A 72,089-nucleotide genomic window follows, 5' to 3' on the forward strand; every position below is an offset into this window, starting at 1 on the left:
GGTAGTAGTGATAGGAAAAACCATGTTTCTGAATGAGAGATCCTAGTAATGACATGTAGATGTAGAAGAGAAGTGGTCCAAGCACTGTGCCCTGAGGCACCCCAGTAGCTAGATGCTGCGACTTAGACACCTCACCCCTCCACGACACCCTGAAGGACCTACCTGAGAGGTAAGACTTTAATCATTGGAGTACAGTTCCTGAGATGCCCGTCATAAGGGTTGACAGGAGGATCTGCTGGTTAACTGTGTCGAAAGCAGCAGATAGAACCAGCAAGATGAGTACTGAGACTTTGGAATATGGATATATGGAAAATTGACTATTATATACTTATGGAATATTAAATGCAATTTCCTAACAAAAGTATTGATGTATTTATGCTAAATTTTAACCAACTGTTTTTCATATTTGAACCAAACATTTTTTTTTATTGCCAGGATACATTTTTTATTTGTTAAAATTGAAATGGGTAAACCCCCCCCCCCCCCCCCCGCTTGGCTAAGTGATTTGCAGTGAAATTCTTCTGCCAATATTCGAGACAAGCAATGCAATGAGCAGAACTGATTTAATAAATTGATTCATTCAGATCAGGTCTCTGGTGAAGGACAGTAACCCTAGAGGGTTTCTTCAGAATAATAGGGTAACAGCTTTCCACACTAAGACTATTTATGAAATTTTCTTTACTATATCTACTCTCTCTTTGAATTGTGTGAACAGTTTTTAGCAGATGCCAGCACCAAGTGCATCCTTAGTTCATGCAAATACAGCAGTAAATTAGTAACTTCACATCTGATATGATCTATTAATTAATTGCGGTGGCAGTGCTGATGTTCATCAAATTTACAACAATGTGACCCAGTGGGGGCTCATCAGTGGGATTTTTTTTTTTTTTTTTTAAATTAAGCTGCATACCAAATTCAATGGAAAGGTGGGACCCTTGGGAAGACTGTGGTTGCGGTGCTCAGTATTCATTAACTAGCTGAGGTCATCTGGTCATTTCATTTCAGGGATTCTGTCTGCACACAAGGACATCAATCATTCAATCAGTCTCTTACAATTTCATTATTTATCCATGATGGTGATGGAAGCTGGCACTTTGTCATCCACCCCCACACATGCATTTTCCAACATATACAGACACAAACTGCCCAGTGTGCCAGACATCTAATAAACCATTCAAGATGAGAGACATTTGACAGTGAGATATAAAATGTAAAAAATTTAAATAAATAAATATTAATACAATAAAACATAATAAAATTATAATACATTACAAAAGGAAATGTGATGAGCTTTTTTGTTTTCTGAAATATGTGCATGTGAATTATCTTACTGTTAAGAGGATTAAAAGACAATGTGGCAAACTTGAAAGCATCATTAAAGCAAGCAGTTTATATTCCATAGTGAATTTACATCCATAGAGCTATTTTATAGCCACAGTATAGTGATTACGTTCTTTATAAATAGAAAATGGTGTTTTGAGGTTTTCCTGTAGCTCAAACAGTAGATTGTTGGCGCTTGCAACGCCAAGGTCATGAGTATGATTCCCAGGGAAAGCAAGAACTGATAAGACAATGTGTACCTTGCAATGTAAGTTGCTTTGGATAAAGCGTCTGCTAAATGCATAAATGTAAATGGGAAGACAACATGTTTTTGTGTCTTTGTTTGTTTCTATGCTGCTGCCCTCTAAAAACTCATTTGAATAATTATTTTTCTCTTGCAATTTTTTCCTAATTATTGTGGGGGTATAAAGGATACAGCTAAGCTTAAAAGTTTGATATAAACATAATGTTGTTTTGCTCATCTGAAATCCCCATGAGTAATAACTCCTCTAATAGTTTAAGATATGTTTAATGTGATTAAGGTTTCTCCCTAAAAAGAGTTGACTCTTGTTAGATAAGATTAATGTAAAGAAACCAAGTCAATGAGCTAAAGAAATGTGTGAAGACTGTTGTTAACACTTTATTTTGAATGTCCACTTTAGACATTCTACTAAACTTTGCAATCACTTGTTAATTAACTCTCACTAGCTGACTGTTAGGTTAAAGCGGACATACACTGTGCGAATTCTGTGCAATTTCAGCAAGGTTACCTACTCACACCGTACGAGTAGATCTCATGCGATGTAAAGCCAAAGCTCGCGTTTTTTGTGATCACAGCAGGGTCCAAACGTCGAGCTGCGACTTGACTGCTCACACTAGACGTGTGAAATATGCGTGATAAATCCCTGTGCCGGGTTGCGCCAATAGACCATGATATCATGTATCCAGAGATATTGTCAAAACAAGCTATCAATATCAAGACGATTTAGCATTATTTTTAATGCATTATTATTAGCATTATTGTATTATTATTATTAGGGAATGCCTACTTTTATTATTAAATTGATAGGCTATTATAAATCATTTTCCACGCAATAATTTCATAGTGCATCACTGCATAACCGAAATGCTGCGAGGATAATAAAATAGAAGCATTGATCCTCCTCATTAAAAATGGTCTAAAAACATTTTGGTCGATTACAATGAATTATAGGTATATGATTAAAATTATTAACAGTCTATATATAATATGTCCGAACACTGCAATAATCAGTCATCAATGAAAATTAAAAACAGCTTTATTTCAAAAACAGCTTTAACATGAACATTGTTTAACAAATTAATAAAAGCGGCACGGTGTAACATCGCAGGTGGCTTGGAAGACGTAGGTAATATGGTTTAATATTTTAATATTAGGTAATATTTGTAGCTAGTTTGATAGCTACAGTGCAGAACTTAAAGATCTCCCTCTTTTTGTTTTCTTTCTTGCTGCATTAAAGATGAAATGGTTAAACTTCTGTTTTCGTGCAGGCGCAGTGAGGGAAAAACACTGAGTTTAGGGCAATCGATTCGTAGCTCTGCTTCAACTGTGCGATATAGTCATGAGGAGCGACCACAATTTCTGACATGCCAGCAATTCATCCGACCATATCCGATTGCCTGTTGGGAGAGGTTAATCGCCTTGTTTCCACCTGTACACTGCACGACAAACGTGACGCATGACAAAGCTGAAAATCGGCCCGGCCCGGAAAAGAGTCTCACGAGTCAGAATTCGGCTCAAAATCAGACGAAAATCGCACAGTGTATGCCCAGCATTAGGGTGGGTGTCAAACTCACAAGCCACAGCCCTGCAAAGTTTAGCTTCAGCCTTAATCAAACACACCTGATCCAGCTAATCAAGTCCACTTATTTGAAAACTATAGATATGTGTGTAATAGAGCAGGTTGGGAACTAAATTCTGTAGGACTGTGGCCCTGCAGGAGCTGAGTTTGACACCCAAGGCTGGATTAGTACCCCCAGGGGCCCCTGGGCACTGAAGCTCATGGCCCCCTCTCCCCTACCTGACAACCACACCCTCCAAAGGAGGCACCAGAATTTCAGAATTTTTGGTGGTGTTTTCGCTGAGATATTAGCCTAAAACCACCGGGCGTGCTTCAAAATGGCGGCCACCAGAGAGCTCAAATTTCGGGTGAGGAGGTCACACGGGGACCCTTGCTCGAACACGAGAGTGACAGGCCTCGGAGACGCCCCCTACCGGATCGCCGTTCGCTTCGATTAGAGTTTGGGGAATACTGAGCGAGGGGTTCTTGAGATATACCTTATATTTATAAAGGTAGATCTCAAGAACCCCTCGCTCAGTATTTTATTTTCATTCACCTTTATATTTTTATATATATATATATATATATAAAAAAAAAAACTCCCATCACGGAGGGATCACATCCCTCTCTGCGCAAGGGCCCCTGCAGGCACATGCCCAGATTGCCTGTATGGTAGATCCAGGCCAGGGGTTAGGGTTCAGGTTAGTAGAATAAGTTGACGTACTTATTATTGCATTCAATAGTAACATGCTTATAATGCATTCAAGAAGGCTCGGGTAACACCACTGCTTAAAAAACCTACATTAAATGCTTCACTTGTAGAAATTTACCGACCTGTCTCTCTCCTCCCATTCATAGTGAAAACACTTGAACAAGTTGTTTTAAACCAGGCATCATCTTTCCTTTCTCAGAGCAACCAGCTGGGCGATAACAAATCAGGTTTTAAAAGCAGCCACTCAACCGAACACTTGCTGTCGTTTATGGAAGTTCTTCGGATTGCAAGAGCTGATTTGATCATCAGTACTCATTTTGCTAGATCAATCTGCACATTTCAACACTGTTTATCATAAGATCATTCTTTCCATCCTGGTTTGAATCTTACCTCACAGGTAGGTGCAGTAGTTTAAGGTTGCCTGGGGAGAGAAGGTATCCAAAACGCATCATATGGGTACCAGGGTACCCCAGGCATCATATTTTGGACCTCACTTCTTCTCCATATACACTACGTCACTGGGACCCATTATATAGGCACATGGTTTCTTCTACCATTGCTATATTGATGATACACAGCTCTACTTTTCATTCCAACCAGATGATCCTACAGAGGCTGCACGGATCTCAGACTGCCCCATCAGCACAATCTTTCATCATCATCAATATTCCCATCACGTAATCTTTGCTGATCTTCAAAGACCACATTGCTACTAAAGCACTATCATGCAGGTTTGCACTGTACAAAATCAGGAATATCAGGCCCTTCTTTACTGAATATGCAACACAACTTCTTGTCCAGGCCCTTGTAATTTCTAGGCTGGACTACTGCAATGCTGTTCTGGCTGGACTTCCAACATGTGCAATCAAACCCTTACAAATGATCCAGAATGCATTGTACAAGTTCAAGACATTATTGCTTGCCTGCAGGATGGCCTCGGGCTCCATACCTTCATACCTCCACTCTTTCTTACAATTCTACGTGCCCTAAATGAACTACCAGTCTGTAAGTGAGCAGCACCTCATTGTACCATCACAGAGAGGCACAAAGTCACTCTCAAGAATGTTTTCGTTCTCTGTTCCATGCTGGTGGAATGGTCTTCCCAACCCTATCCAGACGCTGACAATTTTCAATAAAAAAGCTGAAAACTCATCTCTTCTGTGAGCACTTAATTGCAGCCTGCTGAATAAACGTAAAATAAATACAAATTTAATTAAATTTAATTCACTATTCCTTCACATATGTTATTCCTTAACCCAACCCCCTCCCCCCCCCCCCATCCTAGCTTATACTATGAACGATGGCTGAAACTTTATAGCACTTCTCGTGTTTATTGGCTCTTTAAAAATAATTGCACGTTGTATTGCTCGATTGTGAGTCACTTTGGCTAAAGTGTAAATGTAAATGAAAATATACTTTTATACTTAAATATAAGTTACTTATAGTCAGTAGAATATCTGTTAGCAGATATTAAGCAGAACGTCTACTAATACTAACATTCTAATAATGATTAGTAGTTGCAAATTTAATTATGTCTAAGTGTACTATTAAAATAAAATGTTACCAAAATGTTTTATTCTTTTAGAATTGAAAGAGAAAGTGTTCCCCATAATTAAATATGAATAATATTTCTAGTATAAAAAAAGTAACTGTGTAAGTAATTGGATTGAGAAAGACAGATTATTAATGCCAACTCTTTTTTATTCAGAAAAAAAGACATAATTGACTTCTGAGGCAGTTAATGTATTTAAACAGCAAGTCAAAAATGTGTTTGGATGCATAGACCACAATTAAAATGTATTAATGTCATTGCGTTATATAACAAAACATCAAACTAGGGACAATTTTCAAGCAAAACATTCCACTACAGGGTCGTAGCTAGGAATTCTGGGACGTTTGACTGTATTTTGCTCTGGGCCCTTTGCCTTTTAAAAAAAATTAACTGTAAATATTGACATGGCTTGGTATTCATTCCACATGGTTTGAAATGTGCTTCAATTTGTGTTCTCTCATATTTTATGTTTTTAAGGGTCTTTACTTGTGTGCGTTTTACTTTCTGTGGACATCCTACTTTAGTTTCATTCAGATTTCTGAGATCTGCCACTGTGAAACTGAACACAAGAATAATAAATTTGAGTTAGGAGGCATGCTGTGTTAAAGTGTGTTAGCCAGACAGATTAATTTCCCTCATTTTTATTCATATTGAAACTATATAATAACTTATAATAATGAGCTCATTTACCACACGTCCTTGGAGGGGGCTAAAAATGTCTGGTCCCTGCTAAGTGATCTGACAACAGACAGATTAGGAATGTGCACCTGGTAAATCACTTTGTTTCACTACAGCACATTGTGTTGTTAGCAAGCTCAGAACACAGATATAGAGGCAGAGGTATCTTATGTTCCATAAGGTATCTTATGGTATGTATATGCATTTTTATGACTGTATGTCGTGACAGTGTAAGTGTCAATAAACATTTCAAGAAAACTGAATACTACTACATCTTCATATAACAGAAAGAAAAAGGGATCTCAAGCAAACAAATAGTGTCAATTACTACATGCATACTCTGGTAAACATAGATATATATAGATGCCTATTCAATGCATTTACAAAAAAATGAAAAATTCTAACTTATTTGTATGCAGACTTCTTGCTTCTCTCTTTATTTTTTTCTTATTTAGTCACTCTGCACCTACTGCAATTCTTTGGGTGGCTGGCCATAAGTGATGCTCCAAACCATTTTTGTGCATTTCACAGGTATCTTAATTGGAAAAAGATAGCTTGAAATTTGAAATGTAAAGCTTCCACACGGGTTCCACAGAGATTAGACTACTAACCACAAGGCTTTTGCTTCTAAGAAAATGAATGACTAAATCCATACCACGGTCAGTGTTTGCTGATTATTTCATTTGAAATCAAAATAGTAAATACCTTACCTGGAAACATTTAACAGGCATTTCTTCAAAAATTCACACACTATGATAAAATTACATTTGTTATTGGACTACTTAATATGATGCACATTTCAGACCCATTATAAAGATTCATTGTTTTTGCATGATTCATTGTTAAATATAATGTTACATTCAATCTCCACTAGAATTTAGTTAAGTATTTAATTAGTGTAGAATTTACTCTATATTGATCTTATGATATTGTTTGTTATAAACACTTTAAATAGATCAACTAAAGTTATAGTCTAGAATGAATTTTAAAAAGTCTGGCAATCTGAATACATTAAAAAATGTAATAAACCACTAATTAGGTTCTTTGTTAACATGATTCTTAGCCATACATGTTTTCAATTTGAATCATCTGTGCAAAAATAAGGCTTTAATACGAAGTTGGCACGGTTCTTCAGATTGACACAATAGTTAATTACAGGATTATAAGTAATATAATGGTAATCACATCAGTGGATAAAACAGCAATATTTCCATTGTGCTGTCCATTGGCAGGCTCACCAAGCTTCTCATGACAACATCTGCTGAAACAGCTGTCTCCTGTGAAATCTGAATGGCAGTTCATTGCAACAATAACATTTCCAAATAAAAGCTTTTAATTCAGTTCTGCCATTTCAAGGCACGATATTTTTTCGTGATCTAAAAACAATTCACAATTCTCTGATCTAATAAAACAAGAATGACAGCAAACTACTGATCTAGCATTACTGAATTATACTTCATTTTGTGCTAAGACCTATATAATTACTGCCTTAATTAAACAGCTCTTTTTAACTATGCTAATATGAAATGAGTAATAGTTCCCAAGAAATTAGGCAAAGTTTCAAGTACTGCTGCTGTTTACTGAACATATTTATTGAGTGCATGTAAGGTACATTGCTTAGCAAGCATCATTGGGTCTTGTAAAGAGAAGCTCTGCAATTGCACAAACAGTGACAAATAAGAAAAAACAGCATCACCACATCACAATGCCAAAACAAAGACACATAGAGAAAATTACTGTAGAATTATCTGTGGAGGTCTGAACCAAACAGCTTAAAAAATAACATTGTTTTTGCATTCCTGCATTGCATTTGAACTCCCTCTGGTTGTTTGTATTTGCACACTAAATGCTCTTCCAAAAACATGTCCATTTAAAAGTTTATATTAGAAATAAATTAACTTGCTATACAAAGTTGAAAAAGCTTACTGTTTTAGTCATTTGGAACCAACTTTCTCCCCTGAGGTACAAAATTCAGCCATGGAACTATGAATTTTCATACTCCGTGGAAGGCTTCTCCCTCTGTTTTACACACTGATTTTTGTTTTGTTTTCATTTTGCAATAGGTGCAAATTTTATATATAGTTTATATATAGTTTATATATATATATATATATATATATATATATATATTTCACATAATACATATTTTTGTACTTCACCTGATCTGTGATTGCCATTAGCTTTTTTTGTAAACAAAGATGTAGGCAAAAAATTAAATAATATAGCTATAATATTTACAAGTAATCTGCACATATAAATTTAACATAAAATACAACACGGACATTAAGTATATGGTAACGCTTTACAATAATTTGGGGACATTAGTGCATTAGGTATCATGAAATAACAATGAACAATATGTTTTACAACATTTGTTAATAGGTGAATGTAAATTTTTATGTATAATACCACATTTTAACATTTTAATTTCAACATAATGACAATGCTGTATATCACTCTGCTCATCCTGTAACTTGTCTCTCAGTTATCAGTTGTAGTGAAAATGTCCAACAAGTAGTGTTGTCAAAATATCAATATGTCAATCAGGGATGTCAATTTACATAAATTCCCATAATCAATTGTTGTTTAAATTAATGATCAATTAATCGTTAACCATAGCCTCTTAAATCCGTAGCAGGGGGCGCTACTAAGTTATCACGTTACCTAACACTTGCTCGACCAACACAAAATGGGTGTCGTTTTAAAGCATAGATACTAGGCTTTACACCGAATATATGGAATATGCTGCAACTTAACAAGTGCTTTTAAATTTGCTGAAATATTAGAAGTGTTCTGTTTTCATAGTGTGAAAAATTAATTGCTTTTCATGAAAATGTGATCTGTAAAATCATTGTGCATACCCGACAGATTTGTGTCATATATTGTTGAAAAGTTCACAACTAGCAGAATACAACAAGCATAACGATAAGCATAAGCTTTACGATAATTCCAACTCAAATCAAAATTTCATGTCCATGTTGTGAACACACATGAATTAAAAGTGAACAATAGTACTTTTGAAATCAAATTAGCATTAACCTAGATTATTAACTGCTTTAAAATGTTTATTATTAGTTTATGATAGTTAATGCATACTTAATGCAGTTTTATAAATATTGTTAAGGAATTAAACCTTATTGTAACGTGTTACCAAGTATATGTAAACTCTCTGTACAAAAACAAAACAGGCATTCCACAGATTCAACATACCAAAGCAACATACAAACTTTGGGCAGTACTTTCCTGTTTATCTTTTGTGTAAAACAAAGTCCAACAATAAGCGCCATTGTGCATTAAGATAAATAATCTATTCCTTTGGAGTCAGGAAACTAAAGTTGCCAAGTTGGTGAGTTTCATTTTGCAATGCTTATAGCATTGTGTGTATCCTATATGTGTACAGGCCTTCCATATGGATGTGTTCTGACTTGTCAGAATGGACAGTATAAATGTCCAACTCATTAGAAGTCAAAGCCAGGCATCCTTTGCATTGTAGTTTGGAGGAACAGCTCTCAGGTCAGTCTGAGGTCAACGCAAACCCTCCAGTCTTGTCAGCCTCAAGGAAATATGATGTAGAAGACAGAATCCTCAGTGATCAGAGAGAATCCATTTGACTGGCCCGAGGAATAGAATAAAGTACTCTGAAAAAATAAAAGGGTGCGCAGAAGGGAATGGTTCCAAAACTGCATTGCCATGGCTGCAATGTAGTACCCTACAATGGAGATAATCAAATCATCAAAGGTAAATCAAATAGAATAGGTTCATGTCAAACACAGCCAAAATGATCAAATAGAGCAAGAATATTTTCATAAATATGAGAGAAATTGATTTTTGGATTTGCCTCTTTTTTGATGTGAGTCATGTTAGGAAAGATAATGATGGCTTCTATTGCAGTTGTTTGAAGGAAATTATTCTCATCATAGTCACTAGGGAGAGGTGGAGATAAAAGTTCTCACGTGTTTCTCTTGGTTAATGACCTGCTTTGAAATTTGATCCTTGATGACTAAGTTTGACAGATGATCAAAAAATAAATATGTAAAAATAACCCAGTTCACAGTGATAATAGCCCAAAGTTTGAGAAAACCGATGAACTGGGAATAAAAGTCATCCAGGATTGAAACAAATCAACAGGTGAGGTGGCGGCAACTCCAACCCCACAATGGCCTCTTAATGTTGGGATACTCCTTGTGCTGTGACTTGTGTTTCTTCTCTTGCCCACTGTGCTCTTCCTTTACTCTCTCTCTTCAGTTTGGAGGAGGGAGATACCAGCCGTCTTGGCTTCCTTTGCTCTGGTCTTGCCCCAGACAGTCATCTTCCCCTGTAACGGCAGCAGAACAACCAGTTAAACTATGTGGAGATGATTTGGCAGATAAATATGCTCTTAGTCTGTCGGTTCGTGCTAACCCAGACCGCTCTCCCATATGGTCAGGTTTTGAACAGAAGGGAGAAAGAACAAGAACAGTGTGTGACTGTGCAAACTCTTTGCTCTGTGTGGAATTGATTAAGCAGTGCATAGGGGCCAAGACTCCTGCTTTATCTAGCTTACATTTTCCTACCTATTATGGTAGTGCTCGATTACTAGAATGCACTGCCTAGGGTGTGATCCATAAAAATGGTGGTTTATAGATTCTGGCCTCTAATACAGGTAAAAACAGGTATCATTTGCTTCACTTTAAACTTGCTTCAGTATTATAGAGGTCTGGCTCTGCAATGGCATTTCCCAATCTGCAAACTGTTTGAGAACAATGGCATTGCAAACAACAAGATTTACTTGACATCTGAATTACATAGGGCGATAAATGCCTCTTTTTATCCAATTATCCAGAGGCATTTAGATGATGTTCGTAGTTGTCTGAGGTTTTTCTCTGTTGCTAACCTTATAATGAAAGAAAACTATGTTTCAATAAAAAAAAAAAATCAAAATAGTTCTGAAAAAGTACTGAAAAGCATAATTATGAGAGCACTCCAGTTCTTTGGTGACCATATTGACCCCTCGCATGTCATAACCTACCATATTGAGTCCAGTCCCACAGCTTTGTTTGCATATAAACCTGAGAATAATGTGGAATCAAACACCTTCGTGTCAGGATTGCGGGCCTGTCCCATTGCCCAGGAAGGTGCTGACACACAGCAGCTGGTGTATGCTGTGTCTTGTCATGACATGAGTCAAAATCTTCCATAACCCTTGAAGCTATCAGAAGGTGAGATATAGGCCTGTGCTTTAAATAACACAGTAATAATAGAAAGATCTATTCAGCTGCTTCACAGATTTGTTGACCTAGTGAACTGAGAACGGTTGCCTCTATTTGTGTAAGCACTGCTCACTCAAATACTTGACTGTGTTAAGTCTTGAAGGTCATTTCAGTAGTATAATATTTAACATTAAACTTCATTACATTCTTCCCATGAATCTACACTTGAATATTTATTTTAACACTGCATAGCAATTTATTTAATTGTTACAGTGTAGCATCTTTTGAATAAATAGAAGATTGCATCCTCATGTAGCTTATTATACAACAGTTAGTTCCGGTCCCCGAATTTTATTGGCAGAGTGAAGTTCCACTGTGTTTGCAGGTTCCTGACAGGCATTGACTCTTTCTCCATGCAGGTTACATCAATATAGACCTTAGCCAGGTTAGACGCCATATTGAATTTACAAGGCTGTGAGGGATAGATTTACAGAGATTACAATGGCAAGCACTGTACAAAGTTCATAGATCATGCAATTTTCATGTAACTTGCATATTTTAAATTCAGTGGTTTTTGTCCACTGAATTTATTTATTTTTCCCTGAAAGATGTTTTGTCAGCTGAGCAATCAGTATGTTGTCAAACAGCATTGAACGCACTGTAATTCTATACCTCATAGCCTGATTTTCATTTGTGCCAAAAATGAAATATGGTGCTCCCCTAACTAAAGTCGATACCAGTAGGTGGCTGTCTTTATGACTACGCCCTTGAATCTCATTCAACCTATTTGTTAGTTTAACAACACTGATTCAGGAATGAAACACGTTAATGGCTTTTTGGATGTGATATTGATTTATTCTGTTAACTGATTCAGTCAGAAATGAAAGTGACTTGCTTAATGAGTGAGTCATTGAATCATTTAGTTAACCAATTCATTAAAACGGGCACCCAGATTTGCACAAACACTATATTAATATTGCACTGTTTGTATATTTGTAATGTATATTTGTAATTTACATGTTTTTTTCATATAATATAATTTGCATATCATAATAAACTCTTTGAACTTTGAAAACACATCAATTTATTCAGAAAGGAAAAACAACAATTGATTATGCTTTAATAATACTACTACTACTTATGATAATTCATCACATTTTATAGCGCTTCTGGGTCCTCAAAGCGCTTTACATGGAAGGGGGGGGGGGGGGTCTTCTCAACCACCACCAATGTGCAGCATCCACCTGGATTATGTGACGGCAGGTATGTGCCAGAAAGTATTTTCCATCACAGAGCAAAACTAGACGAAAGTAAGTGGAAATACTGTGTCTAAAAAGTAATTTTCTCATTGTTAACTTCTTGTTTATTTAATTGTTGTAGTATAATTAGCAGTATAACACTCTTGCCAATGTGCTATTTCTTAAATAAAAACACCTAAATTAAGATGGCAACACAGCAGAAACATCATAAATCATAACTTACAAGTGAAGTAAATGATTCTAACCCTAAATCAGAGGAGCATGTTGCTATATGTGCAACTGTCAGTGGCCATTTAGGCTATTACTTTGGGCAATAAAAGAATCACGAAGGTTCTCATCCGAGGAATTATCACAGTGGGATTTCAGCAAGGTGACATCTGCCGGACAGACCAGCTGAGCGCAGCCCTACCGATCACAGATTAGCAGACAGATTGTTTACACTGCAATCAGTCTCCAACTGTTTGAATTCCATTAGCTGTGCAACAGGCTTCCCAAAAATCTCTGAGATCCTACCAACCAAAATCATGTAATGTCCAAAAATTTCCCTCCTAAATGTTTTCCTCTTAACACCTACGATAAATTCCATATCTGCCACTAACCATTTTTTGTATATTCATTCAGCAGACACATTCTCCATTAGTTCTTGTTTAGATTTTTAAAAATAGACTTCTCTCCTGATGTGCAATAAGCAAATTGTCTCCAGAAAAGGCAAGAACAGGAAGACATCATTAGACAGCGGTCATTAGAAATGAGCCCAAAATAAATGAAGCTTGTGCTCATTATAAACAGAATGACTTTGCATCAGGGCCAGAAGATCAGGGGCTGAGCAGCCAGGCAGAACAACCCACAATCTCCTTACTGTGATTACTAGGAAATAGAGAAGAAATGTCATCTCTGGGTGAAAGAAAGAGGGGGAAATCCAATAAATTAGATTTAGTCAGGCACCTACAGCAGCATTCTATGAGTGATGCCCTGAATTCTGAGTATATTCTGGTCGACCAAAATTGATTCCCTTTAGGGCGGTTGTAATTTTGTACGGCCCTTTCACGCTACTTTAAGTCAGTCCAATCACTAGTGAAAATACAATACAAAAAGAAAATGTGGAAAAAAGCTTTTGACAATCTCCATTTCCAGGAGCACTGACGCACCAGTTTGCTTCTTGGGCTTTGGTTGATACAGTGATTACTGTTTAGGAGCCTTTCCAATTGACATGAATTCTGTTGAGCTCATTCCAAGCTTTTGTTGTTTGAGTTCAAAACTGTTTGTATACTACATAAATATAAAGCTTAGTACCCTTTGTTTTCTTACTTAATATGCCTAATTATTTATTAGGCATGTTTTATCCTATGCAACTTAACATAGGCCTACATTTCCTATATGGTCAGTCCCTTCTGGCATAGTACCTTGCTTCAAAGCACAATGGAAATAAGATATCCTTTTAATGTTCTAGATCAGGGGTGCCCAATCATGCTCCTGCCGATCGACTGTCCTGCACAGTTTATCTCCAACCCTAATCAAACACACCTGCCTTTAATTTTCAAGTGATCCTGAAGACCTTAATTGGTTGCTTCAGGTGTGTTTGATTAGGGTTGGAGATGAACTGTGCAGGACAGTCGATCGGCAGGAGCAGGATTGGGCACCCCTGTTCTAGATTATAGATCCCACTCTTTAGGGGTTTGAATGCACTGCATTTGTAATTGTGTTTATAAAGAAATGAATAGTACTTTTAAAAATATGTTTAAATGTAAATTCAAATGAGATGTAGCCTCCAGTCATATCAGTAGCCTAATAAAAGCCATTTTATTTTCCATGCAAAAGGATTTAAAACTGCAAGAATGTTAAGATGAACCTTTCATTACCATTTTTTGACTTCAAAGTCATCTATTTTCAAATGAACCAGAATGCTGTGCACTTGTATATGCTATCTGTCCTACCTGTTCTTCTCTGTGCTATGTTATAGGTCACAAAATGTCTATTTCAATACCAGCCCGATAAACCTGTTTAACTGCCAGCCTGATTAATTCACCAGCAACAATGAAAAGGGTAACACTTTAGAATACTGTATCTTACTTACTGCATAACTAATAAGTAATTATTGAAGAACTAATAGGTAATTATTCATTAACTACTTCTTCACTACTGTTAACTACTAAGGAAGATGTGTTAACTAATCAGTATGTAATATATTTTTATGATTGTGTTAAGTAACAGTTAGTTAATCAATAAATAATGAATTCTGTCATAACTCTTGAAGAACTACTACTAATTATCTACTAATTAAGGTTCAAGAAAAATAACTAAGAAGTAACTACTAATGAACAGTCATACAAAACTAACCTCAGATTAGTTTTTATATTTTATATACAGTACTGTGTGTGTCTGTTTTCCTTAGCATAGAATGCCATTGAGTAAATTCATGTTTGAGGCAATGACTGAGGGAAACTGAAAATATAGGGAACTTATTAGTAATTCATAAATAATTATCAAATAATTCTGCAGGAATTACTTAGAACCTGGAACAGTATTCTAAAGTGAGAATATAGGGAACTCATTAGTAATTAATAAATAATTATCAAGGAATTAGGCTACTTATAACCTGAAACAGTATTCTAAAGTGAACATATAAGGACATTAATTGGTAATTAACAAATAATTATTAGATAATTCTTCAGGAATTACTTAAAACCTGGAACAGTATTCTAAAGTAAGAATATAGGGAACTCATTAGTAATTAATAAAGAATTATCAAATAAATATCCAGGAATTAGGCTATACTTATAACCTGAAACAGTATTCTAAAGTGAACATATAAGGAAATTAATTGGTAATTAACAAATAATTATTAGATAATTCTTCAGGAATTACTTGGAACCTGGAACAGTATTCTAAAGTGAGAATATAGGGAACTCATTAGTAATTAATACAGAATTACCACATACTTCTGACTCAAATCAAACTTACTGTAAAAAACACATTATTAACGGTATTATCTAAACCTTTGTAAAATAGATAAGTTATCATACATTATGATACATTTTGCTAATTAAATAAAAAGTTTGCTTATTTGCAGATCAATATATAGCCTAGTAAATGTCTGCACTTATCTTTCTTATTAGTGCTGAAGAATGACTAAAACTGGCTAGAAAATAAAATAAAAAACATTGATCAGTGCTTTTTACTTTTCAAGTAATTACCTTTGTACTTTTACTAAGGTAATTTTGAAAATGAATAGGCCAATAGTTTATCATTTTACTGGAGTAAGATTTTATTGGGTTATATGTACTTTTACTCAAGTACTTGATTTGTGTACTTCATCCACCACTCCACTGCTAAAATAAAACGGTTTATTGTAGTAACCACTGTGTATGACTGTTCATTAGTAGTTACTTCTTAGTTATTTTTCTTGCACATTAATTAATAGATAATTAATAATAGTTCTTCAAGAGTTATGACATAATTCATTAGTTATTGATTAACTAACTGAAACTTAACACAATCATACAATTCTATTACATACTAATTAGTTAACACATCTTCCTTAGTAGTTAACAGTAGTGACTTAAGTGTTAATAAATAATTATCTATTAGTTCCTCAATAATTCCTTATTAGTTATGCAGTAAGTAAGATACAGTATTCTAAAGTGTTATGAAAAACACTGGCTGGTTATAAAAAACTATGAAATGGTATGTTTTGGGGATAGTCTTTTTTAAGGATATTTTCGGTGGTGTTAGTCACCAAGGTTTTCTGCTTTCTCTCGCATTGCCTGCAGGATAAGCCTGTTTGATTTACCTCTCATTTATCTGCTGAGAATTTAAGGGAATTAAAATACTGTAGGAATCTGTGAAAAATATGGGGGAAAATACATAAAAAGCAGGTTGTTGTTCTGTGGTCTGATTGATGGTCTAAATTATTGGACTAGTAAATCTATTGTGCTGTTTCTGATTAAATCAAGCTGTTGGAATATAGTGTTTGGCTAGCAGAGGAAAACCATAATACAGTGCATTATGGTGCGGTCTGTGGAATGACCTGAAATGCTTTGTAAATCAGTGAGATGTGGACAGCGAGAGGCAGACTAGAAACTGAGGGCAGGGCAACCAGCCAGAGAGCACATAAGCAGCAATCGAATGTCAACAGGTGCCATGGTTCTCTCTCTCTCATTGTCCTTATCAGTTGTGCTCCATCTATCGTGTGCCGGCACAGTAATCCTGGCCAGTACACCCCTGAAGCATGCCATCTGAATAGTACAGTATTGCCAAAGCTTTCTCATCAGAGTGCTTTCATTTGCAGGTTAGCAGGGAGGAACAGTGTATAATGCAAAAGCCCATTAAGCAAGATTTCTAAATTTCCATTATTATGAGTATGTGTTACACATCCTCCTGATACAGAGATGGTGGGAGAAGTGTTTGTACCACTTCACTTTGTCATGAAGCCTGGCTTCCAGAATCACCTCCATCCCATTCTCATTTAAGTTAATCCCAGTGAGTTTCATCCCCTGTGCTTATCGGTGTACTGCAGGGCACTTCTCTTCTGTGTCTTTGGTTAAGCGCTGAACAGAATTGGATACTGTGTGAGTGATGATGTGTGTCGAGACCCCTAGTTTGCTGGGTGACACTGTGTGATTCAGTCACATTTTATTTTCCAGACACCATGAAAGAATAACGTCACAAAGGGTGCCTTTTCCCTGACAGTTTTGTGCATGCGAGATGTTTCTTATAAATGCTATATTGGATCTGTTTGGGGCACCTGGTGTCCTCTGACTAAGTGATGTTTTGGGCCCAGTGTGAAATCTCTTTTACAAGATATTTAAAAGGGAGAGAATATATATATATTTTTTGTCCATACAATGAAAGTCTACAGTATGTTGTTTGGACCCCATTTTTCAAAACATCTTAGTTCCACACAAAAAAGAAAGTCAAATGGGTATGAAATGGCACGATGAGGAGTAAATTAAGATATGATTTTAGTTTTTGAGTGAACTAACCCATAAAGTTTGCATTAGATAAAGGCAAACTTAATCTAAAATCTATAACTGTTCAAAAGCTTGAGGTTGGTAAAACAATTTTAAAAAAAATGTTTATGCTCAGCAAGGCTACATTTATTAACTGCATCAACATTGTCATATATCATTGCAATTTAAAATAACTGTTTTCTATTTCAATATTATAAAATGTAATTTATTCCTGTGATGGCAAAGCTGAATTTCTAGCAGCCATTACTCCAGTGTCACATGATCCTTCACAAATCTAATGTGCTGATTTGGCACTCAAGAACATTTTTTTTATTATTATTAATATTGAAAACAGTTGAGCTGCTTCATACATGTTTTGTGGAAACCATGATACTTTTATGATAAAAGCAGCATTTAATTCAATTATAAATCTTTAACAGAATACATACACAGATGACTTTACTGTCTCTTTTGATCTATTTAATGTGTCCTTGCTGAGTATTAATTTGGAAACAATTTTGGTTGATACAAAAAAAAAAAAAAAAAAAAACACAATTGTCTGCCAATAACAGATGCAATATGTTGTGCATTTTAGTGACAGTATAAGTTAAATTGTTATGTGATTTGAGATTTGCCATTTGAGGTAAGAAATTACAATTTTACACTTGGTTTAAAATCATATTTGAACAATGTTTCATGAATAGGAGGAGTGGTATCATCTAAATCAACTGTTTATCTTGCTTCATTTGAAAAGTAACATCCACTCATCATCACTTATTTCACCTTCATGATAAATAAAATATGTTCCAGTATGTTTTATCAATTATTTATTATATAAATTAGATGCCTTTAAGGGTATTGACTGTTTTTTTTCATGGACAAATCCTGCAAGGTCCTTTTGGATGCATCTCGTGAATGGATAATGTAAAGTTCTGGATCAGCTGTCTCTGCTGAAGTCCTGATAATGGCTAGTTCAGTGAACAGCAGCTATAGCAGCGGGTGAATGGGCAGAAGTGTGTGCACACCAGTACCACTGTGCAAGTAAACCCTGCAGTGAAGTCCCTGTAGCAGAGATCAGATGAAGATACTTTCCCCTAGTTTCTATTTCCTTAGTTATTTTTGTGGCAAGACATGGAAACACTACCTCTTTGTTCTTTAAAGGAAAAAAGAAATGCATTTCATGAATCTTGAAAAGATTTTTTTATGGGGGGTGGGGGGTGGGGTCTGTGTTTTTCAAACTCATCTATCATGTCTTGTACGGATGATGTGTGAAAGGTGTGGAAAAATGCATCAAAAGAATGAACCCGGGGCACTAATGTATGATCTTTGTTACTTATCCTTTGTGACTCATTCCCTCAATTAGCTCCATCTGTAGTGCTGTACAGTTCACACACATACAGACATGCTGACACTATACACAATCTATAAACACAAAAACATGCCCAATACACACGCTCCTCTGTGTGCAGAATTTGACAAACCAATATTGGAAGGATTTTTTTATTTTTATATATATTTTTGCTATTAAAGTGTTTGGGCATTTCTAATCAATGGAGGCTTGTTTCCGCCACGGAAAAAAACACCATTTAAAATAAATGATCTCACAATTCTGCCTTTTTTTTCTCTCAGAATTGCGAGATATAAACTCGTAATTGCGAGATATAAACTCATAATTGCGAGTTATAAAGTCAGAATTTCGAGATATAAACTCACAATTCTGACTTTTCTCACAATTGTGAGTTTATATCTCACAATTCTGACTTAATTTCTCATAATTGTGAGATATAAACTCAACTAAAGAAAAAAAAGACTCAGAATGTTTCTAAGAATTGCAAGTTAATGTCACAATTCTGACTTTTTCTCACAATAGTGACTGTATCTCACAATTCTGAGAAAAAAGTCAGAAATGTGAGATAAATAGTCGCAATTACCTTTTTATTTTTTTTATTCAGTGATGGAAACAAGCTTACTGATCTTTATGCACTATATTTTCAAAATGAAATGTAATATGCTGAGTTTAAATTATCAGAGGTATTAAGCATCAGCTCTGACATTTATCTGCAGTGTTTTCAATATGATGGACGTCATCTTTAACAGACTTAAAACAAAGAAATGTTGAAGTTTCTGAGGAAAAACTGATCACACACCATCCAGAGAGTCAGAGGTAGTTGGACGGTTAAGTATCATTGTGAGGTTGAAATGACACTGGGGACACATTGCTTTCTCAATCACAACAGGACCCTTGAACAAGGGTCTTCACCTCAGATTGCTCCAGTGAGACAGCCGTGGCAATTAGTCTGCTGTAGGTTGCCGCAGTTGAAAGGCAGGCCGCGGGTAACAGAGCACACAACGTATTCGTCAATGATAATTTACTTTTAATCCATGTCTGAGCAAAAATACCAGCTGACAGGGACAACCTTTAACTGCCCTATAACAGGGAAGTGCTGCATCTTGATGCAGGATTAGAGGTGCTTCATCAGAAATGTGCCTTTTCTGTTTGTCATAACTCTGCAACATCTTATACTCTGTTGAAAGAATTTGAGAAGTAGACTGCAGTTTTCAATCACAACAACAAAAATCGAATAAATATTTAACATTGACTATTGTAATCACTTTGCGCTACTCTTCATTTATAACTGTCAGAACGGCTAAATTTCCAACCTCATTTAAACAGAACCTCTGGGCAGAATGCGTCTAGACCCATTAACCCCATTTTAGGCTTAGATGAGCAAGCAATTGAGCCAAAAGCTGTTACCTGTGATAGTAATGGCTATGTATGTGCTTTGTGCAAATTGTTTTGGTGAGGAAGTATCTGCTAAAAAACATAAATCTCTCAGTTACCTCATAATATATGGTAGGGTCCAAAAGTCTTCTAAATGAAGTAAAACTAATAAGAAAAATGTGAGATTTTTTAAAGTTTTTCATCAATTTTTTTTATTTATTTTAAATAAATGTTGTTCTTTTGAACTGTCTGTTCATGAAAGAAATGTGTCAAGTTTTCAAGAAAAATATTAAGCAACACAACTGTTATCAACACTGATGATAGTAAAAAAGGATCATGACACTGAAGTCAGTTATTTTAAGCTGTAATAATATTTCACTGTATTACTGGTTTTTACTATATTTCTGATTAAATAAATACAGGCTTTGTGAGCTTAAGAGACTTCTTTCAAAAACATTTTAAAAATCGACCGACCCCAAAAATGTGAACAGTACAGGTTCAATTTGTTCATTGCCATAAAAGGCACAAATACACACTGGTGGAAATTTGGGGTGTTCTTTCCATCTTCCTTCCTATGTGAATTCCTTTGCAGTAAGTATTGAGAGCAGAAAATAGAGCATAAAACTTGCATCCAAATTTTTTACACCATTCTGGATCTGGAATAATATAATTATTTCTACTTAACTGCTGCATTATTAGATCTTACATCATTACGAAGGCAATGAAATACCCAAGCGAGAACCTTTCTGGGTCATACTTCACTAAAACACTCAATACTTACATAATTGTCTACCTTTCAAAAGTTGTTTCTTTCACATTCCCATTGTAGTTTATTCCACAGTCGTATGTACTTTCATTTAGTATTTGTTGCTTTAAAAAAGACAAAGTTAAAGAGCATGATTGCATGTGCTGGCATTCTGTATAAATTACCTGACTCTCATCAAGGTTGAAGGATTCGGCTGAGCTCTCAGAGTTCCGTATTTGTATTCGTTCCGGTTCTGATTCTGCCCAACAGTTGCAGTAAAACTGGAAACACTGCAGCACACTTGCTTGCACACAATTACTTACGTGCCACCCTTCAATAAGCAAGATGACGCCACATAACCGTGCAAAACAAAGACAGGGTTCAGTAACACAAGTGGATGTAATATATGACTATTTCAGAAAACAATACCCTTGGGAAAAAAGAACACATGATAAGACCAAATCGAATAATTAAATACTGTTAGTCTTTTCTCCAGGATATAGGATCGAAACACAAGTGGAAATAATTAAGATCTCCAAGCAGCTTTACAGATGTCCTTCTAATTAATCTCAGGTTGTTACACAGTCGCACACATGCTTTGGTGAAGAATAAAATGTAATTACTTTTAAATGAAACAATAATGTCATCACATGGCCATGTTCTCTGTGTCCTTTTAAACTAAATAGCCATTGCTCTGAAAACTTTTTTCATTAGTGATTTTTCCATGGCATAATGCCTCAAGTGCATGGAATGGATGGATGCTAATTGGAACACCTGATCTTAAAGACCACAGGTGATTTCTTCAGAGGTCAGGGCTTTTAATGCTCAGAGGAGATAACGGATTGGATGATAACTCCATCATAAGCGGTTTCTGGTAAACAGCTTTGAACAAATTATATGTTTGCAAGCTAACCTACATCAAACAAAATCTTAATTAGTTCAAGAGGAAAAATAAACTATTATGTGTTCAAATATTTCCAACTCAGGTTTATACTCACAACCCAAACGATTTATTCACACCACAGGTGCTCTGAATAATTACTAAGGATGCAGGAAATAAAAGGCAGTATCGAGGCATTCACAGAAAGAGCACATCTGTGATTAACATTGCAGAACCTGTAACGAAAAAGGCTGCCTTCTAGTCCAAGTAAAGTTAGATCAGAAAAATCATGTGTAACCCTTGGTGATCTGGCTATAACTGATCATGCTTTTCGTTCAACTTTTTTACAGGATCAAGTGTGAATATTCCGCATGTGAATAATGTCTCTTTTGTGCACCCCACTAAATTGTTCACAACTCAAGATGTTAAAAGTAAAACAAGTGTGTTTCCATTCAGCTGTCATTATGACAAAACCAGACATGACTTTAAAGCAGGCAACTTGTTTATTTTTTAAATTGAGCAAGCTCACATTACATTGAAACTCTTTACAAACATTCTTTTTTAATTCACTTTAAATCATCCAGTGGTTAATCCACTCTAAATTAATTTTCTGAAAGTCATTTCTGATTACAAAATAGTAATTAAGAGTGCATGTAGAAAATAATAATTCCCCTGATACTGAAGAAATAAAAACAGCATTGGACCCCACTGACTTTCATTATGTCGAAATCCATCCATACTTCATAATATCTTCTTTTATGTTCCGCAGAAGACAGAAAGTCATACAGGTTTGGAACAATGTGTTGGTGAATAAAATAAACATTTTAAGTCATTTTTAAAACTTTGTGCTAAATGCTACCCTAAACCCTTTCAGCCCTTAAAGTCTACACTAGTATGTGACATATATAGGCACATAAACTGTCACATACTAACATATAACAAAAAAAGAAAGTAATCTGAATGCACTGTCAGCATCATTGCATGCTCGGCTGAAGTGTGCATAAAGGGCGTATAGCAGTCGCAAGGGCAGCAGTCATGAGCACTCTTTTGAAACGTAAGATGACAAATGGGACAGCCTACAGTTCCTGTGATAAACATCTCAAGACAGCAAGAACATGTCAAGTGTGTTATTTGGGACACAGCCACTGTCAGGGCATGATTTTATCATCTTAAAGTTCCTCATTGAAATGCAGTTGTATCATATTACGAATAGGAACTTTAAAGCTAAAAGCGTAAGCTTAGTGATGTTATGTAATGCCACTTAGTTTGTTTCATTCAATAGAGGTGCACTGGCTGGCTGCCTTTTGCCATATAGGAATCCAGAGAAGATCTAATTAGCAAAATTCAGGCACCAGTTCAACCTTATGAACAGATTTTAATAAGCCTTGCATCAGCCAGGCCCCCACTGATACTCACACATGGTGTTTTTGTTCAGCCAGTAGCAGATCTTATAGTGTTTGTGCTTGCCTTTGTATGTTTTTAGTTTAGGGTTCACCTTCAATCATTATCTTTGTAGAATGTCTGCCAAGTTTCTTAAGCAATCTAACCTATTGCCTACATGTCTATTGCCTACACGTCTGAAGCAGTCTGCGCCATCACTTTCTTTAGGCATTTATCCAAATCATTGGGAAAGAGAAGTTCAGATATTTTCTAGACGTCCCCTGTTTCTTATAAATCATTGTTGGGTAGCATACAAATCTATTTGCAAAACAATCATTATGGAACTAATATTCACATTATTAAAATATATATAAAGTGTTTTTTAAACATTGAACACACAAGACCACCCAAAAACGAGTTAAAAAGCTGACGTTTTGTGAAAGGTAACTGCTATTATGTACAAGTTATATCAAGTTAGTGCCAAACAAAGGCATTTCCACACAATTGATTGAAAAAAAGAGATCTCCTTGGACTGCTTGTGTCTAAAGCAAGAATAATAACACATGTAGGTGATTTTTGTATGTTAATAATTTATTTGAATCTTTTTTAACATTTTTTTTTGCTATCATATATACTACAGTTCAAAAGTTTGGGGTCAGTAAGATTATATATATATATATATATATATATATATATATATATATATATATATATATATATATATATATATACTGTATAGTACTATTACAAGTGAGTTTCAGCATAGTACACTTACTATTACAAGTGAGTTTCAGCATAGTACACTTAGCTAATTAGAAACATTTTATCATGTAATATTTTTTTCATTAGAAGGTTCACTCACCTCCAAAATCCCAATTTAACCCCTGCAAGTATGTAATTGAATAAATTAGGCGTGAGCAAATTAAGCGGAGCTCTTAACCGAGACAAATGTTCGGAATATTCCACTAATAATGTTCACTGGAATACTCTGGAAACCAAATTTAGTACAGATGTAATTGTTATAGCAAGTGTTATGTGGCTTTGTGATGTATTTTGTTAAGGGGTGAGTGATTATTGGGATGCCTCAGGACTTTGACCACCGCGGAGACAGTCAGCTGTGAATTGAAGAGCATATCTCAGGGGAACATGACATAAGCCTGCAATATGATCTGAGCCAGAGGGCACGAGAACCACTTTCCTTTATAAAGCTGCTTGACACCTCTCTCTAGGTCACTTTCCCCTGCAAGGACACACTAACGAAATTCACAGGCCATAAAGAAGCTCTCTCACTAAATATTTCAGTGTGAAAACCCACGAATCAGCGGCTTTCAAATCAGTGTCTTTATTTAGAAGATTATCACAGAGCCATATGGGTGTAATGAATTAATTACTTTCCCTTCTTCTCTACCAATGTAAGGTAGAGCATAGAAAATACAGAATAATAACATTAATTCATTCATTTATTTATTTATTAATTTATGCTTGTGCAGATGTTCATAATACAGTTTTAATGGGTTGTTGACAAATGACATCGACATTTTTTAAACATCATCAAGTGTTTTGTTTGAAATTTAGAGTATAGATAGTTGACACACAACATGTCCATGAACATCCTTTTATTCCCTATGAATATTTTAGATACATATTTAAATACGTTTATGAAAGGAGTGTATATTTTAAGGGTTTTGACTAGTTTTTCACCACTTAAAATCCCTTTTTGTGTTCATTATTTCATGTCAAATAGTCCTGCAGTGCCACAAAGGTCATAAAAACTACATGCATAATAATTCTAAAATAATTGTCAAAATGCTGTTAAAATTGTTTTTATATGAAACTTAAAATCTGCAACATCCATCACAAAATTCTTATTATTATAAAAATGTAGTTTAAAATAAGTTTACATAGGGTGTAGTATGTAGGACTGTCGCTGATTAGTGACTGGGTTTATCGTTAGGGAAGAATACACATATGGGATTACCAAAGAAGAATCGCAGCATATGGGGCATCTCTCATCATAGGAAGGGCCGGCCCAAACTCAAGGCATGATTCGCTGACTGAAAAGGCCTGGAAACATACACCTTAAAGGAGGAGGGGGACAGCCTCCTCTTCAACCTCTCTTGCAGGAAGGAAAGCACAGAGCTGATCGGGCATTTCCGGGGGTCTTCCTGCCGAGAAGAGTACTACTCAGCAAACAGACTCAACTCAGCTCTGGCTTGAGTGATGGTGTCTGCCACCGTTGGTCCTCCATGTCCCATCCAGAAGCCACACTTGGAGGTTCCAGATTTCCGTCCCTGAGAAAGAAGGTCCTTCCTCAGGGGAATCCGCCACAGAGGGGCTGTCGAGAGGAGCATCAGGTCAGAGAACCAGGACCGGGTGGGACAGTAAGGTGCCGCGAGGTCAGTCGCTGTGCGCAGTTCCTACATTAACGGAACACTCCACAAGGGCTGACCAACCGGGCATGCATCTCGAGTACTGGGCCTGGTGTTGGATGCATCTGCTGCATCTGACTGCCGAAAGATGATCGGATGAAACTCAATCCAGGGTTTGCCAAGTGGGGAACTCACCTGGAAAACAAAGAAGGCATTCGTACCAAAACCATCTGCCAAAACCCAGGAGGAGGCAACAGTCCGTGTGGGGCACGGCATGCCTTGGAATTGGTACGCCAAGGCAATGGCATCCATTATCCAGTGGGACAACCTTTTACTTTTGCTGACCTTTAAAGCTGACAAAGAGCTGCTCAGAGCTTCTGAAGCTCTGCGCGCGGTCCACATTAATACACAGGGTGCAAACGGGACACAGTAATGCCTCGGAGGCATCCTCCGCTTGCAAGTTCACCATCTGGCCCCTAAAAGGAGTGGTGGAAACTTTGGGGACATATACGTGCTGGGGTCTCCAAGTGAGATCCACATAGGAAGGGCCGGCCCAAACTCAAGGCATGATTCGCTGACTGAAAAGGCCTGGCAACATACACCTTCAAGGAGGAGGGGGACAGCCTCTTCTTCAACCTCTCTTGCAGGAAGGAAAGCACAGAGCTGATCGGGCATTTCCGGGGGTCATCCTGCCGAGAAGAGTACTACTCAGCAAACAGACTCTACTCAGCTCTGGCTTGAGTGATGGTGTCTGCCACCGCTGGTCCTCCATGTCCCATCCAGAAGCCACACTTGGAGGTTCCAGATTTCCGTTCCTGAGAAAGAAGGTCCTTCCTCAGGGGAATCTGCCACAGAGGGGCTGTCGAGAGGAGCATCAGGTCAGAGAACCAGGACCGGGTGGGACAGTAAGGTGCCGCAAGGTCAGTCACTGTGCGCATTGTAACCCTCTGGTCTCCCAGTGTGTTAACCAGATTCACGGCTCTGCCTTGTGCAGTGGCAATGGGCTGGGTAACAGCAGAGGGGACTCTTGCCTTCACAAAGGAGAGTCGCGATTGCAATGCCGACAAGGTCATGCTCTCGCAGTGTAGAGCATGAACAATCCACGAACGCCATCTCATCATGTTCGAGGCTCAGACATGTAAGACAGCGATCGTGGCCATCAGATAATCACATCCAGAAACACATGGATTGAAAGGCATCTTTAAAAAGACGCTCACCACCCGTGCTTGCTCTTTTAGGAAAATCTACTCTTTTGCGGCAAAACGCTCAGGGGGGATCGCTGCACTTAATTGTGCAAATGCTCTTTTTTGAATGGCGAAACACAACTGAATGCACCCTTTCACCGAACTTTCCTCTGTTGCATGCTCTTTCCGAGAACGCTTCTTTATAGGTGACTGGAAAGAGTGATCGCTGCATGCAAACACTCAGCTCCAAAGAAAAAATCTGAATGAGTGGATGCGTGCCACCATCTTATATCCCCGCATGTATGGGGGAGTGGCTTGGTATGCAAATTCCCCTTGCCAATTGCATTGACCATTTTTCTAAAACTGATTGGGGCTCCCAAGTGAGACCCCATTTGTCAGTCGACATAACGTTGTAGTTACTGATAAAAAGGGAATTACTGATCAGTATCATTATGAGGCAGTATTAAAGTTGTGACAATTCTAAGCCAGCCTGATATCTCATGGTCCTGTAAAGTGACATCTAACAGGAAGTGAGTTAAAGTGTGAACTGTGTGTTCAGACTTCCCCCATACATGATTATCCCTTTAGATTTATCATGCAAATCACATTCGGCAATACCACAGAAAACCACAGTCCCTCTGTGCATTGAATAATCTCTATTCTACTGTGATTATCAGTTTAGAGACCATGTGGCTTAGACAGTATACAGCTGTTATTCAGTGTCAGTGTAAAAATGCATTCGTTTTTTCCATTATCCTTTCAAGGCTGAAGTACAGGCACACAAATAAATGCACAGATAAACTAGCTCCATAAACCACGATTCACCCTCAAGATCATTCATCATGAAGGTCTCCAATCTCTTGCAATTTCGACACTGGGGTCCAAAAAGATGGGAAATCTTAATATAGGCTACAATTACACAAACCACTGAGCCTGCAAAACCTTTTACTTCCAGCTGAGATAAACTAAACTGATGTTCTTCCCGAACATAACAAGCAGTCCAGAACAATTAAACAAGTGATTTGTTCTGCAACAACAGTCATTTTACAGAGGACAATGTGTTTATAAGTTAACTGCAGAGAGCACGATCGCAGCGCAATCATCATTGTCCAATCCAGCTTCTTTTTTCCCCATTGAATCTCAAAGGCCACACAAAGGCTGTTCGCACAGACTTTATTTGTCTTTCTTGGATTGTGCATCAAGACCATATATCATATCTGAGTTCCTGCTGCCTTAATGGTTCTAGCACCTGAGAGAATACCCGTTGCGGCAATGCCCTCCCTCTCCGAGCACTTAGAAAAACAAAACCACTCAGCGCGCAGCACCTGGAATCAGTGTGGAGCTATAACTCTCCTAAGAGACACCCTGCCCTATCCTGTGTTCCCTGCCCCAAGCTTGCACTGCGGCATTGTCCCAGCTCACAGTTTTCCTCTTTCCGCTCCTCCCGGACACTCCACATAACTCTAATTATTGGCTCACCCTGCTGATCCCCATAAGTTCAGCTGCAACACCTTCAAGGACTTCCTCTCCATTCAAAACAAGCCCGAAAGCTTCACCGCTCTGATCTTTGGGAAAAGAGAAACTCACAGCATGGGCCGCAGAGATAGGATTATGGTAAAATGATGAGGTGTGAGTGTGTGTATGGATGTGTTAATGTGTTACTGGAGCCATCAGCCAAATTTTCAACTTCCAGAAAGCCCTAAGAAGTTGCCAAGGGGAAATAGTAACTGTTAAGAAATAGCAAGAAGTGACTTTTGCCTCTTGAGACTGTTATATGTTTCTTTATTTGTGCTGTAAGTGGCTTTTTGGAACACCATACATAAGATATCCCTACTTCCTCACAGATAGCACAGAAATAGATGTCATGAGGAATCAACGTGTCTCGGTGACGACACCACAAAGTGTCCTAACCAGATGCAAAGCAATGAAGCTACAAGCAATAAAAGGTATGTAAATCTGAAAGTTTTGTCAGTTGCTCGTTTAGGTTTGCAGTCACGTCTCTACATGGCTGGACTGGCCATTGGGCATACCGAGCATTTTCCCGGTGGGCCGACGTGCTTTTTGGGCCGATACATTTCATACTCATACTTTTTATTATTATTTTTTATTTATTTTTTTACGGCCCATAAAATTTGTACATCGGCGGCCCATTCGTTTTGTTTTGTTTTGCTTAATTGGCGGCGCTGGGTTTGTGCCGGTGTAATGCACTGGTCAAAAAAAGTCAGTGTTAGTTTTTTTTTTCTGACAGACCAGCCCATGAAACACGTAGATCAGCGGCCCATTGGCTCTTTTCTTGATTGACACTGGGCTGGCCCAATCACAACTTTAAACGAGTGAGTGAGCGTGCAGCAGTGTCACTGTGTATCTGTCAAAATAGTCAGCGAGATGGAGAAGAAACGCAAGGAATGTGCAGAGAAGTAGCGTGAAAAAATAGAACCAGGCCCTTAAAGCAGACACTGTAAACTGTGTCAAAATATATGTTTTCTGACCTTCATCAGCTCCAGCGGCAGATGATGATAGTGAGGAGGATCAGGAGAGAGATGAGAAAGTAAGCAGAACTACTTTCAAAACACTTAGGCCATGTCATGAGTGTAGGAACCCATAACCCAGTTACAGATTAATTCCACATCTGCATAGTTGACGATTACCGCAATTCACTAGAAATTTAATAAGAGGCGTTTGTAAACCATGTTTTCCGCCAAAATAAAAGCTTGATGCAGTTTGCGTCAAAATAAAAGATCATGTGCTTCTCTTTCAAGTATAGAAATTGGTACAACACTAATTATGAAAGTTTCCTTTATTTTTTAGTGCATTTGTTTTACAAAATATGGCTATTACTGTCATTGGATTAATATTATAACTATTATTATGTAGTAGGTGTAATGTAAATAGACACTGTAACTAAAAGAGGTTTGAAATTTTCTTTGTTTAATTTGCACACTGAATATGGGTTGGAGCTTTTAATTTTGAACTCTCAAAGTGCACCAGATTGATGAATTTAACATTAAAATGCACAAAATTTTCTCACGGGGGGCATGCCTCCGAACCCCCCTAGAAGGACCTAGGTCCCACCACCATAGTTTTAACAAAAATCCTGTAAGAAACACTTGTATTGCTATGCCAATCTATGCTATGCTATGCTTGTTTCAGGATTCATCACTGTGTAGTATAGTTCAACTGTATTAATAAATGTCAAATTTTTACTTATTTCATCTGTTAACTCTCACTCATTCCTATACTCACTCATTACATGGCATTAGTGGTTTTAATGAATAGGAGTTGGTATGCATATAATTAAGGGCGTGCAAAGATGGGTGGTGTTTATGATCATATAGTGGGCCGGTCTGTGCCAAAATGCCCGGGCTGATTTTTTTGTCCCAGTCCAGCCCTGCGTCTATAGAAGTTTGGGAGAAAGGGCTTGTGGCTGAAGTTATGGGGGTGGCTAAAACTGAGAATCGCCTACGGCACCTTTAAGGTCAAACACAATCTAATTTCACATTCCATTTCTGGGAAACAGAAGTGTCAAAATAGAGCCATTTCAAAGTTTGCTAGAGTTCTCAAGTACATTAAGGTGACTTTAAAAGTAGAAAAAAAAAATAAATCAGGTAAAACAGAAGTTTTGCTTCGTCATTGTCTTGGGTGTTTTGGATTCGTTCCTTCGTTTCTTCTGCAGAACACAAAAGAAGATAAACCATTTTTGTTAACACAGACTTATATTGTATTGGAAAAACAAAACAAAAAAAAACCTGACATTTCTCAAAATATATTATTTTATGTTCCACAGAGGAAAGACAGATGAAACAGCTTGAGGGTTAGTTTTTGGTTGAACTATCGCTTTAAGGGAGTAAAAGGACATTGCAACACAGAAAGATCAGGGGGCATCAGCAGTATTGCTATGTGTTTCATAATGAACTATACAGACATGGCCATGCACTTGCAGACAAAGACAAAACAAGATAGACAAACACAGGGTTAGCAGCACACAGTGTCCCATATTTTTGCACAACATAGAATAATTTGATTCTGTATGTAAATACACCCTACTACTCTGAATCTTTGTTTTAATTGCCTTACACCTGTGGAATGCAGAATACAGAGGGACAGAGCTGCTGTGCCTTTTCATTACTGATGCTTTGTGGATCAAATGACCCTGTTATCCAGTCCCTCATTGAGGGTTTCACATGGCTTCGGGAAACTCACACATCTTGGCTAACAAAATATACTCCTCAGCTATTGCAGTAAGCAAATGTTATGCCAGGAAAAGGCACACACAGCTCTGAGAGAACATAAGGAGTAAAGTTTGCAAGCAAAAACAAAAATATATATATATATTAAATGCAATTAATTATATAAAAAAAGATCAGTATAGTATATTGTGACATTGTTTTATGTAACAGTTCCATAAACAAGTCATTTATGTCATAACTTAAATTTCAGATAAAAATTGGCCAATTAGCTATTCGTATATTTCATCTCTGCCAACCAAAACATTTCCAGAGGAAGCCAAACTCAAGCTTTGCATATCAAAAGCTTGCATTTCAAAGCAATGCACAGGCTAAAAATCCATTCTAGAACAGTATGAGTGGTGGATTGACAGATATTTCTTCTCAAACCGCTCTGTAATCTGCAGATTATTTTGTTTGCTTTAATTAAAAAAATGCAAATAAAAGCAATTGCCCCATTGCATCCACTGTGTATTTTCTTTTCCTTGTACAAACACCCTTGCAATATGTAATCACACAGAACTATCCACAATGTCAATCACACTTGTTTAGTCTAAATGATTCTTAAATGTTTTAAAGACTTAAACTTACACAGGTATGTGGAGTGAGGTGGGCTAAAAAGAGTGTTTTCATTATTAGTAACAATGGGAACAGAATTTTTTTTTTAGTAAATATATGTTCACAAAAACTGTACAGAATTAAGGTAAAACTGAACAAATATTGAATATGAATGCCGCTACTCCTCTTTAACAAGCTTATTATATAAGTTTGTCTGGTCACCAGAAGTAAATATTTCAGAACTAAATCAACTTTCAAGGTCCGTTTACACTTATTTTCAGGGGTAGATCTGGTGGTGACATTATTGATTATCTTCTAATAAATAATCCCTGTACAGCATCAACACGATGTTATGAATGCATGGAAACGGCACGATTCATGACAACAGTGCTGAACTTTTGCGGCTCAAATTTAGTGAATCACATCTGCTCGTTATTTTTTTTTTAAACATCTGCTTGTAATTACTACCAGCCCTGACTTTTCTCATCAATTGTAGGCTTTTGCAACCAAAAGGTTGGCTTTAAGTAATTCGGATAGATACAACAAACATTAGGGGTATGTTTGTGTATCATTAACAGGACTGCATAACAACAACTGATTTCTGAGGGAAATATAATAAAATGCATAATGTCTTGCATGAGAATGTATACTTGTAAATGAATATTAGTTTAAAGTCTGTGATGGTTAATATCTTTGCTGCATTCACATTCTGTTTCTGTGCTCAATGTCAGTAAAGATAATGCTTAAGTATTAATGGATCTCTCTGACCTCTAATGCCTCAAATTGTTGATCTTTGTAATCCCTGTTCTTTCATCTGTCTCTTGCCGTTGTAACGCCCTTGTCTCAAAGGCTTAGTCATGCTCTGAAGAACATTCCTTAGTTATCCAAGTGGCCGAGAGTGCAAAATGCAAAATGCATTTTATATCTGCCATTATCAGCCCACATGCAGTAAAACCCCCTGCACACATCCTTGTACATTGAAGGGCTTCTTCTTCTTCAACTTCTTTGCCGAACATTATGCTGGGAATTTACTCAGAATGAATTATGCTTGCTGTTTTTGAATTATGAATAATGTTTTTTTTTTTTTTTGCTTTAACTTGCATACTACGTTGTTTTATCACATAATTTACCAAAATAAGTATACAAATCAGCATTGTGCATGGTGCAGTTCTCTTGCATTAAATGTAATGTAATGTAATGTATACTAATATTATTTTAAAATTGTGACAGGAAAATGGTGCTTAGTTATGGTTAAATGGTTAAGGTTTTTGCAGATAATACCTGCCTTTGTAATCTTAATCATTTTCCTTTTTGTACAAGCTGTTTTGTTTGATAAATGAGAAAAAAAAAAAAATAACACAGACAGAGTAGTACACTCTGTAATCTCTCACCCTAGAGTCACATTTATCATTCATCATCTTAAAACATGAGGAAAAAACAGGCACAAGGAAGTACTATTAAAACATCAATCATTCAAGCGTTTGTTTTTTACATTGCCAAAGCCTTGACAAAGCACTATAAAACCAAAGCTTTCATGTAAACTTCTCAGCATAACATGGCAAACCTCCAGTGGATATCAGAATAATCAAGAGAATAAAACAATCTCATAGTTTCTTTTCATCTAAAATGGGGACATATTTATAGATGCAAAGTTAAGAAGTCTGTAATGTTTCTTAAGTTGCATAACAAAAATGCTTCCCAGTGTTTGCGAAAAGAAAAGGCTTATGGGAAGGAGCTGGTCATTTTGGCACAGCATGCCGAGTTTCCTGTACATTTTGACAGGATAAAGACAAAAGGGATCTGAGCCGCACTGAATACTTCACAAAAAGTCATTAGCATAGATGTGTGCATTAAAACTAGCAAGGTGCTGAGTGAGTGATGGCGGTGTCAACTGTCTGTAATGGCCTGACCTTGTAGAAGCTCATTCACTTCACCTCGTACTGCGGTATCCTGCTGGGTGATGGAACTCTGTGACCCTCTAATATCAGAGAAAACCACATTTAACACTGTCCTCTTCAAGGGGAAACCCTGACACATTTACAGTGCTCGGATCAATGGTGGAACAGAAGGAATCTGTGGGCCTGTAAATAGTGATCGATATCCCAGTATCCCACCTAGAGGCACAGATCATAATAATGCAGAACAATGGATTTTTCACGAGCGTTCATACATACATTATGTGCGAGATAAGATGCCCAGACAGGTGTCACTGGATAGGTATTTACAAGTAGAACACAAGAGCAACGGGGCCTCATAAACTCAGCCAGCTGTCCTGGGTCGGTCAGTAAGCTGCTGCCGTTAACAGGTCTTCAGTGAACCTTTTTCTTGATTCATTTCCATTACAACCTATACACCCACACCTATTGACTCGGAATACAAAACAATGCAACCACGTTGTGTATAGCAAGCAAATGCATACCTTTCAGATATCCTGACGTACCCAGAATTGTGCAATGTTTGTGCTTGCAGTCGGTTTTAATTAGTTAATGTAGGCAGCTCTGTGGCGTATGTATAATGCATAATGTATTTGTAGCTGGGGCATAATCTGACTTTGCAGTATCAAAACTGTATAAGACATATTCAGTAGTCAGGGCATGTGTTGATGCACTACCTGCTGATTCTCATTTTCTTTAACCTGTTTACCTAGTTTTTTTTTCTTTTTCATTACAGCCCACGGCACAAGAATCTCACTCACTCACTCTTTACCAAAGAACGTTAAACATTCTAATCTCTCTGCAGCCACTGCACTTGTATTTCACTCGCCCAGCTCTCTACTCACAGTTGTTATCACTAGCCCTGCAAGGAAAGCTCAGCATATTTCTGCAGAATCCGTCAAGTTCTGCACATCCTTCCCCCATTCCTTGAGCTTTTATTTACAAAATTCTTTGGCTAATATAATAATGCTTTCAGCTACCAATAGTGCTCTCAGCAAGAATGCAACGAATGACCCTGTTTTTCTCTCACGACCAGAGTAGAAAAGTGTGCAGATTTGTGGTATCAATGTGAATTATAAATCAATTATGATTGCAGAGGTGGGTAGAGTATCCAAAAACTATACTCAAGTAAAAGTACAAGTGCTTAAATATTTATATAGTTTATTAAATATTTATATATAATAGTTACTTGAGTAAGAGTAAAAAATTGTCCAGTGTAAAAACTACTCAAGTAGCTAGTTACTTCGGACCATATATATATATATATATGATTGACATATACTGTATATTTATATATATATATATATATATATATATATAACATTGATTCGTTTTATGCACATTTGCTCACCTGTCTAATAAAGTGCATGCAGGAGCCTCTGTCCTTGACTCTGTCAAGTCGAAGTTAGTCGCGGACGCGAAGCTCTCAGCATCTCGAAAACGCCACACTGATATTGTTCCTCGATTTAGTTCTCCTTTTGTCCCAAAGTCTGCTTGAACGAAACAACAACAGTGTGAGCCTGCCTCTAGACGTAACGCAGTTGTCCACATCTGTCGCCATGGTTACTATGGTAGAACGAGCAGAAACCAGGGATAACGCGGATATTACATCATTGACCAGGGACTAGCCATAATTTAAAATTGGAATTTCTCTGAAATTAAAAATCTTTGTGAACTTTTGGGATATTGTAAGTACACAACTATAGGAAATACACTCACCTAAAGGATTATTAGGAACACCTGTTCAATTTCTCATTAATGCAATTATCTAATCAACCAATCACATGGCAGTTGCTTCAATGCATTTAGGGGTGTGGTCCTGGTCAAGACAATCTCCTGAACTCCAAACTGAATGTCAGAATGGGAAAGAAAGGTGATTCTATTAAGCAATTTTGAGCGTGGCATGGTTGTTGGTGCCAGACGGGCCGGTCTGAGTATTTCACAATCTGCTCAGTTACTGGGATTTTCACGCACAACCATTTCTAGGGTTTACAAAGAATGGTGTGAAAAGGGAAAAACATCCAGTATGCGGCAGTCCTGTGGGCGAAAATGCCTTGTTGATGCTAGAGGTCAGAGGAGAATGGACCGACTGATTCAAGCTGATAGAAGAGCAACTTTGACTGAAATAACCACTCGTTACAACCGAGGTATGCAGCAAAGCATTTGTGAAGCCACAACACGCACAACCTTGAGGCGGATGGGCTACAACAGCAGAAGACCCCACCGGGTACCACTCATCTCCACTACAAATAGGAAAAAGAGGCTACAATTTGCAAGAGCTCACCAAAATTGGACAGTTGAAGACTGGAAAAATGTTGCCTGGTCTGATGAGTCTCGATTTCTGTTGAGACATTCAGATGGTAGAGTCAGAATTTGGCGTAAACAGAATGAGAACATGGATCCATCATGCCTTGTTACCACTGTGCAGGCTGGTGGTGGTGGTGTAATGGTGTGGGGGATGTTTTCTTGGCACACTTTAGGCCCCTTAGTGCCAATTGGGCATCGTTTAAATGCCACGGCCTACCTGAGCATTGTTTCTGACCATGTCCATCCCTTTATGACCACCATGTACCCATCCTCTGATGGCTACTTCCAGCAGGATAATGCACCATGTCACAAAGCTCGAATCATTTCAAATTGGTTTCTTGAACATGACAATGAGTTCACTGTACTAAAATGGCCCCCACAGTCACCAGATCTCAACCCAATAGAGCATCTTTGGGATGTGGTGGAACGGGAGCTTCGTGCCCTGGATGTGCATCCCACAAATCTCCATCAACTGCAAGATGCTATCCTATCAATATGGGCCAACATTTCTAAAGAATGCTTTCAGCACCTTGTTGAATCAATGCCACGTAGAATTAAGGCAGTTCTGAAGGCGAAAGGGGGTCAAACACAGTATTAGTATGGTGTTCCTAATAATTCTTTAGGTGAGTGTATATCACACTGTGCAAGTGATTTTTTGATTTTTTATTACAAAATTCGTACATATTCGTAAATCTACTCTTAAAAGTGACATTTTTCCAAAGAAATACTAAAGTAAATGTAACGAAGTAAATGTACTTTGTTACTACCCACCTCTGTATGATTGCTGCTTTTGTAGGGCAGGCACAACATTGATTACTGAACAGAACCAGGGTTATTTTTTTAGAGAATGATAGAAATATGTGCCATTCTTCTTACTTTTGGATTTCAAAGATCATAACAGTTCATCATCATGCAATTGTTCTGCCAGGAGTATCTCATGCTAGGCTCAAGATGGTCTGGAAGAGCTCCTGGAATATATGAGATCTATTGATTTGGATCCTTATTGGATCAGTACCAGATGAATCAGCCCACCGTCTAGACAAATAAGGTCTCTCACTCGGTGACAGAAAAAGATTGGTGTCCAGATTGAAACAACTAAGGGGGTTCTTATTATTTAACTTTTATTTACCTACTATATAATAACTTTGTCAAGGTGAATTTAGTTAGCAAATTAGGGCTTTGCTGGGGACACTTTGACTTTGCGCTTCCTTTTGATTTGAATGCTAAATGTGACTTTTGTTAAGTTATTATCTAGGACTTAAGTAAAAGATTATGGATGCAAATTCAGGTAATTGCATTCTACTGTCACAGGCTATTCATGTAGCTAAATATACTATGCAAAAAATAGATAAGCAGCAGGTAGCAATTCTAAATGTAAATGTTGACCTTCACGTTTTGGTTGTTTGGCAGAGTGCCATGGGAACGTAATGTATTCATTTATAATTAAATAAAAATTGTTGACAAGGTGTTCATATAAAATGATTTATTATATGATGAACATAAATAAATACAAATATATGAAATAGCTCATAGTGAATTCAGAATTATATTTCATGTGATTTTGACATTGGGGACTGGTTTCACAGACAGGGCTTATATTAAGTCAGGATTAGGCCTTAGTTAAATTAGGACGTTTAAGTAGCTTTTTTAAAATGTGCCTTAGAAAAAAACATTACTGGAGTGCATATTGCATGGCACTGACATATTTTAATATAATTGCTTTCTGTTAAGACAGCTCAAACATGCATTTTAGTCAGGGACTAGGCTTAAGTCTTGTCTGTGAAACCAGGCATACAAGTAATATTTGTCACCCTCCTAATTATAGCAATCACACCCTCAGTGTCAGTGAATCAATATTTAAACCCAAGGGAAGAGCAATCAGTTCGTGCAATGTTGATTTAGTGTCTGCACCAAATGGAGACATTGCAGGAGAGGCTGTTGTAGAGGACAGGTTATTTTTAGAGCTACAGGGACACACAGGTCTTCCTTCTGGCAATGTCTGTCACTTCCTAAATGTGGGTCATATGGCCCACCAAAAACAGATTATCAAAATCCACCCAAGAGGCAAGAGGCAAGACCTCAGAAAAATGTTTTCATTGCTCTGCTAAATGATTTCATCTCTCAGTAGTGCACTAAAGTTAGACAATGCAAGCAAAATATGATAAAAAAAAAAAACAAAAAAAAAAAACAAGAAACTCAACAAAATATATAGACCTGGGAAGTGATGAAATTGTAATCATGGCAGTGATTCAATCGACTGTTTGATACCTTGTTCAGCTCTCAAGTTTTTTCACTGTGAAAAATAACTATGCACTTTTTCTTCAAAATATCATTCCAGTACTTTTTATGTTTATGGCTTTATTATTTATTTATTTATTGCTTTTACAGTGCTTGTAAAAATAATGAAATTATTGTTATGACAATATCAGGCTGCAATTTATGTGAAGTGGAGTTCTAATGCTCTCAGTAAATAATCATATTATCTGAGATTATTTAGTCTATTTATGATTATTTTTAATAAAGACTATGTAGTTCTTGTAACAGTTTGTCTGATGCTCAGAAGTCTGTTTCAAAAAATTAGAAAGAAATTAAATAAACCATAAACATAATGTGAGCTTTTATTTTATTTATTAATTTTTTTCAGTTGCCTACTTTATAATAATTAGTACAATCCATTTGGAGACTGAACTCTTTTCAAAATGAATGATTACAGATTTTGAATTTATGAAACAAAAAAAGATTCTGATAACCTAAAGAAGAATATTAAAATGATGTTACCTGTTGTATCTTTAGTAGACATTAAAGAAAACCTAATGACAAAAATGTACTCCGCTGAAGCGTAAAGCTGAATAAGACACAATGAAACAAATTGGATCTGAGAGAGCTTAATGAATAGGCTATAATAGAAAAGAGCTTTTGTTTGTTTTTCCCTCTCTCATTTCTCTTCTCTGTTTTTAATTTTGTCATTTGGTGGGAAATTAAAATAAATATTAGGATTAGATAAAATTCTAATCTGGTGGGAGTTTTATTGTTTTTTTCACTGAGTGATTCCAGACAGAATTATTGCAGAAAGACACTGCAAGTAATTTATTTTTCTTCCTAACTCAACCTCATAGCCCATTCCAGCCTTGTTAGAGCTTTATTCTTTCAGTCTACACAGTCATTCATAAGATGCAGGCATTCAGTATCATGTAGATCATCTTGAGGGTAGCAGGTCTGCTGATTGGAGAGTAATTTAGTGATGTGATCCAATCAGTGGAACCGAATTATCATGTAGCCTATTTTACTCAGACCTGCAGTTGCACTATGATCAATTATCTATGAACCAATTACTGTCTTGAGACAAAAGTGACATCATAGTTCTTTTTTTTATTTATATTTGATCTACTTAAATCTGTTGTAAATTGCAAACATAACATCTTTTTATAGGCATGGAGTAAATGAAAGATTTTCATACAGTTTAACAGAATGGTGGCTCATCAAATGATAAATTGTCTCCTACTCAAAGCATTTTTTTTCTGAATGTCTCTCCAGTCCTTCACCTGCATTTTCTAGTCATATGTGTACTCTTGAACTTTTTGAACAAGGCAATTAAAAAAAAAAAAAAAAATACGCAACCAAAAAAGATTAATCAAGCATTTGAAGTTCTCATATATCATCTGTAGCCCTTTGCAGGGACACGTGCCAACCAGAAAATCAGATCTATGACCACAAAAACTAAAACAGTCTGGCCCTGGCTTGATTCAAAACGGACCTGCTAGACTGAGCAAAGATGAAGCTAAACTAGAGAAAATTTGGTTTTATTCAGACAGGATCTTTATCTTTCACATCATTTTACAGTAGATTGTCTGGAAAACAGCATGTAGTTCCGACAGAAGGCCAACAAGACAAGGTCAAGGACCTACCTCAGAGACTGCTGTTGTTGGTGCGAGAAGAATGTGCGAGAACAAAGCTCTCCGTACACTGCTGACTGCTGGAGGACAAGGAGCGGCGGGGCGACCTCTGGAAGCGGTTCCGTCGGTTGAGGTAGCTGCCAGCCGTCCAAGTCCTCTGTCTCTTGCGAAGGTACTCCTTGTAGTTCTTGGTGAGCAGGGTGTAGAGGAACGGATTGATGCAACTGTTGCTGTATGTCAGACATGTGGTCAGATAGTTAATGTTGCGCTTGGCCTTGGTGGAGAGATCCAGCGTGGGCTGGAACTGACCAAGAAGCTGCCAAATCCAGAAAGGTAGGAAGCAGGCCCAGAACAGGAGCACAATGGTGAAGATAAGATACAGGACCTTCTGGTTCGGGAGCTTCTTGGTCTGCTTGAAAGTCTCAGTCTGGGAGATCCAGTAGGTCCGTGCCAGGCGTATGTATAGGTACCCGATTATCACCCCTGGAGCCACAATGCTCGTGCCAAAGAGAAAGGTGATGTAGATTTTATACGAGAGAGGGCTCAGTGTGGGTTGACACATTGGCTTGGAGCTCTCCGTCATCAGCTGGACGCTAATGATCATGGGTAAGGTGAGAATCAGCGAAGCCGTCCACACCAGAAGGGCGATTGCTTTTCGGTAGCTCTTAGAGCGTTTGACCGTATCCAGAGGCTTGAGTACGGCGAAGTAACGCTCTGTGCTCATAACAGTCAGGGTGAAAATGCTGGCATGCATGGTAAGGAAGTCCATGCTGATGAGGATCCGACACCCGGCGTCTCCAAAGTACCATCCCTTCAGGAAATGTGTGCATACTACAAATGGGATCGTTAGTAAGTAAAGCAGATCAGCTAGTGCCAGGTTGATGATGTAGATGTACATAGAGGCAGCAGAGCGCATGGACTGGCACATGACCACGAGCGTGTAGATATTTCCAGACACACCCACCAGACACATTAGGGACAGGATGGTGCCAATGGTGAAGGTGGCAACCAGGTCTTCAGAAGAAGCTTCTACTGGACGCTCGGTGACATTGGAAATCTTTTCCACCATCGCCACTATGGGCTCCATTGACACAGTGGTCATCTCTACAGAGGAATTAATGGTCAAAAGTGGTTAAAAAGTGTAAATAAAATAACTAAAAATGACAAAATCTTATTTGAATTGGTTGTGTACCTTCAATTCCTATTGCTGTTAATTAGGTCAAACATTTTAATATGACTTAAATTCCAATTACAGGCTTGTTTCATAAGTTATAAATAAAATAATTATTTAAAATTAGTCTAAAACAATATTTTAACCTATAGTACAAGCTTAGACATATTTAATGTGCCTTAAATTCCTTTTAAAGGCTTGTTTTGTTAATAAAATAATTATTTAAAAAATATATCAAATAATATTGTAACCTTTGGTGTAAATAAGGTTGTATATCATTTAGTGTGCCTTACATTCTTAAAAAAAAAAAATAATAATAAAACACTCAAAAATTAAGTTGAGAGGTGGATTAACTTTCACACTTCTTGATAGAATTGCTTTAAAGTCTGCGGTTTTTAATTAACTATTTCTATCAAATGATTAATAACTAAGCATAAATTAAAATATGTAATATATGAAATGAGTCATTGCACCCTCAAATTAATGAAATATGCTTATCTACCATAACAGCTAGGGCATTTCGGACAAATGACCTCCAGAGTCAAATGTAATGAAGAAAAAATAATGCTTTACCTTGATTGAATTCCACAGATGGCGTAGCTCCAAGCAGACAGACGTTTAGCATTTACAATGAGTCCAACTCATGATTTCTCTGACGAGTTTACTCAGGGACTTCTACCACGTTGTCAGCAAGAAATCCTTGAATGGCAAAATAAAAAAAAAATCCAGGGAACCAAAAAGAAATGACTTAAGTTCTGTCATGTGTGTTAGGACACAAAGATCACGTCAATAAAAAAGCACAAATGAGATAGGCGGGCGCTTCAGCCATGTAAGAAAAACTTCTGTTATTCTTCAGCAGAACACTCACTATATCACAAACCTGAGTGACAGATAAAATAAAATAAAATCCTACAGGTTCAGAACAGCCAAAGAAAGTGGTACTAGGGAAAATAGGGCAGAATCCTCTTAGATGGATATGCCCAAGGAGGCGATCACTTTGAGCTACAGCTGGATTTCGAAACGCTCTCCTCCACTGACAGAGTGCATGCCTACAAGGGGGAGAGAGAGAGAGAGAGAGAGAGAGAGAGAGAGAGAGAGAGAGAGAGAGAGAGAGAGAGAGAGAGAGAGAGAGAGAGAGAGAGAGAGAGAGAGAGAGAGAGAGAGAGAGAGAGAGAGAGAGAGAGAGAGAGAGAGAGAGAGAGAGAGAGAGAGAGAGAGAGCTACGCACTAGCATAGAGTGGGAGGGGAGATGAGGGAGAGAGGGAAGGAGAGGGAGAGAGAGAGCGAGAAAGATTGGTTGGGGGGAAAGCATTGCGAGGAGGCATTCTGGAAATGTATGTGTGCGTGTTATTTGCGAATGACTAATGAGCTACTACCTGAATTCATTCATTCATCTAGCAGATAGGAGATTGACACACATAGGGATTCGTATTACACGTTTGTGTTTCTGTGTCTCCAAATAAAGAGAAATAATAATGGCACAGAACATAATGTACCATAAAAAGCTGCCCTCGCAAAACAAAATCAGCAGGCATTTGAAGCAAACAGGTTTAAGGAAAATGTTTTCTGACTGAGGCAATTTACCCTACCCTTCTGTCAAGTTCCTGTTAGCTATGCAATCAAAATTTTCTCCACTTTGGTGTTCCAAGGTAAACATTTTGCAAAGTTGATTTCACATAATAACATATCATAATAACACATAGCACTGACCGAGTCATGACTGGCAGAAAGTGGGTGTAGTGCTAAAGCCCTTTACTTTTTCATCCCTCTAAAAATGGCTTAAAAGACTATTCTCAGCAGGTACTTAATACATACCTGGGAGTTTTTGGCACTTTTATGAAAGAAAGCCAGCCTGCCTTTTTTTTTTTTCACAAAGATATGTTACCCTTAAGAGAGGAATCTACATTAAGAGCTTGTTTACGACTGTACTGAAGGATGTCGAGATGGCATAAATTTAGATTGAACTTTATACAGAATACTCCCACATTTTTACTGGATCTTCTGTGTTATGAAACAAACCCATTTTCTCCCTTTTTTTCCAAATATTGAAGGGTTTTTCTTTAACAAACATCTCTCATGGGGAAGAGCAAAACAATTATTAACACTTTGCAATAAGGTTTAGATTATTTACAAGAGTTAATGCATTATGAATCATGAAATATCAGTGAATAATAGTCTACAGCATTTAATAATCTAGGTCAATGCTAATTCAGAAATATACTATTGTTCATTGTTATTTCACGTTTGTTCAAAATACATTAATTATAATATTCTATCCATCAGTTGTTGATCGGATGGTGGTACTGTAGATCCTTCCAAGTCTGTTGCTCCACCAAAAATGCGTGTAGAAAATAGATGATATAGGGAATTTCCATTTCATGTCGACTTCATTGTAATGTTTTACCATAATGTTTTTTTTGGGTGCATATGCATATAATTTCTGTCATTATAAAGGAGCAAAAACTCTCCACTGCAATTTGCATACAGCATTTGTATTCATGAGGCAGCCGGTGTGATCCAAAGTTGAGTTAACACATGACCAAAATTAATGGCAGTCTCCATCATGAGATAAGTCTGTGCAAATTTGCCACAGCACCATCTCAATTAATGGGAAACCATGAAGTGGTGAGAGGTCAGAGCAAATGCCAGAACACTCATTCAGAAGTACGTCAATGCCACCTTAATGCAATGAATGGCACTGGGCTTATGAACGAACACATTAGGATTTGACCATCAGTTCAATGGGGGAAAAACCAACCGAATTTTAATGCACCATTTTGGCTGAAATATTCAAGTCTCCTGGAGTCACCAATATGAATCTGATCTGGAATCCTCAGGAAGTCATATGTCCGACTTTAATATAGCCAGGTTCATCTGATGGCACACTGCCTCGGTTGGTATAAAGTTCAAAGGGCTGGAAATGAGTTTTAGAGAATTTTTGCCCTTTCAGATGGGCAATGCAAGTCGATAATACGCTCTGGTGCACACAGCAAACACCATCCACAGCTCTAGCACTTTGGAGTAGCTTATCATTTGATACAGAGAATATTATTTGTAGGTCAACCATTTTGCTCTTGAGCAAATTAGCTGTTCTCGTCTCTAAGGGCCAGAGAAAAGATCAGCATAACCTCATGTCAAAAGCAGCTAATATTTAAGGTCTGTTCTTTTTGGACTCCAAGACCACTATCAGATTAATAGATGTTGTGCCGGTCTCATGTGGCTTCCGTGAAAGTCACATCTGGAGGACATCAGGAAGGGATACATGGGAAAGGTAGGAGAAATAGAAGGAGAAAATGACAGCTGAGTCATAAACTGAACAACACAATTCAAAGTTGAGTCTGTTCGTCTGGTTGGAAAAAAGAACACTGTAATTATAATAACAGTGTAGAGCCTGATCAACAGACATGTGGGAGTGGGGGCTGGAGAAAGGCTGGTTTCTTTCTTGGATTCTCAAGTTGTCCTGTAACTGATGGTGACTGACTGATAAGTCCATTTGCACAAAACTGTAAGGTTTGTCAACCTTTGATGTGATGTCAGCCATTAAAAACTATAATGGCTCTGACAATCTGAGTCTACTGACTATTATAGGCTACTTGTTCTTACCATAGTTGTGGCAATACCACAGTTATAGACACTTGTACCATTCCTGAATGTGCGTTCTAGACAGATTGTCAGATTGGTGAGGATTCTGCTATCTTTCTATATGTTACACAGTTAAGTCATGTAGCAAGTAGTGGTATACTGATAAGAAAACCCTATAAAATACGCTATAAAATGCATTTCATGGAACTCTATTATTTTTATTTACGTTTTTTCAGCGTAATTTCAGTCATATTGACGCTAAAGGGTGCTTTGTGCGTCGGATATTGACGCTTTCGAAAGCGTCAGTTACATGACGCCTAAACCTACCCATAACCGAAGCGTCACATATGGACGCTAAAGGGTGCTTTGAGCGTCAGATATTGAAGCATGGTTGAAAGTGACAAAAAGTGACGTCTTGGGTATGAGAATGTGTTGGTTTTTTATTAATTATTAATGATAAACATAAGTTGCTAATTGAATACATAATCAATGTAATACATAAACGGATTTGACATGCTTTTGATTATTGTAATTTGAATAAACAAAAGTTTGAAACAAAAAGTTTCAAGTTTGTTATAACGAAGCATCCGTTCAACCAAAAAACAGTTTTCATTCATTTAATGCTCATTGTAAATAATAATATTAATAATTGATTGTTTAATTCCATACACATTGAAAGTGTGATATTTACTAAGACGGTTATCATACCCGAAAAAAATTAATCAATGAATCATTAATTTAATCAATTCAAACAAGCAAGCGGCTGTATTTATAAATGAGTCATTGAAACATTCATTCAACCAATTTGTTAAAAAGAACCTCTTCATTCAGGAACTGAAACGGCATTACTGTAGCTTTGTCCGAAATCAAGTAGGTGATCCGTACTTTTTTATTTTATTAATACTTTGAATTAGGCTGCAACACTTGAAGCGTCAAAGCTGCACGTCATCTCAGAATGTTCACTCAACTCTACTATGCAGTATAGACCTATAAATTTATATCAAAGTATGAGTGAACCCTCTGAGATGATGTTAAGACTTGATGCCTTTAGTGTACACAGACTCAGTAAAGATATGTGTTAGTCAAAGATACGTTAGTTTGTAAGTCACTTTGGATAAATGCGTCTGCTAAATGATTAAATGTAAATGTTATTTCATCAGTTGCCACACATTCACACAAATGCTTCAAATTCAGGCACACTCTCAAAATCAAACCTGACAGTCTGTGAGAGTGTAGGAGACTTTAATCTATGGATGGAAAAAGTAGCAGAAATAGGAACATTTTGTGCATAGAAACCCGGACAATGTCTGTAAAACTGTGCCAAACGTTCGACATCTGAATGATCAGCAAACCCTTCACTCACTACATAAAAATACATGACATCCATCTCTTGAGCAGGATTTACTGTCCTTGCAGACGTCCGTCTGGTAAAGAAGTGCTTGGCCTGCTGCCGCCTCTGCTGGGGTTGATGGACAGCAGGAAATCACCTCATGAACACAGTGTTCTGCAGGTACATGGAATGTCAAAGGGAGTCACGTGTGTTATGACTTTGATGGAGTGCTTCACTCTGCCTTGTGTCAGGACAACGCATGTGCTGACAGAAACTTTTCCCATGCAACCCTAGAGTGTCTGGAGACACCATCAACCCTGCACTTCTTCAGTGACTGAATCAGCAAAGACGTGGTTAAAGTTACGATGTGGCTTGAGAGGTTTTTGTGCCTGTTTAGTGCCCTTACTAATTAGTTTGAGCCATGGTGTCATATTCCTGCGTTGTCTGCCGCTTTGATTCCACATTCACCTAGAGGAAAACTGAATTGCTCATACATTTCTCTGGCATAGTTTACTGTAACATATAGTGGAGATCTCATTTATGCGTCTTTTATGCAGCTTGAAGGTGAAGCATGTAATTTATGCAGCACTACTAACAACCAAATGGAATTTTAAATCATTTTTCGAGTGAACATAACAACATCGGTTCAACCAAAGGCGTGAGTTTGGAGCGGGACAAACTCTTTCTCCAAACAACAGATGGTGGGGGAGTGTTTGCAACTTATACACTTATTCACTTATACACACTTACATGTTATTATTTCACAATTATATTGTAAGAAAGGTACACTGCTACCCTCACCCCCCAAACCTAACAATCTGTAGGCTGTGAGCAGACCATACGAAAACGAACAAATGAGTTTGTACAAATGTATACTGTACAAATTAGCCACCTATTTGCCAAAATGTAAAATGTTTTTTTTTTTTTTTATGAATTGCCATGAGTAGCACAAATATTGCACACTCCACATTTAAGTTTAATGTGTTTCTTATTAAATTCTCCTAAAAAAAAAAAAAAGTGCATGACATAAATTTTAAGGCCAGACAAGTAGTATGTTGAGGGTTGATTTGTAGGGAATGATTACACGCCTGCGCACATATATTCAAACGCGCATACCTATAGACTGAACTCGTAATACGCATGTGCACGCCATCGGCGTTCTCACTGGTTCGCGTTTTTGAAGTTTGCGCAGAAAGAACTTAAGAGTTTTCTGTTAAAACGGTGTTGTGTTAGCAGCCCCTAAGTTAATAACTAATGATCGTTGCGACGGAGGTGAAACAATCGAACTAACTTTAGCTGGACAATAACTTTATTCTTGAGCTGCTATAAAGCCAAAACAATCTCTGTTACTTTAATTTCCTATTATCAATGTAAAGCTGCTTTGGAACAATCTACATTGTTAAAAGCGCTATATAAATGAAGATGACTTGACTTGACTTATTACCTTCACATCTAACCAATCGTGTTCTAATACTTGTAGTATAAATGATCGGTACTAACACATGTCTGAGTTCGCAGATGCTGACGCCATTAATTACCTCCACCCTCCCCCACCACCACCATGATGGTCCCTATCCATACCGCCAAGGGGGTCGGCTGCGCCCCTGCCTTTGTCTTCAGGCAGGAAATGCAGATTCCGTTTCCCTCAGATTGCGAGCTTCGGACGGGGCCTATGCCAAAGAACTTTATAAATGCTTGCTGGGCTGTTTATAAATGTATGCTTTGTTACATTATTTTTTGGTAGAACAACTTAATCTGTAGCAAAACCCCACTGGAATACTGTCTGTGAACATGTCTCCTTGCAATTTTAAGCCTTTATGTGTGTCTCTGTTTGTTTGTTTACTGGTTCTTCAAAGGTTCACAAAAACATAAAAGGAAAAGCTTGAAAGAAAAAGGAACACTTATTCCTGCGTTATAGGCTTAAATGAAAAGGAGAGCAATGAAAGAGAGAGCCCAAGTGAAACAGAGAGAGAGATACTTGATTTTAGTATTAGCCTACAGTAATGGATGAGTGATATGCACAAACTAACACCATACTGCCCTCTAGCACAATTTAAAAGTTTAATACGGTTTATTTTTTATGCATCCCTGTGAGCCACTCACAACCTTTAGTAGAGCTCTAATATTTATTCCGGCCACAAATGAATATGTCCATAATAAATCTACAATTATAACCAAGTCAGAGCTGTTGCCCTGTGGACATGTTTGATCACCTTGGAAGGCCTCTCTTCACAGAACAGCTTTGATGCCCACATTTGTGTGTTTGTGTGTTTGTGTGTGTGTGTGTGTGTGTGTGTGTGTGTGTGTGTGTGTGTGTGTGTGTGTGTGTGTGTGTGTGTGTATGCGTGAGTGAGTGTGTGCGTGCGTGCATGTGTGAGTTTGTGTGTGCGTGTGCGTGTAGAAATTAAAAAATGAGAAAAACACCTGATTGAAACAAGTAATAGTTGAGGCTTAAGTTATTTAGGATATAGCAAAAGCTATATGGGGACAACATAGCCTGCTACTCTTGAATTTTGCATACTTCTGCCTGCTGCAATTTTTAAAGGCAGAATACACTGTGATTTGGCCCAAACTGGACCTAAAATATAGTAATTTAAAATGGATCCATAAATGAAAGCTTTAGCGTAAGTTCTGCCAGGAAGACTAAATTGTTACGTCACTTATTACCTTCACATTTAACCAATAGTGTTCTACTTGTAGTATAAAAGATCGGTACTTATACATGTCTGAGTTCGCAGATGCTGACGCCATCAATTACCTCCATCCTCCCCCACAACCACCAGGATGGTCCCTGTCCATACCTCCCAGGGGGTCGGTTGTGCCCTTGCCTTCGTCTTCAGGCAGGAAAGGTAGATTCCGTTACCCTCGGATTAAGAGCTATGGACGGGGCTTACGCCAAAGAACTTTATAAACTTGCTTTTTGGGCTGTTAATAAATTTATGCTTTGTTACGTCATTTTGCCTCCCGAGTCTTTCTGGTAGAAATGATCTTACTAAGCCTATAATATTGTCAGGTACTTTTCATTCCCTGTGTATCTAAAAAACAAGTGCATACACTTTTTCAAAAGTAAAAAGGAAGGAGGCTGAAGTAGAAGGTCAAAAGCTGCATACTTTTTCACATTGATCTGTGACATCCAAAAAGGATTCACATCTAAAGTACTGCATTACTTCCCAGGCTTCAAAACGCCCATACCTCAGTCTCCCAACGCACACTTCTTTTATTTCTTTCTTTTTAAAGAAATAAAAGCTGCTTATGTATTTTAGTGATGACCTTGGCCCATGACCCTGCTTGACCCTGCACAAACAACAAATTAACTATTAAATGAACCTCAGGTTATGCCTTGATGATCTACCTTTGGCGCTGTTTGTTTTTATAAGGATGAATCAGGATTGATGACCAGGAAGCTTGACTTATTTCAGGACATTCATATATTAGTTACAGCCATTTCATTTGATGATTTGCACAATCGTCTACATGAGCATTGCGACCAGGGGCGTAGCAATGATTACAACTTTTATAAATTGCAAAATTGGTCTCCCTGCACTTTCAGTTCATTACACTGAGCTTGACTGCGGTGTGAATAAAACAAAATTGTAGCTGGTCTTGAACAACAATAACTTCAATATCAAGTAAAAAGTCTCTGCTGCTCGACTAATTGAGCAATTTGCTGAGCGAATGCGCTAATGCTCACCTGACAATGTCTTTCAGCAAATCAGTTATGGTGAACATAATTCATATTCATAAGGCAAAACACGCTTGGCACACTTAGCCTCTGTAGTTCCTATGGAGAGAAGACGCATGCAAGTAATTCTTGATGCAAATATGAGCTTTTATATTCCTAGCTTCCTCAACAATGTTTATACCTAATTATTATGCAAAAATGCTGTTTTAAGGCTTTCAAATATCACCTCATATGAGCAAATCCATGACAAGTAGACATTTTAAACTGTGTCATACTTGTGCAGGCAGTTATGCCGGTGAAAACCATTATAAATGGATGGATTTTTTTACCCTTTGCAAAACTCTTTGAAGCACTCCACTTTTAATCTACTAAAAGGTCTGCCATAATCCCTCCCCAACTATCCACGAAGCATCTGGTTCTATCAAGCCGTTGTTACTGCAACAACAGCAGTACAGAGTTCAAGACGGGCTTGATCCTGGAAATGCGTTGCCCGATGAGTCACAGCCTCTTTTTCCTTCAGCATCTGGGTTCTGTATGCTTTTGCTGTTGTTTTTCGGAAATGGCGCGTCCTCGGCCGCCTCTCCTTTCCTGCACGCAAGTGAGCATGCTCAGAAACCATAACCTAGAGAGGCAAGAGATTAATAGAATCACTGTGATGTAAAAAGCCAGTGGCTTGAATTTTAAATTAGCTCGCTTTTTTTATTCGTTTACGCAGACCTAGGATGACCCCAAGTGGATTCACAAGGGACAGTATGTGAAAAAGCATGCAGAGAGTGGGAATTGGCCGGGGCACACCACTAATCAAGCAGCGGTCATGCTAGCAGCCCAGCTTTTACAGTTGGACCTCTGATTTATATTGCCAGTATTGCCCATTAATTGCCTCTAGTGACACTTCTCCTCTCCTCTGACCATTCTAGTGTCAGCGTGTTTTCGCTTGTAGAGCAGATATGTATTGTTGTTCTCTCATTACTCTTACCACTTGGTGAAATCTCCTGTGTATGCCTGCACCATGCCAAATCAAATACCCAGAAAAGCCTTCAGTTATTTCGCTGCAGGCCAAACGAATGTGTGTTTATCACAGAGCGGACGTGCTGTAGTGTTCTGAATGTCGAAACTGCAGTTGAAAGAAATTGGCTCAGAGCCTGGTATACAGAGCACAGGGTGTCTTTGAGTTGTGCTGCCAATTTTGTTTAGCTTTTGTGTTTGACTCCGTTTACGGTTTAGGAAATTGAATGACCTTGTATGCGGTCAATTGAGTTTCCATGTATCAGACTTCCTTATATAAAAAGTGATATGCACAATTATACAAATGTCATTCAATCCCAGCCGTGCACACATTCTAAACCAAGAAAGACATTTTTTGGGGATCTCATTTGAGATTTTCTTTTTTTCCCATCTTAAACTATGGTACTATAGTCTTACTGTATCTGTTTCTAATACAAGCTTATGCTGTATTTGCTATTCTAAAGATATGGAAGGATATAGAGGGATATTGAGACTTTTCACTCAACCCCTTAAGCGAAGATTATACGTCTGAGTTATTGTTGCTAAAGCCAAATTTTCAAGCTAGGTCAGCTTTTTCCCATGGCTTTTTTGACATTGACAGGGTATAGGTCATCCATAAGTTATCATTTACTCAACCTCCTGTTGTTTCAAACCTGTTTGACTTTCTTTCTTCCGTGAAACATAGAGAGTTTTATATTTTATATTTTGATTGATTGTAAGCTCATGACCCCTTTCATGACAATGAAAATGTCACTCAGAAAACCAAAAAACCATTAAAGGGATAATTCACCCAAAAATAAAAATCTCTTACTCTCCCTCAGGTTGTTAAACATGTATGAGTTTAGAACCCAAAAGAAGATATTTTAAAGAATGTTGGTAACCAGACAGTTGACTCTAACCATTGACTTCTATAAAAAGAAATATGGTTCCACTTTATTTTGATAGTCCACTTTAGACATTCTACTAACTATAAGTAACTTTTCAACTACATGTCAACTAACTCTCATTAGAGTATTAGTAGACTGTCAGTAGACCGTTAGGTTATGGTTAGGTGTTAGGGTTCGGGTTAGGAAAATAAGTTGACAAGTCAATCGAATGTCTGTTGGGGGACCATGACAATAAAGTTATCAGATAATAAGCCTACTAATAGTCTAATGAGAGTTAGTTGACTTGTAGTTGCAAAGTTACTTATAGTTAGTAGAATGTCTAAAATGGACTATCAAAATAAAGTGTTACCAGAAATACTATTGAACTCAATGGCTACCGTCAACTGTCTGGTTACCAACATTCTTTAAAATATCTTCTTTTCAACAGAAGAAATAAACTCATAATATGAGGGTGAGTAAGTGATGACAACTTTTAATTTTTGGGGTGAACTATCCCATTAAGAGACACAAATAGCTTGATGAGAGAAAACTAAAAATAGAGGGAAATCTTACTTTATAGCTAAATGTGTTGGCTAACTAGTCCATAGAGAAAATAACCCAGATTGCAGATAATATGAATGTATAAATTGATATTATCATATTTATGTTGCAGTGTTTTTCTTAGTGTTTTCTGTTTCAATGGACTATTTTCTTATATAGGCCCTATAGTCACAAAAAAATAAACAATATATGATGTCTATTTATTTAGTAGTCATGTAATAAGAAATGCAGTATAATGTACAGACAGCCAGTCAGTATGACAAAATACAGAACTCTCTGTTGGGTTTATTTGCCAATAACCAGCTGGCTGTACATTATTCCTTAATGATTTACCTGCTTGGCTTCCTGGAGCTAAAAATTTACAGTAATGAATTAAGTAGATGAGAGAGTTCTGAAAGATAATGCGGGGAATAAAATGGTAATGCGATTCAGCAGCCAGTCACACTAAATACTAATTATTTCTTTCTTTCTTTTTTTGCTTTCAAACACCTGCGCTATTGTGTCACACATCTTGTTGTGATTGTCTAAAACATTTCACTTGCTTTTATAGGTTTCATCAAAAACTTTATCCTCTGTACAGACAGAGCCTGTTTCAAATCTAAGGAAACGTCAAAGTCAAAGTTGTAGAAAATGTGTACAAGTAACCTAGAACAATGAAAACTTACTTGGATGCTACTCCACATACTATAGACAGACAAAATACAGTAAACCTCACTGCTATATAGAATATATACAGAAATTACAAAATAGTTGTGGTAATATGAGACTAAATTTGTGATGAAACCATTGGGCTGAAGTTAAAAGCATATAGAAAGTCCTGGATTTGCGATTATAAATGAGGATTTTCGAGGAAAATGTTGTCCTCAGCTCATCCCAATTTCCCAAATGGAACCTGTTAAGAGATAAGTTGACTTACATAAAGGGTGAGTTTCTTGATTTCCAAGAGGTGGTAGAATATCATCCTGTAAATATATATTGTAATGTACGTTGGTTTTGGTAACAGAAAAAAGAAAGAGAAATCACTCACCCTTTGATATCAATGCTTTAAAATACACTCCACTCCAATCTAGTATTTAATCTGTTGTTAATCATATTTGTCTCTATCTTTGTCTCTCTATGCTCAGTTTTGCTGGATACTTGATAAAAGCAACCTGAGATGAAGCAACTGAAAACTGGAGGATTGACTAAATGGTCTCTGATGGGGTGATGATGCAAATGATTCCAAAAAGACTGATTTATGATCCAATTAATTAAAGCTACACTGTGTAATTTTTTAAGTTGATTCTTAGCAAAAAACACTTTGTTCTTTCAAAATGATATGTGCTCATTAATGTGTAATTACTTCTACCAACTAATCAAGTATTCTCGTAAGCGTAGAATCTGCCATTTAGAATACATACGAGCCATGTTGCGCCTCCATCTTGAAAATACATTAGCCAAAGAGGGACATACCTGGAAATTCAAGCTTCGCCTTTCGCGTTTTTACACTCAGTGGCACCGTGACGAATAAGAGGGGCAGATTACTTGCGACTGCCGGCAGATTTGAAATAATACGGCCACCGTAGGAGTTAAAACGCCCTCGGAATGGGAGGGGCTGGAAAGTAATATTCAGTTGGTAAACAATTTCACTGCTAAATGTGAGAAAATCCTACAAAGTGTAGCTTTAAAGGTTCACTACGTAACTTTTTTGTTCAAAATGAACAAAATTTAAATGAGTCAGTAAATCATCAATTCTTCTTCCACAGTATTTCGCTTTGCGGCACTGTTTGAGAGGGTCTCTTTTCACCGTTGCACTGTGGTGATGCACAGCTGTGTGTGTTACTAAGTGTGACGGTGAATATTGATAGGTTAAACTATTGATAGCTGTCAAATTGTATTACAGCGTTTCCCATACATTGGTTCACACAGCCAATATCAACACAGCCTTTTGGAAAATCTATTTGTGGTTGGTATTGACATCGTTGAATAAACATGAGCACTGCACGTTTCAAAGTCAAAACGTGGCACGGATGTTTTTATGTGAATGTATCTGAAGTGAACTGATGGTCTTTAGAAAAATTTCGATGTTATTTCAATTGAATCTTTCTTTATCTTTCCTGATAAACCAGCGTTTATGTGTACAGTGTTTACGTTTATGCCCTGTTTGTGTACAGCCGTTACCGGGGAAACCGCTGTTTCTGCTGCACCTAAGGCGCCTCCTCCTGGCACCTCTCTGTAAACAGCCTTTATTAATACTAGTGTGTAATACAGCTTAGGGCTGGGCGATAAAACGATAACGATATGTATCGCGATAGACACGTAATCAATATCAATAAAAAATGCGTTCGATAAAACGTTCGATAATTTTTTTTTTTTTTTTCGTCGGAAGAAACCAGCAAGCAGGTTTGATTGCATGAACAAAGGCACTCACTCTCTAGTAACTAGATAAAACAGGAAAAGTCAGCTCGCCTGACTTGAAGTCTGACCGTAGTCAGACCAATGTCATCTGCAGATTATGCAAGACAGTCGTCAGTTTCTCTGTTATTCGCGTGCTGATGCGCTGTTCTAGCGTGTGTTTCTCAGCGTGTACATGTGAAGCTCACATGCACTAAAAGCCTGTCTACCAGCGCCTGAATACTAAGTAATCTTTCGAGTCTTATTTTGCTCATACTGTTATATACACACAAGGTTTACATAAACTAGTCGGATATGTCTAAAGTGAAAGCAAACTTGAGAAAATTGAGAGAAAATCTGCTTGACAAATGCGTGTATAATAGACGCGTCGCGCGCAGCTCTTAAAGAGACAGTAGTAATAGTAAACACATTGCCGCTTGTCCCTAAAGGGATAGTTCACCCAAAAAATAAAAATTATCTCATTATTTACGCACTCTACTGTTGTTCCAAACCTGTATTAATTGCCTTCTAATATTTTCTAATATTAATATTTTGAAGAATGTGGGTATCCAAACAGTAGCTGGTCCCCATTGACTTCCATAGGAGAAAAATATACTATGGAAGTCACTGGGGTACATCAACTGTTGGTCATTCTTCCAAATAACTTTTATTTTCAACAGAAGAAAGAAACTTATTCGAGTTTAAAACAACGTGAGAGAGTAAATTATGAAAATTAGAATTTTTAGGAGAACTATCCCTTTAATGTTAATAAAACAACAAAATGTAAAGAGAAAATCACTCACTGCTCTTGACTAATAACTTTATTAATAGCTTTAATAAGTATCAATGTATAATTTATAGAAAATAGAAAGAAATAGATTTATAGAATTTATAGAAAGAAGTTGTAATATTATATTTTTGCCATATCGCCCACCCCTTTATAAAGCATTTATTACGTATTCTTTAATTTTGCACCTTAATGTTAAGAGATAATTGTTAAGTGTTCATTGTGATTTTAGACTTTTGAGTTTTCCATGGTCGTGTTGACATTTCTGCCTTTATAACTGATGGGATTATAATCAGAGGTAGGTTAAGTTTAAAATAAAAAATCTTTAAATGTAATATATTTGTCTCCTGAACTGGTCCTTATTTTAAATATGTTATAAAAAAATTCAATAATTATCGATATCGGCCGATATAAAACACTTATATCGTGATACAGTTTTCAGCCATATCGCCCAGCCCTAATACAGCTCCACCGGGTTCCCTCTGACCAACGGCTCCACCTGGGTCAGATGTCGCCCATTCTACGCCACGGACATACTGAGACTGCACACAAAGACACACATCGTCTGCACTCCTATGGCTCCATCTGGCTCTGCCCTCCCTCCAGTTCTGCCTCAGCCCTCCGGTTCCACCTCTGGGGGTTGTCGCCTTCGGGGTTGTTTGGTTTTTGGTTTTGCCTTTCCTGAGGGGGGCAAACTGTCAGGGCTATGCCTTTTTTCAATGTGTTTGTTCCTATCTTGACCATAGTTTCTAGTTTCTACTGCGTGAGTTTATTAAAGACTGTTATTCTGAATTCTCGTTTGTCTTTGTGTGCTTTGTACAGCCAAACGTGACATCAGTAGGGCAAGAAAAATAAACTTAATACAATGTATATTCTCTGAAAACAAGTCTTACTGTATTATCTTATGGTTCTCAAGTAAATGAATCTTGTTTTGAGAATGCTCAGATTTTCTTACTAGAAACATGATGACAATCCTCATTAAGAAAATGATTATTATTATAATTTTGCCATGCAGCAGGGGTAAATTGAAAGGTTAGAGGGCTCTGGCCACTTGAGCTAGAATCTAAATTAAACGATCACAAACAGAATTAGTCAATAAGGACCAATGCAAAGAGAAAAACACATTACTCATCTCTGAAGAGGAACAGCAAATCCCTGAAATGTCTCTGTGTTTATTCTCCCCAAAGTGATTATTCAAAGCCACAAATGTGATGCAAAGATCCTTTTTTGAAAGACCTAAACTATTGCGCACTCCGTGCTCACATGAATTGTGAAGCTCATCACGACTGCACTGAAACAACAGGAATGCTTAACACATGAAATCAAAGTGTGGCAGCTGGTTGTATGTGAATTATTGAAACAAGTCAGTGACATGGAGTCTGCAGAAGCAAGTGACACCACTGGTGCAGAAGGTGATTGAAAAATCTATAATTATTTAAAATATTTTGTGACTCAAATCTCAGTAGCATATGTATCTATTAAAATATGTAGATGAGTTGAGTTAGGATTGATATTATTGGCTCACGACGATTAGATTTTCAGTACTTGGGTTTGAAATCAGCCTTTTTCTCACACAAATCATATGACTTCATAAGACTTGAAATATTGCGTTCAAGTTGTATGAACTACACTTTTTCTGGAACTTAATAGCTCATAGTCAGTGTATAAAGCACCGTTAACCTTTCTTTTGTGGTCTATAGAAAAAACTCACATGAGCTTAAAATTGAGGAAATATTTATAGGATTTAAATTTCTGGGAATACTACTTCTTTAGATTATCTAATCGCAAGCAACAATAATCACAATAAAAACATTTGTATAGCATCCATTTCATGGATAAACCTTTATTTAAACTTTATAAGTATGAAACACTGGAGGTTTCAAACAAAATGGTGGGACCAAAATTTCAGAATGTTGAAGGGTACAGCTGAACAGCCCCTTTGCGCTAATACATGAGGAACAAAATTGAAACTGGGTCATGCTTCAGTGTCAGAGGAGCCTAAAGGATGATTGATCTTACAATAGTTCCATTCCACCCACTGTGAGACAAGACTATTTAGATCAGTGTTACATCAGGTTAGAGAACTGAATTTTGAAACGGAGCACCTCCACAATTCCTCCACCTCCACCCGATTTCTCACAGACTGAAATGTTTTATTGTAAACAAATCCTTTGAGTCTATACCCAAAGTCACTACTGGTTTTAACAGACATGTGGATGTGGAAATGGACGTGCTGCTGTGTCTTTTGACATTATAAAGCTAAGCAGGGCATTAATGTGATCAACGTCAGAGTGTCACAGCAATCTCAATAAATTGGTATGAAAAGACAGCCAGAGGTCCCAGCAGGACTGGCGAATCAGTGAGCCGTGGCACATTATACTTTTCACATTGCCTCATGGACCCTATGAAGAATGTTTTTTTTAAACTTTGCTCATTTTTATATTTTGTTTAAGTGACATTCATTGCTGCGCAGCCATGGAATAACACACTGCACAGAGCCAAAAGATCTTTGCTAATTTTATATGACCAAATAGAGTCAAATTAGCTGTATTTGAACAATGCCGTTATAATGCATGTCAGGCTCTTTATTATTCAGGTGCAGTACACTGTGCATGTCTTGCTGTCTCTAGATCTAAAATGTCAAAGAAAATGTCAAGGTTTTTCCACAACACCATTGTTTTAACCTCTTAAGATCTAGAGGGGTATAGAAATTCCATCAAGTGGAATCCATGATGCTTTCACACTTGTCCTGTATCAGCCATTAATAATTCCTGAGGTGTCATACTGTCTGAATGAATCATCAGGGGCAATGTGAAGAAAGTATTTTATGCCAAGGGAGCTGCTGGAGCTCCAGGGAACTCGTGAGCATCTATCTTTAGCACTTATCATACAAGGTGAGACAGGGATGCTACATTCAGAGAAAAGTGCTGGGTGTACTCAACTTCATCAGTCACAAAGATTGGGTATGAAGTGTCATGTCAGATACTGCAATCTGACATGACACTTCATACCCAATCTTTGTGACTGATGAAGTTGAGTACACCCAGCACTCAGCAGTGATGAACCTTTTCAACATGTTGTCCAGTAGAATATCTGAACATCCCAACCCACAGTATAGAAAAATGTAGAGGAGACATTATTATCTTTTTACAAAATATGTATATAATGTAAATATCAGCATCCAAAATACATTTCCTTGCAAAATATTAAGACACGGGGTAAGAACAATAACCAGAATTCAAGATTGATTCTTTGAAAAAAAGTCTTAATATTTTGCAAGTAAATGCTTTTAAAACTCTTTTTTTAAAGAAAATATGGATGTTCATGTTACATTGTAAATAATAATAAGAATTAATTTAGAAATAAATAATAAGATTTTATTAACAATAAATTAATACTCTCATTCATCAATGATACATTAAACTGATTGAAAAGTGACACTAAAAACTATTTTAATTATATTCTAAATAAATGCTGTTGCTTTGAATTTTCTATTCATTAAATAACTCTGAAACATTGAAGACATTGAAGACTGGAGTAATGGCTGCTGAAAATGTATTATATAGAAAAGTTATTTTGAATTGTGGTAAATTGTACAATATAACGGTTTACTGTATTTTGAACAAGTTAATATTTCTTTCAGAAAAAATCTGTCTGACTCCAAAGTGCCAAAACACTAATAAAAAAGTTGCAGTGCAACATCCATTTATAACTGCTCAGATTCAAAAGATATTGTGAATTTTAACAGATTCTGCAGTTACATTCTTAATCTAAAATAAGTCTGCAGCAATCCCTGAACAAGAAAAGGGCAGTTCACACTGCCATCCCGCTTATCATCTCAATCTATTACATTCACAGAGTTCTACAAAGTTTGGCCAGGTTCCCAATATGTGTGGTCACTGATAGGGACGTGAAGAACATGGCATAGACCCTAACGACAGGATGTAGAAGAGATAGCATCAGCAGATGCTGTTACCCAGGCCCCCTACTGCATTAATGTATGCCACACACAATGTGCTGCACACAGAACTAAACAAATGACTTAAACAGGCTACACTAGTGTGTTTGCCACAAAACTGTAGTGGACAAACCAGACCACACTTTTTCTTTACTCTAGTGCAGGCAAATTGATGGCAGTGACCAAATGTGTTGAATAACGTGAACTTTGGCTTGGGAGAGTTACATTTCTGTGAACTTCCTCCTTTTGTGATTATCTTGGGCGGATCAAGATTCTGTTTGGAACAGGAGATGCAGCCTATTAGTCAGCCTGTGTTTAGCTTCTTCAACCATTGGGTAGGTTTAAGGATACAGGATGGCGGGGTTATAGGTTTTTAATGGCTTGTGAAGCATGTTTTTTTTTCAGGAAAAGGGGGTATTCTATGAGTTTTCTGAAATCTCAATGTTCAGCGATCTCCTTAAATGGTTTTCTACTGCAGAGAGCTGATGATTTGTTTAGGGCAGAAGTACAGCATGTGCATTTTTTAAGGGGTCATGTCGTAAGGAATACACATTTTCCTTAACTTCCTTGATATTTCAGAATTCAAAACATCCTCCCTATTGCAAAAATAGCATTTATAGAAGCCAAGCCTCAAAAAACAACAACACTTGTTTAAAGGATTTAGAATAGTATGTGGCCAAATAAATCCAAAGATTTCAGGATAGATCTGCCCATAGAGATGCAATTGACTAGATCTCATATCAGATTTTGACCGAAAGAGTTACTGCACAGATGTTGCTTTTACTTAATCATATATTTGTTCTATCTCTCCCTGCTTTTTTAAAGAATTTTTGACTTTGCATTTTGTTGGCTAAGCAAGTGATATAAAACGATGCTGTTCTCTCTGTTCTTAATTCAATTTTGCATTCGCAAAATAACATTTCAGTTGTTGAGCTTCTTTACTTCAATGCACATTTAGGAATTCACCATGTTTGTCAATTTCTGAAAGGCAGTTTTATTGTTAACTTAATATAATACTGTCCAGATAAAAATAAAACTAGCTTGCTGTCTTTCTTTGACAGTGCAATTAATTTTTTGATGTTTTTTTTGTATGAACTGTACATTTAATATCAGGTACTGGGTATACTATTGATTGCTTCACCTTACTCCACAGAATAATAAAACTTGTTTTATTATTAACCCCCTGAGGTCGGCCGTATGAGTGCAAAAAAATAATAAAATAAAAATATTAATTTTTATCTTATATGCTTGTGTTATACATCAATCTATCCTGTTAAAGCTCCAATATGTAGGGATTTTGTAATAAAATTTCCAAAAATAACTTGCACAGTGTGATATATTTCCTCCAGTTATGTACTTACAATATCTCAAAAGTCTCCAAAGATTTTTTATTTCAGAGAAATTCCGATTTTAAATAACTGGCCGTCCCGGAAAAGAAATGTCGCGCCTCAGTGACGCAATGTCCGCTCTCTCTATCCTTCTTTCCGGTGTGGACCATGTGATAGGATATTCCACCACACCGGATTTTTTTTTTTTTTTTTTACAACTTTATTGAGGTTTTTTTCTTATCACAATAAACAATAAAGACATCTGACAAAGAATAAAAAAAGGAATAAAATAAAAAATATGACCCACATCACCGGAATATCGCATGGTAAAATGCGGAAGTGGTGGTTAAAGCGTTATAGCCATAGACTGTATGGTTATAGCTGTTATGGATCACGAACTCTTTGGCGAGTATTGAAGTGCCAACAAAACGAAAGCGTCCATATTCGGATACACGCGGAGTCACGGACTGTGTGACAAACGGAGGAATAAAACCCGGATAAATATCGGCAGGCGTTTTCGAGATGGAGAGAGCTGCGCGTCTGGACTTGTCAGAGACTCTCTCGCGAGTGTATTGAGACAGGTAAGACATGCAACTGTCAATAATAGCACTTATAAACAAAGTTATATTGCTCTTTGTACTTTGGTAAGGCTTTTTATCACGTGTGGTGACCGAGATTATGGCAGTACAATTACAATCGGAGATGATGTTAAAAAAATATTTAGTCATTACTTGCAAATGTTCGTTCAAATTTACTTTTAGATATTGGTTTGAACACGTTAAACAACACGGCATTAACCATAAAAAACGTAAAACTGCACAACATTAACCAAACAAATCATTTGACAAATAGCTGTATGTTGTAACGGGATAGCCTAATATAGCATAACATTTCACGTCCCTTGCAGTTCATTAATTATGATGACATAAAATAATACGATAAGACATACAGGTAATACAAAAACGAATAAATTACCTCATCCGTGATCATGATTCATTAATTCCATTTAGATACATCGCTAGATGGTGAAAACGCATTATAAACCACATCTCCCATCGTCACCTCCTTCATAGCGTCATCAAGCTTCGCCTTTGTTATTGTTGGAAACTGCGCCCTCTTGTGGTCAAATACCAAAGTCACATACTGGAGCTTTAAGTGTGTATTGTTTTTGTGTACACTCACAATAAAAACAAAGTGTTGTGCTTTTCGCCAAATAAAGAAAAATAAACACGAAGCGAGTTCTGCCTTCTCTCTGTCCGTGTCGTCCATTCTGAAACGCGTCCGAAAATGAATCATAACTCAGCGAATACTTCTCACACAGGCACGTGAGATATGTCTTTATGAAGCTTGAAATCTCCTCTTTTAAATGAAGTAATTTATATAAAAAACAAATGTTTTCAACTCATGTAATCCGTTTGAAAGCAAGGAGAGGTACCGTTTTTCCTTCTGCCTCATTATCTCTATAATCAGCTGCGGCCGCCCCGCCCCCGGCGCGATTCACATGTAAATCGTTAGATGATCTAGTATGCAGCGCACCCGCCCCCTGATCAATGCCATAAAAAGTTTCTTCATCAGACTTACTGATAGTTCATCGCGTTTTGAGTATGACACGCTTCTCCGGTAATAAAGACTCCCTCAGAGGAAGATTGTAACTCAGACGACGAACGGCAGCGAAGTAAGTTTTACTTAAAAGTCTTTTGTCTTTTATTTTTCGTGTTCGCATTTATGAGGAAAAAACAATATTACGTGACAGTTCTCCATTATGGACGCGAGCGCTCTAAAAAAATCACTAAAAGACTTTCAAACTTTCACAGAGACCTCAAAACAGAAAGTACAAATCCTTTCTTTAAAACGAATTTCGTTTTGTATCAATTGTATCTTACTTTTAATAATTTTTTCATTAACAAATTTCCTGGATTTAAACTGCAAATTAACATTTATATTTCTTATAATAAAAATGAAAGACCTATGTTACAGACATATGAAAGACAACATTTCGTTGATTAGTTTTGGATAGATTATACATTTTTAATGTAAAATATCTGCCACCTCAAATAAGCTTTTGTTTGCCAATATTTGCTTATGTTAAATATAATATGTTTTGTCAAAAATAAAGTTATCAAATAATCAATCAAATCCTTAACTTTGAAATATGTATGATAAAATGTATACTTTAGTTTTTACAAAGAAAGATTACTCTTGAATTGTTGTTGTAATTGTAACCTTTTTAATAAAAAAATATATTTACAAGGTAGATGTAAACAAACTATTAAAAGGTAAATATAAGCCTTTTCTTTAAATAACTTGTATTGTGTTTTATTATTGACAAATTTGGGGAGCACATAAATATTCCAAAACTGAAAATACAGTATGAGAATTAACTGCACAGTTACTAGACATGTTTTCCTTGGATATTATAGGCCAAATTGCAAGCACAATATGAGGAAAAATAAAAAAGAATTGAGATGCTTCCAACTGTTGCTCTTGCATTCTTGTGGCTCAGTGACTCACCTGAATGAATGGCTAATTAAGTATGCGGGCCCCATTGTCTCCTCAGGTGTGAACCACTACATATACATGACCGTTGACGCCCACTCCGCATATGGCCTTTCCAAACAGAAAGTGCTTTGCAAAATTCAAATCAATGTATTGTGTTATGTGAATGATAAGGCAGGGTGATTTTCACTTCATTTTGAAGAAAAAACCCTAGGCGATGACATCTTTTAGACAAAAGTCTTATTGGCACATATTTAGAATGTGTTTTATGGCCTTATTTCAGAAACTTTAGTTTTTAGTTTTTTCAATAACCACGCATAAACATTATTCTCTCAAAAATGCAGACATGTACATTCTTGTTGCTCACATTTCATGGTAGCCCTGTTTGTGCTAAATAGTGTGTAATTTTTTTTTGCCATTAATATGTTTATAAGCAACTGAAAAAAGCAAAAATGTCAGGGCATGTCAGAACATCTCAAGGACCCCAAAAACACCTTAGACCCCAGAGGGTTAAAATATTAAAATGTTGGGATCTGAGATCAATCTTTATGAATTTCTGTGCACTAATTTACTGTGCACATGAGAATGAATGAGAAATGAGAACATACTGAACGGGAGACCTTGGAACTGACAGGCAGATAAAATTAATATAAAACAAAAGACAAGAAAAACTTGATTATCATGCGCTAAAGTCTTTTGATGCTCATCTTTCAACATGAGAGTGAAACCTATCAAAATCCATACATAAGTCCAACAACAACTGCTGTTACTCTATGAGACCCGACTGAACTACCAGCCCCAGGGAACCTGAGACAACAGGATAAAGACTTTACCAGGCTCAAACTGGGTCCCCTGGGACCTCTACTGCTCTCTCAGACCTCAGCTCCTTATTCAAGAAAAGTGGCATTAAAGATGCAGTATGCGATTTAAAAAAAAAAACACTGTTGATATTTGAAATTGACACCTAAACAAACATTTTCCTCCATTTATTGCTCCACCACGAACACGCTATGCAACACAGGCAACCACTTACAGCCACTATCTATCAGACGAATGAGATGAATCAGCTAAAAAAAGATTATGCAGTTTAGCTGTTTCAGTGTAATTTTTTTAAGTTGGCACAACTTAAAAGTGTCTGAATTTGTTCATTTAACATTACATGTCAAGTATTCATAGTCTCAACTAGTTTGTAAGTTGAATTAATGAGAGTACAGCGCGTACATATTTGTTTACACTGGTGTAATAAAAATTATATACTATTATCTATTGTTTACAGCTTCATCATTTCTGTATCGAACTGGACATTTGCTACACGCAAAGTTTTGGCCCTAATCATATTATATAGTTGCTAGTCATCAAACTAAAGCTAAATACCTGTAAAACCAGCAAACTAACATTTTCAAAACCAGCAAACTAACAACATTTCCCAAAAATAGTTCATGAACACATCTGCACAGGTTTTAATTTTCACTGGGTCCTAGATTGTTATTATTAGGTGGGTGGACAGACAAACTAAATTTACAAGAAACGATACAGTAATCTAACCTATTTGGAAAATGGGCGGTAATAATCATCATTTATTTTTATTTTCTTTTTCCTCACCATTATATGCTGAAAGATATCTTCTAATTGTATGTAATTATCCAGCCAAGCCAAACTAACGAATTAACGCATAATTATGTGTTAACGCATTTACACGCAGTTAAGATGTTAGTTTCAATCGCTTTGACTCTATTGGCCTTCCATAGTGTCAGCCCTTTACATTTGTTTGCTTCTCTCCTACTCATAGTGCTCACATATTGTATTTTAATACAGCCAAATTCCCAATACAATATTTATATATTTTTCTGTTTCTGTTGTCAGATAGGCTAATCTGATGAATATGTAGTGACTGAAACGCAGCCTATTAAGACTAGCTAGCCTACATAAACCAGCTCTCCCTTCCAAACTGTTAATCTGCACTATAAATCCTGAGTCGAAACGTCGTCTGACATCACCATACACATAAGATAAAGACAATATCTGTGCTGTGATTTTGGCTATATCCAGGTTAAAGCAACAATATCTATTTTACCCGAAGACGGGCATACACTGTGCGATGTCTGTGCGATTTCAGCAAGGTGACCTCTACTCACACTGAACGAGTAGATCGATGTAAAGCCAAAGCTCGCGTTTTATGTGCAGCGATCATCGAGCTGCGACTTGACTGCTCACACTATACATGTGAAATATGCGCGATAAACCCCCGTGCCGGGTTGCGCCAATAGATGATATTGTGTATCCAGAGATATTGTCAAAACAAGCATCAGCTATCAATATCAAGAGTATTTAGCATTTCCAATGTATGTATTAAATTATTATTGTATTATTATTAGGGAAGGCCTACTTTTTATTATTACATTTACAGGCTATTAGGCATAATTCATTTGCCACGCAATGATTTTATAGCGCATCCCTGCATAACCAACATGCTTGCAAGGATAATACAAGATTACATAGAAGCTTACTCCTCCTCATTGAAAATTGTCTAAAAAATATTTAGGTTGATTACAATGAATCATATTAATAATCAGTCATCAATGAAAATTAAAAACAGCTTTATTTCAAAAACAGCTTGTTAAACATGAGCATTTAACAAATTAATAAAAAGAGGCACGGTAGCTACATCACAGGTGGCTTGGAAGACGTACTGTAGTAATATGATTTAGGCCCATTCATTTTGCAACACGAACTGGAGGTAAGCAATTTGTAGCTAGTTTGATATCTACATAACTTAAAGATCTCCCTCTTTTCGTTTTCTTTCTTGCTGAATTAAAGATGAAATGGTTAAACTTCTAAACTAAACTGGTTTTCGCGCAGGCGCAGTGAAGGATCGCAATCGGTTCTTAGCTCTGCTTCAACTGTGCGACATAGTCATGAGGAGCGACCAAGATTTCTGACATGTGGCACACATGCTGGCAATTCATCCGACCATCCGATTGCCTGTCAGGAGAGGTTAATCGCCTCTCGTTTCCCCTGTATACTTCACGAACACTGCACGACAAAGCTGAAAATCGTCCCGACCCGAAAAAGAGTCGCACGAGTCAGAATTCGGCTCAAAATCGGACGAAAATCGCACAGTGTATGCCCGCCTTGAAAGCGCTGCTCCTCTCAGCCACTTGCTGAACAGAGCAGATGCAGAGAGAGGTGTGTGTGGGGCGGGAAAGCAAGACCTTGAGTACCCGGCGATACTCGGACACTAGATAAGGTTTGTCCAAGAAGTTAGGCTATGTGTGGCCGAATTAGCCACCGCGTAAAATTCGTACGAATTGCCGTGAGATCGGGTTGTACAGTCACTAGATTTGTTGCTTGCCGCTTTATTGGGGAAAAAATCACTAAAGGGGTCTGGGAAGTTGGCCTAGCTAAATGCTGTAGATTAGGTCTTGGTAGTGTTGCCATAAAATGGCATAAATCCCAGTCAGAGGACTTGAAGGTCCGAATAGAATGTCACGTGTTTTCATCTCGAGGCTATGGTAATTACGACATTTGTGAACAGCATATTAAGCTTCACAGTAGTCAACCCAAAATTATACGGATCAATCATTCTAAGTAGATAACAAAAACGTGGAAAATAATTTTCAGCAGATTTCAACCGTTTAAAAATATATAGCCATCCTAAATTTCAGACAGCTGTTTGACATCAAATCATCTAGGTTACATCAGGAGAAGAAGCCTTACCAGGGTGTGCAGAATGTTTCTTTTGGCATCTTTCAAAAGCTCTTTCTGTAAAAAATTACCCAAATAAAACAAAATTATTAAGGATTTCTTAAAGTGAATGACATGAAGGCTACCTTAATCCCAAAGGTGATTACCTTGTCTTCATGAAATATGTTAAAGTGCTTTTTGAATGAGCATAATGTGCTCTTAGATTTTTTTTTATTCCTGTAATGAATCATTTCAGATGACCTGATCCCCTACAAGTTCAAGATCTCAAAGACAAGAAAATGCTTAATGAATATGTGTACTTTTATAATTTGCATGTGGGAAAGCAGGACTCAAGTGGTGTGTGGCTGTACATAGTTATCAAGTTATGTTATCTAACCTCCCACTCACTTACCTGAAACACGAAATGAACAAAGAAAACGATTTTCTCTCAGTCACAGATAATAATGTAAACAATGAAACAAACTCATGGGTTGGATAATGAACCATCAAGTACAGTATGCCATATTGCAGCTCAAACTGATCCACCCCTGTGCTTCACTCTGGGCAGAAACAGTCCGGGTGTTAAGCCTCTTTGGGACTTTTGGGACCCTACAATTCAGGTTAGGACCTGGACATCCCTTTCAGACAACTTCCGTTGCATTGACAGTTACTCCTGTTGGATGTGGTCCGTCATACCTGGTGGTAAGCCAACATTATTACCATATATGATACCATAGCTCTTGATACACCACAAAGGGCACATATCAGCCGAGACGAGCACCAATAATTGGTCCTCTTTTGAACTCTGATATGTCTCCCATTATGTTGTGTGGATTGCAAAAATGTATGTACAGCTGTGCAATTGCTCTGCTAATTCAACTTTTAGCTCAGCTATTACTGATGCAATGTAAAATCAGTGAAGATTGATATTAGACCGCGCATATATAGGTGTGAATCCTCCAACACTATATTGGCCAGTGTTTCAGTTTCATTGTCCAACCCCTATATGTAAAAAAACACTGCTGTCATTAAGTCAGTGAGCTGATATGCAGCCCCTCCCCTCCCCATGTTATGATTCCCATTTATTAGGCTTATTCCAAAATTGATAACATATTTGGCTTATTTTTATACTAAAACATATTGCCTTTTAAACACTTTAAGTCTTGTGAATCATTTGGAGGAGGTCATGAATGGATTTCTTCGGACTTTCTGAAACACATGCTCTCGCTCAGCGGACCGCCAGAGCAACATTGATGAGCACACAGTCGCTAAAGCAACTCGGCCAATCACTGAGGACCTCCCAAAGTGTCTTGATGACTCTTTGGCTGGTAAACAAGGCCTTTGAGCTTTTAACCCATCTCAAAATCTCTCTCGAGGTGTTGTTTTCCCAAATGTTCAATTTTCAGCCAGGCCATCTTATCAGTCTTCATTGGGAACTGCGTCATGTTTTTTAGTCAAATTGATTCAGCCTGTTGAGTAAATGAAGTTATCGTAGATTTTCCAATACTCATTTTCTGCAAGAAGGGATGGAGAGCTCAAGTGTCGAAGGGTCCTCAGCTCTGAGGCTTTATTTCAGGAGTAAGAACCTAGGGAGAGGCCAAATCGCTAAAATGATCTGCACACCTAGAAGAACAGCGGAGGTTAATTGTCATTTCCTCGTGAGGTTGTTTACCAATAACTTCATGTTTTCCTTTTCCATCTGGTCACTCAAGCTGTTTTCCAGGATTTTGCAGGTAATAGAAAAGCTGAGTGGGAACGTCATCATCTTCTTTCAGTGTCAAATAAGATTTTTTACTGTGGTATGTGCCAAATGTTTGAAGTAACAAAGTATTAAATATTATAGCAAACACATGACAATCTCCAATTGCATTCTTTTGTTTTAGCATCACCTTGATCAAAATGGTCCACGCTGAAGATATCCTAGAGGTAGAATTAAACACCACTAATAAATAGTTTATATGGTAACCAGATGTCTGGTGCAATGGAGAGCTGTACAGAACATCATTAGGTGCTTTGCACATTCTACAATTCTTATAAACTCCATTCTGATGCATCCCTCTCACACACACACACACACACTCACAAAAATGTACATGCATAATTCACGTGAGATTATATCTTATGTAGATTGCTAAACTGGTAAATCGTTCTAAAATTGGTCCAATGAGAAAAACAGGTTCAAACACATCGAAGCCATGTACAAACTGCAGCCACAAATTTGGACTGCAACCAGGGCTTTGAAGCAAAATAGAGGTATATTACTGAACTGGACTTTGAAGCACAAGCTTTCCTGAGTATGAAAGGAGGCCTGCAAATGTGTCGAAAGGCAATCGCTTCAGTGAGTCTCCCACAGTGCACTTGACAAAAGCTTCAATCAACATGCTTTTTGATTCTGAGAGAGGCTTAAATGGAAGATCTAAATATACCTTAACAAGCACACGTGTGTAGTGTAAAGAATAAGGGGTGATTGTGATTGTTATGTATACATTGTGTAATGTACACTATGTGTACATAACTGCTTATAATATAGTCACTTAGGTAGTGGTTCTCAAAGAAGCCGAAGGCAAACTTCCAATGGGGCTGCAGGATAAACGAAAAAATTGTCAAAGCTATTTTAAAATGACCTTGATATAATTTTCAAAATAACAATGTGTCATTAAGAGCAGATAAATGAAAGCTGTATACTGATTATTAATAAATTAACAAAACATTGTTTTAACAAAACTGCCCATTTTCTCATAGATTACTTTTTGTCCACTCTCGACCTCAATGTTGCAATTTGGTCCTGCATTTCTTTCTGCTGGTCCTATTGTGCAGAGTAAAAAATTGACATATCTGTCCAACAAAATGGGACATTATTTGTCCTCTCAACAACTGTTGTTTTTATTAAAGAACATACAGTTCTTGAGACCTATATAATCACAAAATAAATCAATTTATTTTAATCTATTAACACTACAAAATATGCAATATTGACAATGGGCGAGTCTTGGAGTCAAAGGTTGAAAACCACTACCATACAGCTTTTAGAAACTCAAGATCAAATATTTTCATGTTACAATTCCGGACAAATTTTGCATGCACTTTACTGATGATATAGCATTTAATTAACAACCTGGTATCCAAAAACATCAGATTTCAAATGAAACACTCATCCGAAGACTGATACTGTAAGTGTTTTGGGCGTTTCATTGGAAATCTGGTTTATATTCTGATGATGTTTTTGGACACCAGGTTTTGCAGTGATTTTCTGCTTCATAAGTTCTCTTCTGTCTGAAAGTCAGTAAAGTAGCACACAATCTGTTCTGCAGACAGTGTCACTAAACTTGTTCTTTAGTCAAGGCACACCAGTCTAATACTTGTGTTTAAAAATCAAAGAGCTGTTTAATGCTTTATTTTTTAAAGAGATATATTATATCATTATTATTATTATTATTAATAATAATAATAATAATATTCCTACAAATACATGGATCCTGGCACTTTGAAAAATGTTTTCTTTCTTTTTGTCTTTGTTAAAACAGGAAAGCTAAAAATATCCTATGGTGAAAAAATAAAGCAAACAACAAACGATTTAGACATTGAGAAAAAGAGAAAAATCACAAAAAGACAAATAAAACTATAACGAAATTGAAAAAAAGAAAAGAAATTCTACATCCTTTACAAACACTATGGCCCAATAATTTAAGAAAATAGTGTCTCTAAAACGTTCATATTGCTTTGTACCTTCATCAGTGCCCTTTAGGGATTTCAGCAATACAGTGCTGTGAAGTCTTCACAACGGCCAGAAGGGGACGCTCTCCCCGGGCTCTGCACAGACCTCCACGAGGAGGTCATGAGGTTGCCAACGGATCCATTGGCATCTTTGAGGAGAGAGAGTCCCGTTATTAGTTTGTTTAATCCTCAGCGCAACTTCCTTTTGTGTTCTTTTGGCAGTAGAGAAAAAAAATACAAGGTATAGTAACTATTCCTCATGATCTTGAAGTATTCACCATTGTTGTATTTAGCATTATTACTCTCTAAGATATTATTACTATTACTATCACCATCACGGATGCACAGAGTGCATCGTGTGTCGTGTGCGCATGTGTGTGCGTGATCGTGCGAGTCAGTGTTCAGTGCTCGGAGCTTGTTTTCTCAAAAGAGAAACTAGGCAGAGTCAATAGCTTGGAGTTTGGGATGCCCTCTTGAGGCAGCCCATCTCCTCCTCCACCCAAATCAAATGAGTCTTTGGAGTCACTGGAGGGAGCGCGCCTCCTCAGGAAAGTGTCCCGGCTTGGCAAGGGGGGCGGTACCATCACCAGAGCAGGGTGAAAGCCTCCCGGAAGCTCTGGACCCTCGGGCGGATCCTCGGAGATGCACGGGGGACTCATCTTCTTCTTGCGGGGGCGTGGAGAGGACTGCTGCTGGAGGCTGTCAGCTCGCGAGACGAAGCCGGAGGAGATCGAACTGCGCTGGGGACTGCTTTCCACGGACGAGCACACCTCGATGGAGTGCCGGCGCGGGTCGTCGAGCCAGGACAAGGGCCTTGGTAACAGCAGAGCTCGCTGGCCTTGTGTGTCAACGCTGTGGTACTTTTTAAGCTGACGTCTTGCACCTTGATCTCCCGTCCCTCCTCCGACTCCATCATCGCTCCTCCCTACGAGCCCCGCACGGATAATTCGGGAAACTTCCTGATCCACAGAGTCTGTTTCCTCCTGCTTCCCGGCAGCCGGTGGTGGCGGTGGCGGTAGGGCCGGCGAGTGGGAGCGACTGGAGAACACGTACTGGACGTAGGGGTTGTGCTGTGTGTGGACGCTAGGTCGGGATGGTTTCGGGGAGGCGCCCGGTGTGGCAGGGACCAGAAAGAGCGAAGGCTGGAGCTGCTGCTGCTGCTGAGGTGGAAGGTTTACAGGGGTGTCCGACAGTTCCCTAAGTCCCAGAGGACCCTTGTTTTTCCCTCCCTCTGTGTATAGAGTCTCCTGAGAGTCAGCACTCACTGCAACCTGAGGAGAGCAGGGACGGGAGGAGGTGAGGGGAAGGTAGGGGGTAACATTAGGGATTAGGACATGAACAGGTGAGAGGGAGACTGGTTAGTATGAGATGTCAGGGGTTTAAAAGCCAGTGGAAGGGGAGGGGAGCCGTGGAATTAGAGTGGAGTTCACCATTAGCATTGCACTCCACAAGCGCTCTGTTTCAAAGGATTGGAGCTGAAATTAGAAAAATAGAAAAATCGCCTCAAGGCGTCCATTTTGAATGCGTTTGTAGCCCCAATCAGAGGTAGCCGACTTCTTTTTTTAAAAGTCTGTATCAAACTTGAAAGTATCAAATTAAGTAACTCACCACAAAACATACTAAATCATCCCGCCCACACACTGAACCTTTAACCGACAAAAATAGTGTTTAAATTGTGCTAAAAGTTCAATAAAACTTGCTCAATAGTAGTTACACATTCTGAAGTAACATTCTTAGTTCAACAACATTCTTACTTTCTGTCTCATGGGCAGTCCTAGGGATGGGCTTCCAGGGTGATTTTTTTTTTTATTACTTTGAGATTTAATGTCAGGTCATTCTCATCTGCTCTATAAATCAGACATTATGAAGAAACTACAG

At 37.4% G+C, this 72,089-nt stretch overlaps 2 protein-coding genes across 3 annotated transcripts in view; both read right to left on the reverse strand.

Annotated features, from left to right (window-relative positions):
- Nucleotides 1-8,257: 8,257 nt before the first annotated feature.
- On the reverse strand, nucleotides 8,258-41,880 carry uts2r (urotensin 2 receptor). Of its 2 annotated transcripts, XM_081391994.1 has the most exons (3): nucleotides 41,419-41,805; nucleotides 39,687-40,778; nucleotides 8,258-10,397 (listed from the first exon to the last, which is right to left on the reverse strand). In XM_081391994.1, the coding sequence occupies exons 1-2, from the start codon at nucleotides 41,468-41,470 to the stop codon at nucleotides 39,688-39,690; spliced, it is 1,143 nt and encodes a 380-aa protein (XP_081248120.1). In that variant the 5' UTR covers nucleotides 41,471-41,805; the 3' UTR covers nucleotides 8,258-10,397; nucleotide 39,687. The 2 variants fall into 2 exon arrangements, with proteins under 2 accessions (XP_081248120.1, XP_081248119.1); XM_081391993.1 differs by lacking the exon at nucleotides 8,258-10,397 and having other exon boundaries at nucleotides 39,566-40,778; nucleotides 41,419-41,880.
- Nucleotides 41,881-70,223: 28,343 nt separating this feature from the next.
- cacna1g (calcium channel, voltage-dependent, T type, alpha 1G subunit) overlaps nucleotides 70,224-72,089 on the reverse strand; it is a 130,097-nt gene continuing 128,231 nt past the window's right edge. Inside the window, exon 33 of the mRNA XM_081393280.1 lies at nucleotides 70,224-71,482. Coding sequence (XP_081249406.1) covers nucleotides 70,613-71,482 — 870 coding nt within the window. The 3' untranslated portion in view covers nucleotides 70,224-70,612. The remainder of the gene's footprint in view (nucleotides 71,483-72,089) is intronic.

Source organism: Scardinius erythrophthalmus (assembly GCF_964197995.2).
Source record: "Scardinius erythrophthalmus genome assembly, chromosome: 18".
Taxonomy (NCBI): domain Eukaryota; kingdom Metazoa; phylum Chordata; class Actinopteri; order Cypriniformes; family Leuciscidae; genus Scardinius; species Scardinius erythrophthalmus.

Excerpts from the sequence above, each read along its gene's own strand:
- uts2r (XM_081391994.1), bottom strand. The coding sequence starts at position 41,470 with ATGCTAAACGTCTGTCTGCTTGGAGCTACGCCATCTGTGGAATTCAAT. Across the intron at positions 40,779-41,418 it reads ATCTGTGGAATTCAATCAAG|AGATGACCACTGTGTCAATG; the intron begins GTAAAGCATTAT and ends ATTCCTCTGTAG.